General features: G+C 45.0%; 12 protein-coding genes across 13 annotated transcripts in view; 5 read left to right on the forward strand and 7 right to left on the reverse strand.

Moving 5' to 3' along the window:
• Positions 1-2089: 2089 nt before the first annotated feature.
• Positions 2090-5995, reverse strand: LOC131265125 (uncharacterized). Its single transcript, XM_058267386.1, has 8 exons — positions 5919-5995; positions 5178-5814; positions 4993-5091; positions 4210-4827; positions 3676-3758; positions 3357-3566; positions 3010-3288; positions 2090-2927 (listed from the first exon to the last, which is right to left on the reverse strand). The coding sequence occupies exons 1-8, from the start codon at positions 5993-5995 to the stop codon at positions 2225-2227; spliced, it is 2706 nt and encodes a 901-aa protein (XP_058123369.1). The 3' UTR covers positions 2090-2224.
• A 377-nt stretch (positions 5996-6372) lies between these two features.
• LOC131263286 (carboxypeptidase B-like) lies at positions 6373-7908 on the reverse strand. Its single transcript, XM_058265461.1, has 5 exons — positions 7826-7908; positions 7548-7745; positions 7207-7479; positions 6899-7139; positions 6373-6822 (listed from the first exon to the last, which is right to left on the reverse strand). The coding sequence occupies exons 1-5, from the start codon at positions 7906-7908 to the stop codon at positions 6373-6375; spliced, it is 1245 nt and encodes a 414-aa protein (XP_058121444.1).
• Positions 7909-10066: 2158 nt separating this feature from the next.
• LOC131263520 (carboxypeptidase B1-like) lies at positions 10067-11817 on the forward strand. Its single transcript, XM_058265728.1, has 3 exons — positions 10067-10179; positions 10460-10675; positions 10743-11817. The coding sequence occupies exons 1-3, from the start codon at positions 10067-10069 to the stop codon at positions 11716-11718; spliced, it is 1305 nt and encodes a 434-aa protein (XP_058121711.1). The 3' UTR covers positions 11719-11817.
• A 1385-nt stretch (positions 11818-13202) lies between these two features.
• Positions 13203-14325, forward strand: LOC131263767 (carboxypeptidase B1-like). Its single transcript, XM_058266023.1, has 3 exons — positions 13203-13577; positions 13648-13916; positions 13992-14325. Exons 1-3 carry the CDS (start codon positions 13203-13205, stop codon positions 14323-14325), a joined length of 978 nt encoding a protein of 325 aa, XP_058122006.1.
• A 508-nt stretch (positions 14326-14833) lies between these two features.
• LOC131263326 (nuclear valosin-containing protein-like) lies at positions 14834-18828 on the reverse strand. Of its 2 annotated transcripts, none has more exons than XM_058265509.1 (7): positions 18662-18828; positions 18087-18522; positions 17456-17976; positions 16884-17386; positions 15686-16820; positions 15030-15617; positions 14834-14947 (listed from the first exon to the last, which is right to left on the reverse strand). In XM_058265509.1, the coding sequence occupies exons 1-7, from the start codon at positions 18722-18724 to the stop codon at positions 14891-14893; spliced, it is 3303 nt and encodes a 1100-aa protein (XP_058121492.1). In that variant the 5' UTR covers positions 18725-18828; the 3' UTR covers positions 14834-14890. The 2 variants fall into 2 exon arrangements, with proteins under 2 accessions (XP_058121492.1, XP_058121491.1); XM_058265508.1 differs by having other exon boundaries at positions 18063-18522.
• A 385-nt stretch (positions 18829-19213) lies between these two features.
• On the forward strand, positions 19214-21309 carry LOC131261874 (uncharacterized). The gene is made up of 2 exons (XM_058263723.1): positions 19214-19380; positions 19445-21309. Exons 1-2 carry the CDS (start codon positions 19292-19294, stop codon positions 21285-21287), a joined length of 1932 nt encoding a protein of 643 aa, XP_058119706.1. The 5' UTR covers positions 19214-19291; the 3' UTR covers positions 21288-21309.
• Positions 21310-21314: 5 nt separating this feature from the next.
• On the reverse strand, positions 21315-22684 carry LOC131261875 (uncharacterized). The gene is made up of 2 exons (XM_058263724.1): positions 22307-22684; positions 21315-22229 (listed from the first exon to the last, which is right to left on the reverse strand). The coding sequence occupies exons 1-2, from the start codon at positions 22527-22529 to the stop codon at positions 21478-21480; spliced, it is 975 nt and encodes a 324-aa protein (XP_058119707.1). The 5' UTR covers positions 22530-22684; the 3' UTR covers positions 21315-21477.
• Positions 22685-23071: 387 nt separating this feature from the next.
• LOC131265126 (probable tRNA (uracil-O(2)-)-methyltransferase) lies at positions 23072-25043 on the reverse strand. The gene is made up of 2 exons (XM_058267387.1): positions 24650-25043; positions 23072-24595 (listed from the first exon to the last, which is right to left on the reverse strand). Exons 1-2 carry the CDS (start codon positions 25041-25043, stop codon positions 23103-23105), a joined length of 1887 nt encoding a protein of 628 aa, XP_058123370.1. The 3' UTR covers positions 23072-23102.
• Positions 25044-26156: 1113 nt separating this feature from the next.
• Positions 26157-31590, forward strand: LOC131263631 (polycomb group protein Pc). The gene is made up of 2 exons (XM_058265862.1): positions 26157-26925; positions 28069-31590. Exons 1-2 carry the CDS (start codon positions 26863-26865, stop codon positions 29449-29451), a joined length of 1446 nt encoding a protein of 481 aa, XP_058121845.1. The 5' UTR covers positions 26157-26862; the 3' UTR covers positions 29452-31590.
• Positions 31591-32908: 1318 nt separating this feature from the next.
• On the reverse strand, positions 32909-38748 carry LOC131263627 (TBC1 domain family member 9). Its single transcript, XM_058265857.1, has 12 exons — positions 38658-38748; positions 38269-38444; positions 37256-38097; positions 37031-37179; positions 36772-36877; positions 36036-36704; positions 35799-35954; positions 35560-35723; positions 34975-35239; positions 34152-34902; positions 33972-34081; positions 32909-33896 (listed from the first exon to the last, which is right to left on the reverse strand). Exons 1-12 carry the CDS (start codon positions 38699-38701, stop codon positions 33651-33653), a joined length of 3678 nt encoding a protein of 1225 aa, XP_058121840.1. The 5' UTR covers positions 38702-38748; the 3' UTR covers positions 32909-33650.
• Positions 38749-44227: 5479 nt separating this feature from the next.
• Positions 44228-45160, reverse strand: LOC131265127 (angiopoietin-related protein 2-like). Its single transcript, XM_058267389.1, has 2 exons — positions 44436-45160; positions 44228-44354 (listed from the first exon to the last, which is right to left on the reverse strand). The coding sequence occupies exons 1-2, from the start codon at positions 45158-45160 to the stop codon at positions 44228-44230; spliced, it is 852 nt and encodes a 283-aa protein (XP_058123372.1).
• A 13807-nt stretch (positions 45161-58967) lies between these two features.
• Positions 58968-67713, forward strand: part of LOC131263636 (uncharacterized) — a 64826-nt gene continuing 56080 nt past the window's right edge. The window contains exons 1-2 of the mRNA XM_058265867.1: positions 58968-59080; positions 59829-59885. The gene's annotated coding sequence lies outside the window, so the exon portion shown is untranslated. The remainder of the gene's footprint in view (positions 59081-59828; positions 59886-67713) is intronic.

A 67713-nucleotide genomic window follows, 5' to 3' on the forward strand; every position in this document is an offset into this window, starting at 1 on the left:
ATTTCCTAAAACCTCAGCTAGGATCGGCATTGAAACGTCCAATGGCCTCGGGAAGGAAAATGGCCCGAGCACTGAGGGTAGACTTTTCCAACTAGTCTACCAGCTTTTTACGTGTTTTTTTTACTCTATCTATCTGCACTCTCATTTGCAATTTTAGTTTTATTTATTCTTCCGCTGTCTTCGACTTTCGCCTTTTCAAATGACAATGACAAGACTGAAAATGCCGACCGGTGGAGCATAAACACAAAAGGCCATCAGCAGCAGCAGCAGCAGTTCATCTAAGGAAAAAAGGCAACGAGGAAAAGCCTTCCGACCCACTATGGAAGTTTTGTTTCGACGGTAGGAAAAGTTTTCCACTGGTTTCCCTCCCCGAGCCACCAGCGTTCATTTGTACCATTGCTGGGCCAGGACGCTGTCGATGCTGTGGCTGGCTGGCTGGATGGAAATATGGCCCACACCGTGATAGAAAACAATTACGTGATAATAAAAATTTATATTTGCATTGTACCGCCCCGGTTGGGGCAAGAAGACTTAACAAACAAAAAAACGAAGACACAGACTGGGAAAACGCGAGCTGAGCTTCTTATCCTCGTTCGACGCTAAACTTTATCCACAATGAATAAAGTGCCAATGAGGCGCACGGGTGGAAGAAGTGAGACTCCAGGAAGGAATCGGGTGGGGGTGTAAAAATCTCATCCCTGGTTTAGCATCCCCAGCAAGGCCCACCCCGGTCTCGTTGGAGCTTCCGTTATTTGTTGTCAACGCAAACGGCCAATTGTTTATGGCATGGAGCGGAATGAACATGGGCGGACCGGGTGGACAGCCTTCGATAATGTTTATGATTTATGTGCCACCAGAGCGGAAAAAGGGCGGACCCGAGATTCTGTTGCTGATCCCGTTTAGTCCGTTGCTTTTTTTTCCTTCCTTACCGTTTGTTCAAACCGATTGGAGGCCATTTGGAGCGAAGCCGCCTGGATGTATGCAATATCCCAATAATATTCGCATTTAAATGCATAACAATAGCAACTAATGCGATGCGCTGAACACGCTTTTCCACGTCGGTGAGGGGAGCGAATGGTCCCTTGTGTTGGGAGGTGTTGAAATTTATGCCTTCGTTTTTAGCAGGACTCCCATTCGGCGGTGTGGGCGCCGTTTTCTTTACATCATCGAAGGAAACGGCTGGCCACGCGATAAGCGACACGAACGTGGTCGCAACGGTTAAACGAAACGTTATCACACCGGCCATCGTTGTGACGGAATACGGTGCCCGGACGTGGTAAGTAGCGAAAGAAAGCGTTTCGCGGAGTGGTTGAAAGAATGCAAAAATTCACGACACACCACCATTTCGGAACACCAAAAGGGTCCTTTCGGCTGTGGGTGAAAGGCGAAATTAAGTGTAAACAACAACAAATTTTACACCCCTACCTATTAAAATGTCATTAGCAATCGTTTAACGCCTCGAGCAGTGTGACTCAACAGCGGCCGAGAGGAAAAAAAGGGCAACGGCCATTTCTGAATGCGTAACGGGCAGGTTGCAATAAAAACCATACTTCTTCATCGCAAAACAAGTAAAACCTGATCACTGATAAGGCAGCACGCAATATGTTTGGCGTGAAGTGAAAAAAACATGCAAATAATAATGATCGATAGAGCAAATCGATTTCTACCAATCATTTACAAACTGTTTATTTTGTTTTAGATCGCAAACAAACGTTAATTATATTAGCGGAAAATATTCATTCAATGTGCTTGATAAACACGCAACGCTCATTAAACACATTGTAATAGCAATGGGTAAAAAAAAGAATGAACATAATACACATACTTTGATTTTTCTGGTTTTATGCCGTAACGGCAAATAAATAAAGGGAATGCGTGCGCCTTTTATACGATGGATTTATTTCAAAATATAATTTTAATGCTTTGAAAATCACCTGCGAAGATTCCATTTCCATTAAAATCCTTATTAATTTCTTATAAACTGTTTTGTGACAAACATAAAAGAAAAGGCGAAAACGATTCAATGGATTACGTACGTAAACAAAAAGTTGCAACGAGCCGATCAACGAATAATTAGCTACACCTCGATGATAAGAAAGCTTTTGCATTTCCAAGAAGCGTTATCGCTTACGTTGAAACGATAATGTTTTATTGCTCTACACTAGGGAAATGCTCATTCAAGCCGGGACACTGAGCTGGCGATTCCGTATCAGCGATCGTGTGCCTACGATAGAGACAGTGTGCCGGCGTGCTGCCCGAACACCTTGAACAACTCGAACGTCTGTGCCGTTACGCGGGGCAACTCGGACGCAGGCAGATCGAATCCTTGCGATCCTCCACCGGTCAGCTCGAGCGTGTACGCGAACGGCACGCCGAGGTTGTACGCGTAGTCATCGGTCGCACCGGTGGCCGTGTAGAGAATGTCCGCTGAGTTGCCAACCTCGTACGTTGGACCACCGGCCGCCACCAGTGCATCCCGGGCCTGCTCGCCAAGCCGCTGGAGGTCCGCTTCGTTCGGTGCGTGTAGGAAGTCGTAACCCCACGGCCACAGGATCAGTTCACCGTACGTGTGGACCGCCAGGTACACCTTAATGGCCGCCTTATAGCGATCCATCAGCGCGATAATGGTTTTCGTTTCGTTCTCCGACGACGCCTCCTTGCCGGCGAAGTTGTTCGTACACTCGCTGGTCGTTCGATCCCACTGGAACGGGAAGTTGCGGTTCAGGTCCACGCCGTAGCAGAGCACGTTGCTCTGCACGCGGTTCTTGCGCCACAGACGGTTCTCGACGTGCGTGTACACGTACCCGTCGGGGTTTGCGACCGGTATGATGACGTAGTCAGCATTCTCCAGCTGAGCCCCATACTCTTCCGAGTGTTCAACGAACTCGTGAATCATGTACATCACCGACATCACTCCGGCCCACTCTCTGAAAGGCGAACGATCGAGAAGCATGATAAACGACGGTCGTCTGGAATGCAGATAGCCTGAGGCTTAACGTTACTACCTACCGTGCATGAATACCTCCATCAATGAAAACAATCGGACGGGTCTGATCGATCTCGCCACGCGTCGAGATAGTGATGGCCTTAATGGGGCGACCTTCATGCGTCTCGCCAACCTGCGATACACGGACCAGCGATCCATAGGCAAGAGCCAGCTCGTCCAGATAGTCGTAGATTTCGTCCAGCGTCCAAAAGTGCTCGAAATTTACCGTCGAGCGGGAGTTTGAGTCACGTTTGACACGCCGGTTGTGTTCCTCATTACGACGGTGTTCCTTGTTCAGCATTCTGGTAACATCGGAGAGGACGTAAGAGATCATTCCCGAACCCGAGGCGTGGGATCACGTGATACTTACTCCTGGACGTCCTCCACCACCAGATCGTACTCGATGTCGTGGCGTTCGAGAAACTCTTCGACGGTTTTACGCTCCGGTCGGGCCACCATAACCCGTGCGTTCCGGTTCAGCTTGGGAACGTCCCAGAAATCCACATCGGCTATGGTGCGCCATTTCAGCAGCTCCGTCAGCTGCTCCGACGTTTCCGGCCGTACATTGTACACCTCAAACCTTTCAAGTGGCAATAAAACATCATTGTTTAAGTAGATCCAGAACAAACAACAAAAATCCCACTGCTCTTCCAAACGTTGACACAACTTATCCAACACCCGGTACGCACTCGTGGTAAGAACCGGCTCTGGCCAAGGCCAACAGCAGCAACTGGCAACCAATCAGCGCGACCAGTGACTTCATCCTTCCTTGCTCATCCGCTGCCGAACGTCAACTGGCGGAACCGAACCGGTCAAATCGCCTCTCGCCGATCCATGCCATGCGAAGTTCGTGCTGAATCGCAAGCTTATCTCGTCGGAATCATTATCTTCGACCCGCCTTCCCGTGTCCCTGCAGCTGCTGCTTCTTCTTTTCGAATCGATTGAGCGTCTCCGAACCAATATTGACCCAATCTCGATAGGGCGGACAGAATGAATTAGTTTATTTATCGCCAAAACGGGTGTTATCGGGAATCGAGTGGATGTTTGTGAGGGGTTCTTTTATTTTATTGATACTATTAATATTGCACGAGCACGAGTCTGTATACGAGCATAAGGGGGGGTTCTGTTTTTTTTTGTTTATTACATTCTTAAAATTCAACACCGATTTCGCGTTTCAAACGTCCAACATACACAGTTTAGGCATCGATTTCCTCCTTCTTCACCGGTTCCTTCTCCGGCTCCTCCACCTTGACGGGTTCCTTCTCCGGCTCCTCCACCTTGGCGGGTTCCTTCTCCGGCTCCTCCACCTTGACGGGTTCCTTCACCGGCTCCACCACCTTGACGGGTTTCTTCTCCGCCTGGACCTTCACACGGGGACGCTTGGACACGGTCTGCGTACCGGCGAACTCTCCGAACACCCGGACCATCTCGAACGCCTCACCGGCAATCTTGGAGATCTGCTCGATCTCGATGATGAAGCCATATCCGCGCGCACCACAGGACAGCTCGAGCGTGTACGCGAACTCGACACCGTAGCTACCGTAGATGAAGTCATCGCTGCCGTTGGCCGGATAGAGCAGGTCGGCCGCATTGCCCACCGCGTATTCCGTACCATTCAACTTCTGGACGGCACGGGCAGCCTTCAGACCGAGATCGTGCAGGGCACCGGCGTTCGGTGCCAGCTGGTAGTCGTACCCGTACGGATAGAGGATGTAGTCACCGCAGGCGTGCAGCGACAGGTACATCTTGATGGCGCGCGAGTACTGGGCCATCAGCAGCATCAGAGCGCGCGTTTCCTTCTCCGAGGCTGGCGCGTTGCCAGAGAAGCCGTCAGTACAAGACTGCAAGGGAGCGAACATATAGATGGAGAATTTTAGAACACTCGATCCGATAGTGTATAGTGTAAAACAAGGACTTAAATTCTTAGCTATTTTTAAATTACTTAATGATTAATGAACTTTGGGAACACTGTGTCTCTACATTGAACAACAATAGACTGAACTTACGTTTGAAGTGTATCCCCAACGGAATGGGAAGTTGCGGTTTAGATCAACACCAGGGCACAGTTCGTTGTCGGTATAACGGTTCTTACGCCAAAGACGATTCTGCCAAGGTAGTAAATAAAATGATTCAATAAAATGATACATAACGTGATACCCGATGACATCTTTTTCCAGAACATAGTACTCACCTGCTCGTGGCTATACACATAACCATCCGGGTTCGCCACGGGCACGATGATCCAGTCGGTGTTTTCGAGCAGCTCCGAGTTGTTCTCTGCCTTCTCGGCCAGCTGGTGGATCAGATATATCGCGGACATGTGAGCAGCCCACTCACGCGCATGGATACCGGCGTCGATCAACACCACCGGCCGGGTCTGATCGATCACTCCCTTGCTCGAGATGGAGATCGCCTTGATCGCACGGTTCTCGCTGGTACGACCGATCTCCATCACGTTCACCGTCTTCGGGAACGCCTTCGCCAGGTTATCGATGTATTCGTAGATCTCGTCCAGAGTCCAAAAGTGATCAAAGTCGATCGGGTCCATCTTCTGTACGATACGCTTGCTGGTGACGTTGCGCGCCAGCTTGCGTTGCTCCTGCTCGTGGTCAAGCAGCGACTGGACGTTGTCCTCCACCAGCTCGAACTCGATCTCCTGGTCGTCGAGCATGCGCTCGAAGCGCCGTTTCAGGCCCGGATTGATCATTACCGTCAAAGTGTGGTTGAGGCTGGCGTAGCTCCAGAAGTCCAGCGAACCCGTATCGTACCAGCTGTGCAGCTCCTCCGCCTGTTCGTCATCGTTTACGATCAGCTTGTACAGCTTGTAGCTTTACATACGACAGAAGGGAAAAGAAGCGAAAAAATAAATCTATATATACTTTCAACACACACAAACCTAACCACCACTACGGAAGGCCCACCTATGCCTTACTTTTGGAAGGTTTTGACTTGCGCCTGGCAGCCGAGGCTGACGGCTAGTAGCAGCAGCGCCGCTGCGAGTAACTTCATCGTTTCGGAGTCCTGTGTCGACTGTCTCGGGTCCGTTGCGAATGCAGTCGTATAAATTGGGTCGCACACACCACAGATAAGAGGGCCGGTAGACGTGCGGAAACATTTTCATGCAACACATTTTACATGCGGTCAAATTTCTGTAATTGAAATTTCGATAATATCAGGAACTACAGTCTAATTTGATAGGCTGGCTGTGATACTGATAAAACTGCAAGTGTTCACGGTGCACGACCGTGTTCATTCTTGACTCCAAGGTAGGGAACTAATATGGAACTCGGAAGAACGTTCTACAAATATTCAAAAGGCAAAACCATACATGTAAAATGTTACGTTATTTTATTTGGCAGCTTCTGTATTTCTTTGCAAATACTACACTAAACATTATTGGCCATGGTACGGAAGATCTCGAAGGTCTGCGTGGCGACGGCCAAAATCTGCGAAGCGGGCAGATCGAAACCTTGGCTGCCACCTCCGGTCAGCTCGAGTGTGTAAGCGAACTGGGCGCCGACGACGGCCGCGGCATAGTCATCGCTGCAACCGTTGGCCGTGTACAGAATCTCGGCACTATTGCCAACGACATACCGGGGACCACCGACAGCGGTCACCGCATCGCGGGCTTGCTCTCCGAGGGCAATGTGTGCGGCCTGGTTTGTCACTGGCACGAACGGCCAGGCGTAACCGTACGGGTACAGGATCATGTCACCGTACGTGTGCACTGCCAGGTACAAGGCGATGTTCGATCCATACCGGCGCATGGAGTGGGCAAGGGCTTGCGTTTCCAATTCTGAGAACGCCGCCGTACCGGTGTACGAGTCCGAACACGCCTGCAAATTGAATGAAGCAGACGACAATAGTCAGCGATGCACGATAAGGTCACTAACCTTAACAATTGAAACCTACATTAGTAGATGCAACAAATTGATAGGCCCAGTTACGATTTAGGTCGATACCAGTGCAGAGGATCGTCGCAGGGAAGCGGTTCTTACGCCACATGCGGTTGTCGGTGTGGGAGAAACCGTACCCATCAGGGTTCGCCACGGGCACGATCACCCAATCCTTGTTCAGCAAATCGGCATAATCGCTCGAGTGCTCGACCAGCTCGTGGATCAGGTAGAGGACCGACATCACACCAGCCCATTCACTGTAATCAATCAAAATGGTTATCTATCGAAACAACCAACGTACGGTCCTATGAAGTCTGCCCTTACCGTGCGTGGAGGCCGCCATCGATGAACACAACCGGCTTCGATCCAGCCACACCTCCGTTAGTCGAAATGCTGATAGACTTGATGGGATTGCCCAGATGGGTTGATCCAATCGTCTCCACGCTCACCAGGCTCGGATAGGTGCGTGCCAGCTCATCCAAGTAGTCATTCACTTCCGCGTTCGTCCAGAAGTGCTCGAAATCGACCGTGGCACGTCCAGTGGCATCCTTACGCCGACGGTACTCCTGATCGTACTGCCGTTCAGCTTCAATGGTGCTGTTGGTGCGATCGATAACAAGCAATGATCAACTCCGATTGAATTAGTCGATAACGCTTTAACTCACGCCTCAACATCCTCGATAATGCGCTCGTAGGTGAATCTGTTCGCGCTCAGGAACCGCTCGAACGCGTCCTGCAGAGTCGGGTGAATCATCACACGGTAGCCAGCGCGATCCCAAAAGTCCACCCCCTTCCGATCCTCCCAGCGCTTCAGAATGTTATGCTTTTCGACACTATCCACCTGGATGCTGTACACCTTATAGCTGTAACGACACAAATAATCCCCTCACATAGGGTTAGCTTTACTTCGTATTTAATTTTGGAAGATGTCATTCCAACTCACTTCCGATAGGACACCCGCTCGGTGGCACCACCCTGGCTGAGCAGCGCGAGGGCCACCAGCGCAAACACGGCACAGAACTTCATTGCTTCACAAACCGTATCACTTCACACCACGCACAATGATGGTGCCAGCGCGGCTAAAATCGCTCAATTTATACCATTGCGGGAGCCATATCCTGATAATCCCCTCCCAGCTGACCACAACACAAGTCACTCTGACGTAGGATAAATGGCCCAAAAAACCCATAAGACACAGTCCAAGATTGCGTGTACAGCCAACCTTTGTTTCATGCCGTAATACTACAGCGAGGTTGTATATCCCTACGATTAGATATGGCCGAACGCTTGCGTAGATCGTTCAGTAAGACAAGCGATCAAATGAGACGCAATATTTGGACGCCAAAGAGGAAGGAGTCTCGAATTCTATGACATTTTGCGAATGAGTTTTATATAGTATTTATGGCTATAAATAGTATTTATGGCTATAAATAGTATTTATGGCTAACGGGTGAATGGTTCAAGTTCTTTTAATCTTCTGTATACCAACCGAATTTGTGACGCTTATTCCAAATACTTAAGTAACATTACTGAAATTGAAAGACTTAATCGTTTCAATCGCTTCTCGCAACGGTACGCTCTTGGATTCATTAATCGTATTGGTTGATAACGTTTCTTTATCATGTCATGTTATCGGTTGCTGATGGCAAACTGTTTATCGATCAAAGTAAAATTGCCTTTCACGCCAATACCAACGCTCTAGGTGTACGGTAGTCTGCAGTCACCTTCCCTACAGATAGTATGGCGCCTGGCAATTATGATAAGCGATACATTGCGATACGGCCTCACACCTAGATTACTATGCGCAGAAGCTGTTTTGTAAGCTGCCACTGGAGAACAGGATGCAGATGCTCTACACATAATTGCAAATTGTACCTGCGCCGGTTGTCCGGTTGGGACGATGAGATTTTGTGTGATAAGTTTCTCGGAAACAATCCAAAGACATTGGACACCTTGTTCATATTCTGAGAAAAAAAAGTCATTAGCAAAAAAAAAGTACAAACAAATGCATATTGTATTTCTTATCTATGGAAAACAGTTTTTAATTTAAAAATTACATTGGGAAGTCTTTTGGTTGTTAATCGTCTCATAATTGCGCCATAACGCTCGACTTTAGGATCAAAAATCATTTTCGGAAACGGATCATTTTCGATTTTGGCCTTAACTCCATGACTTAATGTTTCCAGAAAATCCGGTCTCTGTCAAGCATTTTGTATGCGAATAGCTGGACTTTTGTAACGTGGTACAGAAGAGTTCAAAAAACACACAAGTCGGAAATTTTTTTGAAAAATTACGTTTGGAAAATGACCATGACTGACTACTCCAAAGCATTCGGGCATCGTCCGAAGGCATTCAGTTCCAATGTTTTTCAAGCAAAAGTTTATTGTTTAATAATCATCCGCCGATTGCGCCACTATTCACAACATAAGTATCGAACACTTCTCGTTGAAAACTGGTTTAAAGTTTTCAAACAAACAGTCTCGAAAGATAGCTTCAGGAATCAGCTGCTTCAAGAATGTGAAGCGCTAATGTAAGCCCCAGGCTGGCTGTTCACTTTTATTAAAAAAAAACCCCCCATACACATCCGCCACCCTTAGAAAGGGGTGAGTTATCAGTTGATAGGACAATATTATGCATCCTGCAGCTACTTAAATGAGGGGAAGAAAAAAGTATTTGAAAAAAACGTGCGCGTAAACGATCCGACCAGGTGAAGCTAAAAAGAGATAAGCAAAATTAAAAATAACATCACCACTGCCACAGAAGCTATTTTTCACTAGCACACAGTTATAGGCACTCGAAAAGGAAAAGTACCCAACGGATACGTCGAACTGGCCTAAGGGTTTTCTGGTATTACTCCAGTCGGCTGCTCTAAATCGCACGGAATGACCAGGGACTCAAGAGCCACTCGAGGTACAGACCCGTCCCCTCCCCGATCGCGGGTGGCACGTTCGGGAAGGCTTTGTGCAAATAGTTCGGTATTCACGCGGGGTACTTCACCTAATCCGCAACCGTGCCAGCGTCAAGTGCATGCACCATTGCATTGCGAATCGCTTATCGCTTACAAATACCATCGGCAAACCTATGATTCCGATCGATACTTACCTTCATTATAAAATGAACGCTCGGAGCCGTCGGTTCAACCAGTGTTCACCCGGTGGTCAATCCGCGTAGACAGTGATCGAAGATGTCGTTCCCGAAGCGAGCATTTATCCACCAGGCCGGTCTACTGCTGGCGGTACTGGTTGTCGTATTTAGTGGAGCCGTGGCCACCGAAAGTGGAAAGAAATCTTACACTGGGTAAGTGGCTCCAATTGTGGACCTGTGAATAATTAACATCGGTCCGCCGGGATCGATTGGCTTTGTTCCTTCGACTGCCATTGAAGCCATCGGTGTTAGTCAAGCCCTTGTTTTCGTTTCCCAAGTCACTCACCTTTCGTTCAAGTTCAATGTTTTATTTTTGCTGATAACGTGACGTGTGCCGATCACTACTGGTGATCAGGAGATGGCGATAACCTGTAATGGTGATGAAAGTGATACTTTAGTTTATTTAGACATGTTATGATCCAACTCCTTCCAGCTACAAACTGTTCTCCGTGCGACAGAATGACCAGCACCAGATGGACTTCCTGCGACAGCTGCAGCAAGCCGTCGAGGATCTTGACTTCTGGAAGCTTGATCGTGTGCCCGGCTCGGAGGCACACGTCCTGGTACCGCCGGAGCAGGTCCACACGTTCCAAACCCTTTTGGCAGCAGAACGAATTCCCCATAGAGAGATTATCGCCGATTACTCAAGGTATGCTGGAATCATGACCATAGGTTCCACAATGTCTTCGTTACCCTACATATCTATGTTCCGACAGGACTACGGATGACTTCGTGTTTGCCTCGGTGCGGTCCGTGCCACGCAAGAGCCCAATCCTGACGAAGTACCTCCGTTACCAGGAAATGGTCGACTACCTGCACAAACTCGCCGTGCGTCACTCGAACCTTGTGACCGTTTCGTCGATCGGCAAGTCGTCCGAGGGCCGGGACATCCCTGCCGTAACCATTCGCTCGCCCACCTTCCGGGCACGTCCGAACGCCTCCCAGCCGGTCGTGTTTGTTGACGCAGGAATTCATGCCCGCGAGTGGGCAGCCCCAGCGACGGCCATGTACTTGATCAGCGAGCTGGTGGAGAATGCGGCACAGCATGCGGATCTGCTCGAGGGACTATCGTGGACCATCGTGCCCATCGTCAACCCGGACGGGTACGAGTACAGTCACGAGCAGCAGCGTCTGTGGCGCAAGACCCGCCGGCAGGCCGGATCTAGCTGCTACGGTATCGACGGGAACCGCAACTTCGATTTCCACTGGGCCGAAGTGGGTGCCTCCAATATGCCGTGTGCCGATACGTACCACGGGGAGCACTCGTTCTCCGAGCCGGAAACACGCGCCATCCGGGACGAACTGTTGCGGCTGAAGGGACGCTGTAAGTTCTACCTGACACTGCATTCGTACGGCGAGTACCTACTCTACCCGTGGGGATGGACGTCCGATCTGCCGGAGAGCTGGGAAAAGATCGACGAGGTGGCACAGGCCGGTGCATCGGCAATCCGTCAAGAGACCGGCACAAGGTACACCGTGGGCAGCTCGACCAATGTGTTGTACGCGGCCGCCGGAGGCAGCGACGATTGGGCATTCGCGGTCGCCGAGGTACCAATCTCGATCACGATGGAACTGCCTGGTGGAGGATCGGCCGGATTCAACCCACCACCGTCGCGAATCGAAGAAATAGTGAAGGAGTCCTTCGTTGGCATCCGAGCGATGGCGCTGGAGGTCGCCAAAAACTATTCCTAGCAAAGCCATCTCAACGCATAGGGTTTTAATACTTGTAGGCATAGTTGGAACTAGCTTAGTTGGTTACTTTAAAAACTTGTTCTACTAAATAAAGGTGGGCCAATGAAATAATGCAAACCATGTTCACGTGTAATCTATAAAATATGGGGCAAATCTTGACTCAAACAAGAGTCCAAGCGAGAGTGGGAACTCCAGACAGATTGCATGTGGTCCTAGAAGCAGGTTGTTGAATCAATGGCAACCATTTAATTGCCTTACAAAGGTTAATCTTAATGATCCTTCCCATTTCAAAACTTTCGTGACATGCAGTTTTATAGCCCAAAACTTTTCTAAACCCATACCGAGTTCGTTCCGCCTCTACTTTCGGCTCGCCACCAACGAATCGATGGAATCGATTGCGAGTCAAAGGTTTGGAAAGGGGACGGCCCACCTTCAACGCCAATTTGGCGCTCGTGTCGTCAGAATAGATCCTCGCGCACGGAGGACTACACCTGGAAGTACGTCACCAAATTCCAAATGTCATAACCCGTCGGTAACCAACTCCCTTCCTCCGCCACTTACATCGAACCCAACACGGGCGTTCTCGCTCGGAAGTCGTGGAATGTCGTGTTTTACGAACACTTTCGTTGTACCCTTTTTTTCTCTTGTTTTGCTTTTCCATTTTCATTGATAACTAACGCTCCCGCCGAGCTCGGGTTACGACCTCCGCATTGGGGGTGCCGCTGGAAACAACATTCCAACGTCTCATTCCAACGCCGCCGGCTATTTACTTACTATCTTCCTTGACAATCCTTCCGGCCCTGTAACGGCGCGTCGACTCCTTTGCTCTTGCGTCACGGAACTCGCGACGTCGTTCGCTTGAAGAAAGCGATTGTAACCCTTCCACCGTGAAGTTCGGGCCCCGGAGGGGGACAGAAGCGGAGAGGGTATATTACGCCAACCACATTTGGACCCTTTTTGGTGGTGGTGGTGGTTCGTTTCGTCCTGCAAAGGAACACAGATAGTATAGTAATCGTGGCCGAATTTCGTTTCTAGTAAGGCACCCAAATACCACGTCTGGTGCCTTCGGGAGGTTGGAGCATGAGTTAGTGCTTGTTTATTTTCAAAACGAAGAGGACGCCTCCAGAAATGTAGATCGTGTTTTTCGTGAAACTGTGTCAAAGTTTTCGATACCCCGTTTAGTTGAGAAACGATTAAGTAAAGTTAAATGAAAAAGCAAAGCAATCCTTGGCTACCCGTGACCTACATAGATGTCTATGTTACGGAACCATACAAATTGGAGTAATTTACCAAGGGCTGTTGTGGTACCCCCGGAAGTTAAATGAAGAGTTTAGTCCCCAACGATATGAGTGGGATATGTGAAAGTTTAAGTTAAAAAGTCATCTGGGATAGCGTTACCATAGGCAACTGATCAACCGCTAAATTGAGGGCACACACATTAGTTACAAATCTCTTCCGTGACTAAATCTCACCTGATTCCAAAGATGGCAGTTGATTCGGCGAAACTCTTCCAGACCTACCAAAGTCACGCGGACATCAAGCGCTACCTGGACGATTTGCTAACGCGGTTCTCCAGCAAAATGGAAATATTTTCCCGTGCCGAATCGTACGAAGGGCGCGAAATACTGACCGTCCGTATCTGCTCCGATGTGCAGCAGAAGCGTCCGCCGGCCAACCGGTGGTGCATCCTGATCGACGCCGGGATACACGCCCGCGAGTGGATAACGGTTTCGGTGGCGCTCTTCATCGTACAGCAGCTACTCGAGAAGGATGCGATCAGTGCGAAGAGCTTCCGGAGCTTCGAGTGGATTATCTTACCCCTGCTAAACCCGGACGGATACGAGTACAGCCGGGAGCATGTAGGTCATTTACGGTGATGATTTGTTTTCTTCACGCTACTTGAACTTTTTATGGTGAATCTCGTTCTAGAATAAAATGTGGCGCAAAACACGCCGTCCGCTTGGGCACAAAAGCCAGCGTAGTTGCGTTGGGGTGGACTGCAATCGGAACTTTAACGTGGCCTGGACGATCGGATCGACCCGGTTCTGCTCGCTACTGTATCGTGGGGAGCGGCCATTTTCCGAACGTGAGACGAAAAATGTGCGCGATCTGTTCCGTAAGCTTCGACCTTCGTGCAAGTTCTACCTCTCACTGCATTCCTACGCCAAAGCGATCCTCTATCCCCGGGCGTACACCAGGTATGGAACACCGTTTTCCTCCCGGATGATTGTCACCGGAAAAAGAAACTTCTAACTCCTCCTCCCCCTCTCCAGAACCCTCCCACGGAACTGGCAGATGCAGCAGACGGTTGCGGAAGCGGGCGCCGAGGCGATGAAGAAAGCGACCGGCGTACGGTACCGGTGTGGCAGTGCGTCCACCGTGCTGAACCGCCCGATCGGTGGTTCCAGCATCGATTACGCACACGACATCGAGAAGGTACCGGTCGCGCTCGTGATGGAGGTTGCCTCGAAGGGTTTCCATCCACCCGAGGCGAACATCGAGCGGATCTGCGAGGAAAGCTGGATCGGTATCGGGGCGATGGTAAACTGTCTCGCCGGCAGTTTCCGCACCGTCCTCCGGGGCAGTGGAACGTTACACCTACGCTGAGCAAAAAAAAACACCCCCACGAACGCAAATGAAAGAGTAAGCTCAATTAAATTTCTAAAAATATTTGTCCATTTTATTCCATTTTACGCATGATTGCTGGTTGGAAAAAACCGGGTGGCCAGTCACTATTCTTCTTACATACCAACAGCCTAAACGCCCAATAGATAGTACGAGCCCACTGGGAAAAGACCGTGCGGGAAAGTAACCTGTGTATTCGTGCTTTATAAATTCCATTCCATAGCGACTTCGACGAAAGGGACAAACAGAAATCATGAATTCCGGCGCAAGGGTATGTCAGTGTGAGAGTGTGAATGAAAATCCAATAATCCAAAGTGTTATCCATCTGTTAGTATAACATCGTTTGCAGTAGAGTACAGCTAGTGGAACGCGTTTCAGTTAAACCGATTAATTCTCCTCCGGCCCTTTCTTACTCTATCTTCAATGGTCAAAGTGTCGGATAGCTACCATCAATCATCATCAAACGAAAGAAGAAAAACGAAACAGAAAATAGTGTACGAAAAATTGTAATTTTCCGCCTCTTAGAAATAAATCCCACGATCGAGCTCTAACACGTGGCGCTGGTTCCGTACTTGAGGCGTAGTTTTTCGTAATGTTTTTTGTCCTGTGAAAACAAAGCAAAAAAACGCGGGGTGAGTAAGTAAAACAGACGATTCAAAGGCTTGGGCCGTAAGGTTCTCACTCACCTCAGTACCGACAGATGGTTTAATGTTTCGTATCGCCTCGAGAAAGTGTGCCAGGGTGACGGTGAGGGACATTTCCGCCTGCTCACCACCGTCGTCCGTCGTCGTTTCCTCCTGACCGCACGCAACGATCGAATCTTTGAGCGTTTGTAGCGACGCTTGCCGCACGAGCCCGGCCAGATCGGCTCCGGTGTAGCCCTCGGTAAGCTCGGCCACCTTCTCGAACTCCACGTCCGCGGCCAGCGGTGGTTGGGTTCGGTTTTTCGTCAGCGCTCGCAGTATGTCGACCCGATCGGTCAAAGCGGGGAGCCCGACGTAGAGAATCTTATCCAATCGCCCGGGGCGCAGTACGGCCGGGTCGACAATGTCCGGCCGGTTGGTTGCGGCCATAAGAAACACCCCCTTACGCTCCTCGATACCGTCCATCTCGGTGAGCAGCTGGTTGACGACACGCGTACCGGCGCTTCCCTCGGCCGTATCGGACCGCTTCGGGCAGAGGGAGTCGAACTCGTCGAAGAAGATAACGCACGGGGCGGAATTGCGCGCTCGCTGGAAACACTGTCTTACGGCGCGTTCCGATTCTCCGACGTACTGTGAAAATAATACGTCAACAATTAATCTTTCGCGTTAATTCCTCCAACTCCGCCACCACTACCTACCATGTTCAACAGCTCGGGGCCTTTAACGGAGATGAAATTTATGCCCGCCTCGTTAGCGACCGCTTTGGCAAGCAACGTTTTACCGCAACCCGGTGGACCGCAGAGTAACACCCCGGACGGTGCGTTCAGGCCGAGCATCTTCAGCCGCTGGGGGAACTTGACCGGCGCGAGAATGGCCAGCTTCAGCTCCTCCCGGATATCGCCCAGCGAACCGATATCGTTCCAGGTCACGTCCGGTACGGTGATGAATCCTTCCCGCTTCGCCGATGGCTGCACGGTTCGGAGCGATTCCATGAAATCTTCCCGCTCGATGCACAAACCTTCCAGCTCGTCCGTCGGTAGGGCGTTCTGTTGGTTCAACAACATCTCCATCATCTGCTCGAGTGTGGTTTCCTCCTTTACGATGAGATCCTTCGTAGGTACGACGGGTTCCTTCGTAGATACGACGGGTTCCTTCGGAGGTACCACCGATGTCAGCTGCGGGTTGTCCACTTCCATTGCAGCTTCCTCCCCCTTTTCCTCGCTCACTGTGTTTGTCACCTGCGTCTCTGTCGTTTCCTTTTCACTCTCCTTTGTCTGCTTTTCTTCCTCCGCCATTGGACCATTGGTGGATTTGTTTTCAGGTTTATCCACCTCGGCATCCTTCTTTGTATCTGCTTCAACAGGTTCCTTCACCGACTTCACCGGTTCGTCCTTGCTCGTTGGTTGCCCATCAACATCCATTTTTTCTGCCTCTCCTCCAGCGGAAGGTGCTACTTCCTCGGTCGATGTTGGTACGGCCTTTTCCTTCACTTCCTCGGTGTTTGTGTTGGTTGTTTCCTTCTGCTCGTCGGTGCTGGAAACCGGTTCACTGACCGGTGCTGTAGAGACGTCTTGGTCAGTTACCTTTTTATTACTTTCCTCCGGTTGATTGACGGTCGCCGGCGGCTCGGTGTCCATTTCAGCAGCTTTAACGGGTGAATCCTTCTCGCCGTTCAACTGTTCCGTCTCATTTTCCGTTGCAATTTCTTCATCTTTGTCATCGTCAAGGTTTACCACTTCGTCGACCTCATCATCTATGGCCACTACATCGTCCGAGGTGTCGTCTTGTAGTTCATTCGCTTCCAGTAGCTTCTGCTTCTTTTGCGTAAAAAGACTGAACCAAAGAAAAGAAAGAAATATTACGAAGAGCTCTACACGAAGTCATCCAAACGCTTACCGTTTGATGGCGGTGTTGGCCGCTCTGGTGGCCAACGCGAGCAGATCCGCACCCACGTAGCCCGGTGTCAGCTTGGCCAGCTCGCCATAATCGATCGAGTCGGCAATTTTCAGCTTCCGGCAGATGATCTTCAGTATCTGCAAGCGCGCCGTCCGATCCGGTATACCGAGCGATATTTCCTGATCGAACCGACCGACACGCCGGAGGGCCGGATCAAGGGAGTCGGCCCGATTGGTAGCGCCGATCACAATCACCCCTTCGCCACCTTCAATCTTACCAAGATTGTCCAGGCTGCTTAGCAGCTGGGCAACGATGCGCCGTTCCATGTCCTTCTGCGCGTTGATGCGGTTGGATGAGATGGCATCAATTTCGTCGATGAACAGTACGCACGGTGCGTTCGCAGCCGCCTGCTCGAACACCTCCCGTATCCTTTCTTCCGACTCGCCCGAAATACCACCGATCAGTTCCGTGGCCGGGATTTCAATCATTTCAATTTTTAATTGCTACAAACGAGAGAAAAGAACCGTATAGTCAATTACCCAAACAAGAGGGCAAAAATGTGTCCCCCTTACCCCAGCGATGGCCTGTGCAAGCAACGTTTTGCCCGAACCCGGTGGGCCGTGGAGCAAAAATCCTCTCGGCGGTGGCAACCCAATGTGGCGATAGATTTCCGGGTGCTTCACGTGCAACAGCAACTCGCACAGATCCTTCAGAATACGATCCATCCCTCCAATGTCTTCGAACGTGGTGGTCACTACACGCGGGACAATTTCCTTGCGGTACTTTTTCGCCATACGCTGCTGTCCTGCTCCGGTACCGTTCTGGTTTGTTCCCGACTTGTTTGGTTTGTTCGGGCGACTCGCCGCGGAATCGGCGGTGGAGTTGTTGTCCTTGTTGACCTTCAGTGTGTTCCGCAAATGTTGTGCCATCGTTAGCCCCGTTTCTTCCACTCGTCGACGTTTCGGTACCGGTGGGTCCTTGTCACCACTACCTTCCGGGCCGGACGCACTACCGTTGCTCGATTCATCATCCCGTGTGTTATTGGTGCGTGTAACCTTCGTTACCGTTACATGCTTGTTGGATGTGACGAATGCTACAGAGGAGGGGAAAGAAAGTGTTAACAAAAATGTTTGTAAATATGAACTGACAAAGAGGCCCCTTCCTAGGGCCACTCCATACTTTGAACAAAGTTTGATTTTTCACCTCCCGAACGGGAACCATCCGGCGCCTGCTGCCCGCCGTCCTCCTCGTCGCTACTGATGTCGATCGCTACCTGGCCGCCACCGCCGCCGCCTCCGCCACCGGCCGTCGACTGGTCCGCAACCGCGCCCATCACCTGCGACGCCGGTGGACGGTTGCGATTGTTCATGTACAGATTCGTGAGCGTATCGTTCATCTGGGCCCGGCTGTTGGCCATCGTTTCATCCATCACTTCCACATCCGACAACGCTTCGTCGTCGTTGTCCGACGACGGATTACTGTCCAGCCCGTAGCTATGGAGCACCGTGCGGTACGCTTGTTCCACCAACGTACGGAAAACACCGGCTTTACGACGGTAGTACTCCCGGTAGCGTTGCTGGAGCTCGCGTGCCATCACACCAACGTCCACATACGTTTGGTGTACATTCTCTTCCAAATACTGTAAAGATAAAAATCGATACAAATCGATAGGGTACGACGAGTCATGGCTACCCATTGCTCTCGCGCTTTTCTACATAACCTCCGCCTACTGCAAGGCGCAAGCGAAGCGCTTGTTGTACGGCCTCCCGTATGCTTACCTGCTTAACGCGCGGTATTATCATAGGATCATGCGCAAAATGTTGCGGTTTTTTCTGCATCATGGTCGCAAGTAACTGAACTCACAGTAATAACACTAAAGTTAGGATCGTCCTTTCGATTTCAATCCTCGTTCCAGACGCTAATTTGTACGGGTACCGATCCGCTAAACCGCGATATTTTTATGAGTTTGACAAGGCATTCGTGCATTAGTGTTGGCAGCATGGGGATTGGGAAGACTCGACGATTCGCTCCCTAGACGGATTCGAAAGGATTGAGTCCCATTTGACACATTTTGATTTGTTTGGGAATAATCATTAGAAAAATGGTATTGCTATTTGGAATGGTTCATGAGAAGATTCATAACATTAAAAAAGTGGACCTAAATGATTGTTCTACATAAAAAATTGTGTTTTAATTTTTTATTAAATGTCTATCCCAGTTAAATTTATCTTTTGCTGCTAGCTGATGGGAAACTGGTATTTGACAGCTAGTAAGTTTAAAATTTAGAAAACAAAACAATCAACCGTCAAACAGAAAATTAAACAATTTTAGGCGCCATTCAACGCCTTGTGGGAACAACAAATTTTCGCTTTGATAAATTTGTTAGTTCAAAAAGAAACATTACCAGCATGTCATCAAACAAACGGATAACTTTGCCGCGCCGAACGCAAGAATTTGAAATCCCCGTTCCACCGTCCTCAGTGAAAAAGCCACAAAAGTAAGTTCACCGTTTCAAGAACGTTGGTTTGGTCACTAAACATTTCGCTTGGTGTCACCCGCAGCCGTGTAAGCAGAATCGCGCAACCCTTACGTAAATCCACAAAACCAGGGCTCGGTCAGTTTGGTGAAAATGGACGCTCGCGATCGATGGAAAAGGGGCTCAGTGGAATGACGCTGGGCGTCCCATCTACGGCGACAAAAAAATCGCTCAACCCACGGAGCAGTAGCGTAACACCGCGCCTCCGAACGCCATTGCGAAGCGTCGGATTTGCTGGGAATGCGGAAAATGCCCTTCAGATGACCATCCCCTCGACGGTGGAACGTGAACGGAGTACGGTGGACGCGCAGAAAATATTCGACTACCTGGCACAAGCGAACGTGCCCGATCTACCGAAGGATTTCATTGACCGGCGCAGCCTGAAAGCGATGTCCATGAAGCAGTTTCTCATCATCGTGGCCCATCTGTTCCGTCAAATCGGCGGCAGTCGGTACAAAATCGGATCGAACTTTATAGAAGACATCCTGAAAGTGATCACCGAGCTGCAGTGTCCGTTTACGGTGAACAAATCGATGCTGAAAACTCCCAGCGCACCGCATTCGATACACCAAGTGATCACGATGCTCTCGTGGTTGATCGACCTCGCACCCCCGCCCGTCAGCGGGTCAGAATGGGCACCGAATTATTTGCACGCGTCCGAGTTCCCATCGCAAGATTACACCCATTTTTTCTACCAATCCGCGATGGAAATCTTTCACCTGTGGAATCTGAAAAAGGAGGAAGAATTTGGCGAACAGGTCGACACCATGGTCGACCGACTGGTGGCGTGCAAAACGAACGGTCTCAATCAAAAGCAGGTCCACGAACGGACGGCACAACTGCAGCAGCAGCTGGAATCGGTCAACGCCAATCGTCCGGAGGGTCAAACGCGCGAGCAGAGCTTTGACGGCGTGCAGCGGGAAGTTCTAGAAAAGCAGCGCGAAGTGAAACAACTGGCCACCGAAACCAAGCAACTCGCCAAAGAGCTCGAACGACAGGAACAGGAGCACTACAAACGGCAGGATCAGTACTATGACTACGAAAAATCTATCCGTGTGCTTAAGGAAGAGCTGGCCCGGCAGGAAATGACTGTGGCCGAACGGGACGAGATGAGAAACCTCATAACGCGCGATAAGAATATTGTTGCAGCGAAACGGAACGCCATCGCGAGCCTTGAGGAGGCATCGTCCGACCATCAGATCACTCTGTCCCGGCTTATCAAGCAAAAGATCAATTTTATCTCCGAGCTCAACACGAAACTGTGCAACCTTTCCAATGCCCTCCAGCCGGACATTCTCTTCACACCGATCGAACTCAGTTTAACGACGGAAAACTATCCGGCTTTGGAGAAAAGCTTGCTTGAACTCGAGCTACAAATGAACGAGATCTTCAAACAATACCACGAGCGGTACGCCAAACTGTGCCAGGAAAAGTGTCGCCTCGAGCAGCGGCTGTCCGACATTCAGCTCACCTTGCAGCCGCTGGAGGCAAAGATCGGCGGCCAAACGGCACGCCTGCAACGGCTCCAGCAGCAACGGGACGCCATCACCCGTCAACTCACCGACCTGGCCATGCGTGCCCACGAGCAGGAGAACTGGCAGGATCGGGAAAAGCAACTCGATCAGGAGGCAGAAAAGTTAAAGCAACAGCTGGAGAGCAACAAGAAGGCCATCGAGAAACTGGCCCAAAACAAGCAGCAGTTGATGGAGGAAGGATTGGAGCAGTGCCGGGTTGCGCTGGCGCAGAGGCAACAGAAACTGGCCGAGTTTACGAGCTACGTGGAGGGATGTGAGGCGATAATGGAGAACATTTGTGACGCTTGCTCGCCGGATGAAGCGTCTTCGAATGAGACAATAAATGAGTCGTGAATAAACGTTTTTCAAATTAAACAATTTACGACTACCTTTCATCTAGTTTATTATTTTTAATTTGAAGAGCAAACATCACTTGAATTTAGTTAAACGATGGAATTTTACACGAAAGATTTTTGAATTTTACACAAAAAAAAAAATACTGTTCCCAAGAATGGTCGTCACACATTAAGATGCAGGCTGCCCACTAGAATTTACTTTTCACCTCCTCATAGGAGACACAGTTTGCCTCCACGTACCGCACAAACCGAACTGCGTGTACGGCAGCACAGTTCATCAGCGCCAGTACGTCCTCTTCTGCCCGGTGTGCTGCCACAAGCTCCTTCCCTACGGTACGTTTGTAAATTTCGGCAAGATTGTATCGTTTTTTCACCCTTGCTGGTGATCCTTCCGTCTCCGAACTGGACGTTTTATCATCGAATGCATCGTGAAACAGTCTTTTGCGTGCGTTTGCCGTCCGAGAGACCGGAATGTCGCGTTCGCCCGGGGAAGGTGTACCTTCCGGTGTAACGTTAAGATACTCGCGTAGCGTTTGCTTGTACTTGCGCTCAACGTGTGCACTTCGTGGGGTGGTTTCATTGCATCGCTGCCGATCGTTCATGCCATCGTTTTCACGTTCTAGTTGTTCCATGATACCGATGGTTCGATACTCGAGTTCCGGGATCTCACTGTCAAGGCCTTCATTGTTCTCGAAGTACGATTTTTCCACGTCGGCTTCAATCTCCCGGAACGCTGGCAGCGAATCAACCACATACAGGAAACTGGGCAGCATAACACCGATCCGTAGCATATGTTGCTTGAGAAGGATAAAATCAAATCTGTTGCCATTGTGAGCCACCAGGCAGGCGGGTTTCTGCAAACGGTCGAGGAATAGTTTCACCATTTCGCCTGCGCCTCCATCGAATTTGCCCTCTCTTTCCAGCAAATCATTGTAAAGACCTATAGATGAAAGGAGAACAATGTAACGATTAGCTGATAAGACGATTTCCAAATCCGGAAACGTTTCACGATTAAACACGTTCCTGTGGCTTGCGAGGAACCGATAGTAATGAGCCGCGAAGGATTGAAACAAAGCGATAATTTGTGCAGGACACGGGGTAGCTCGTTCACGCACTCCAGCAGATGCTCCCGGCTGCATGCCACCATCGACAGTTCAGTGATTTTCGTTTTGAAATGTTCATATTCTGGCAAGCCCGTCGTCTCTAGGTCGAAGAACACGAACGATTTTATCTCCACCATTTCGTGCAATGAATGGCAGTATTTGATCTTCGCATTCTATTACAATCTGGGTCACTTTCTTCCCAGAAGAAAGTTTTTCGTCCTAACCGTGTCATGTGTTAACAAGTAAACTATTTTAAAATAAAAGCCCCAAGCAACGGTTCGCGAGCTGGTAAACTGTTGTTTACTGTTGTGCTGCTTGTTGTTTGTACAGTGTTTTTCTCGGAAAACTACATACGTTACATTCAAATTATCAACTGTTGGTTTCTGAATATAACTGTTACACACAAAACTTTTAACGAGATTTGGACGATGTAAATTATTCTTGCTTTTGAGGCAGATGACTTTGCATCCATGACTCATGACGTTGGTTGAACAATTTTAATGATAATTTATCTTTTTACTTGAACAATTTCAATCTAGAAACAAAAATACTGTAGGTACTTCCGATGACAATTTGCATTCTCCCATCAGCTAGCACAACAATCAGTCAAACAATATTTTCGAAATTTAAAAATTTTAAAAATGACATCACATTGAGTTATTAAATAATAAACTTTTTTTTTTCATTACCCAATTATTTCTTTTATTATATTAACTCCCGTGGTTAAATCTACACTCCCTCTCTTCCAGCGGACATCCATCCGGATGGTTGGCAAAAAACCAACAGACTCTCTGTTTAAAATTGATGGGCTTAAAATTCTTCACTTTTTTCATTTTCTTAGCAAGCCCAGCATCAGGGATCTCCGATACTTTCGTCGGTATTCGAATCTGAACCGTTCCACTTTCGACGCGGAATATTTGATGGTTATTTCTCAGCAACGTTTGTAGTCCACCACATTCAGCCTTCAGGGCGGTCAGCTGTTCTTGGGGTATCGTTTTGACGAGATTGGCAATCGTGATCGTGCCTCCAGAGTTCCAGTTAACATTGGTGAACTCGGGCAGTACTTTTCTTTTGGCCAACAGTTCGCCAAACACCAGCATAACGATTTTATCTATAACGGAACGATCAACTTGTGTACAATTACGAACCTTTTCCGTACTTTCACGCGGCTTAAAGCTGGAAGACCAAGTATCGTTGACCGTATTTAAAGGCTCATCTACTGATGCATTTGTAACTTTAGTTCTATCGTTAATGAATGCTTGTATTTTAGAATCATGCTCGTCATGAACCGATGCAGGGTAATTTCGAGATCCTCCAACGAGACACGTTCGCTTGGTGCTCGGGATTCTCAATCGATCCGTCTCCACGCGAAACCCACAAATCTCCGCTATGTGATTCGCATAGTTCAAAAAATCACCATACTGGCTCAGGTTACAGTTTTGCCGTTGATACTTGCTCCCATCGAACTCGTAGGCACAGCATGGAAGTAGAAAAAATCGGCACCTATAAGAACTTCTCGCCGCAATCACCGGAATCCACGGTGAAAGTTCGTCGGAGTGATTTCCTATTATCCAGTCAATGTCCGGAAACAAAGATGAGTTGGATGGCACAAGTGTTTGCTCACGCAAATATACGACCCCAGATGGGTAGAGGTCCCAAAGTTTCCGTTTTCTTAAGTCAATGCCGTACCCTCTGTGGCCCTCAGAGGCGAGAATATATACAAGCAGGCCATTGCCACAGCCTATGTCAACGAAAGATTGCAGCATATGTTCACCAGTTTCGGTTCGTTCCTTCCTCCACAGCATCAGCAGATACGCGGCAATGGCTATATCCTCGAACACGAACTTCTGTGGATCGGTACACTCGGGCCAAATGGACACCATGGACAAACCATACTTTTGCTTTAGCTCATTGAAAAGGCAATTGTACTCTTCCAAGTTGTCCACTAACGCAAGCGAGCGGATGGATGAGGTAGATACACCGGTTGCGTTCGTTGGCACAGCTGATTCCATCCATTTCTGCATCCTCCCAAGCAATATTTCACGTAACCAGAATATTGAACGTTCGTCATTGCTCTCTGCTGATTCATAACGGATCGATAGGTTGTCGTCGATGATTTGCAACGAAAATGCAAATTTTGGAAACAGACTGTTTTCTTCCCCGGTTTGCCTGCATTTTAGAAGAACCGAGCGGGAACCATAATCTACAACATAATAATAATTAGTTCATAGCAAGTGTTCAAATTCATACTACCCACCAATCAGTCCAACTACATCCAGCGTTTGAAAAGCTCCAATGTTCTTCGGAATGAGTCGATTCAGTACAACCACTCCATCACTTCCTTTCTGCGACAATTGGTCAACGGAAGCATGGTCCCGAGCTTCTTCAGTCAGCTGCGTATTTCTCTGGGCAAAAATCTGCCTGGTTTGATCCACGAATTGTTCCAGCGGTACTGCACAGAGATCGTCCAGTAATGCATGATCAAACACTGGTCTCTCGGTATGTTGGATCGTCAGGAGAGCCAAAGTTTTAACACCAAACAATTTCTTATTAACAACGTGCGTTTTGAACAGATAAATATCTACAGCTTTCCAGAAATTATGCACACAATCTTTTCGTACACTTGTTTCACCAATAACCTGTTCAAACATCTTTGTTAAATTATTTCGTGTAGCACGTCCGAGAAAAATGTAAACAAACACGTTGCCTGACTTTTCGAAAATTAACCAAATATTCGAACATGAAAACCGTTCGGACTAGTGGTGTGAAAATCATAACTCTGTACAGAATCGTATCTTTGGACTCAACTCCGGTCTAAGATCCGGATCTTGTAATCCGGATGATGTAATCATATGATGAAACGGTAAAAGAGTAAATGAGGCCCCGGGCTAGATTCTCCTCTTCCTGCTGGTTCACATTAAGCGCCTGAAGCTATGCAAAGCGCGACACATGCATTCGTTTCGAATTTTTGAACGCTAACGGTTCGCTTAAAAGAACATAACGGTTTAAACTAATCACCCAGTGGAGGTTGAATGCGGGTTAATATACTTTTACATGTTAAGTTACTAGTAAGTAAACTATACCACACATGATGGACAGCATGAAACAATGAGTTTAGCCGAAGAAATGATTTGGAAACGGCGGCGCGCCCGCAGCGAGCGAAGCGAGCGGACTGCGCTAGGTCTACCGAAAAAGAGAGTTTGTTATAGTTTTGAGAAATAAGGGGGGCCCGTGGGCCCCCCTCATACCGCACCCCCTAGGTTGATTGCGTAGCCGAAATTAACGGTTCAAATACTCGTAGGTTGAATTTAACGAATTAATGTATCACCAATTGCATACATTCAGTTTAAACGTCCACAAGAGGTGTAGCCACGATCGAAAACATGGCGGCCGGGGCCTCATTTACTCTTTTACCGATGAAACTAGTGAATGGCTTGCGTAAGAAAGTTTAGAAAAAGCGCTACCACCTTAGTTTTCAGGTTTCCGGCGACTTGTTCGACTCACCTCGATACTGGATCGAGCCATACCTCTGCAATCAGATTCGGATCAAGTCTTAATCAAATCAGGTGTGAATCGAATTAAATCTAGTTCTTGGGAAACAAATCAAATCTCATTCAAATCCCAATTTGATCAAATCTGATACGAATCAGTCAAATGGGATCCAATCCTATAGAATCCGTAAAAGGCACAAATCTTCCGATCCCGCTTGTGCCACCACTAGCCACAATCTGACGCATTGTTTGATTTTACAAATGTCGCGACGGGATAGCATCTTCGTTCTTTGAGAACGCAATCGAAAAGTGGTTTATTACGATAAGCAACGCGAATCGGGTTGCGAGAGAAGCAAAGTGTACAGTTAATACAATTGACACATCTGTTGAAAATGTAGTTTGTCCCCAGCGTACGCCCGTTGTACGATTTATTGGTTTGTTTTGGTTTCGCGTCCCTTGAGGCTTGGATTGCTGCTGCGTGAACAAGCAGCAGATCGTCTTCCAAGAAGCAGTTTAAAAAAGTGCAAATGCTGTTCGAAGCGCGGTAGTGGCGTAAATTTCTTATTTGATATCCTCATTGTATGTGCTGGAAGCATCACTATGCTCAAATAGTGTACAATTTTGCCATACATTGTCGACCATCCAGTTGCAAGGAAACAGAAAAGTTTACAATCGATTTTTGCCACCAAGCGTGTGTGTATGTGTGTGCGTGTTTGTGCGCTTGGTTGCGGAGTGCCAAGACCAGTTGTATCCCGTTGTGAAGGGCTTGGAAAGCATAGGCAAATCGCAAACGGCATCGAAACCCAAAGTTCTGCCTGCTAGGCAGCTGCAAGAGCATTTGGAAAGGAAAACATTCGGCACGAAGAACGTGTTGGGAGTGGAAACGGCGGAAATCGGATTAGGGTGAAGCGGACGAGAAAAGGAACCGCTTAAAAGGAAACCGGCAGAAAAGGGCGAAGAAGTGAACGACGCCAAAGAAATGGAGATTACCGACGACCGTGTTTACGCCGCCGAGAAGATTATGAAAAAACGTGTCCGAGCGGTAAGTGTGTTGGTGTGAGAATGGGTTGGAAATGTTCATTGCGAAAAATTTAAATTATGCCGTATGGGCGGCAATTTTGTTTATTCCCAAAAATCTACCAAAAGTAGTACATGTTTATAAAAAGCGCTCCTATTACGTCATTATGCTTTGTTCAATTGATAGACACACAAGCAATCTACCGGTGTAACCTTAGTTACACGATGCCACGAACAACATTAAGCATACAGCAGGTGGTGTTTTCCACACATCGTAATATGCTGTCGATGCACCCAGCGCACATACACATTTATGCAACATAGGCAATTGTTAGCCAAGCTCCCTTCAAATATAGCGTGTATGCATGCTGAACGCACTTCCCTGTGGAGAAGTATAAACCTTTTTTTTCTTTCTACGAATGCAGCTGACCTTGACTGGCGTGTGCGTGTGTTTGCGAATTTACCTTTTTGCGACTCCGTTTTTATGCTGCGAAGCGCTTCCCATGATGACGAAGCCGGCGTCGCTTTGGAGGCAAATGTTTTAACGCCCCGCGGTGGAGTGAGCGAGATGGTTCCGGTTTGTTTTGTTTAGTTTTTTCCTTTCTTTTTCATCGATTCCAGTGCCTCGCGATATGAAAATAAACTATTGCGCATTAATTTGGTATTCGCGAACACACTGCGTTCTCTAATGTTTCCCTTTCTAGCGATACCGCCTGTACATGGAAGGGTTAACGAAGGATTATGGGTAGTTTTCTTTGAGTTGTATCTTCTTAGTATTAAAAGTTGTCATGTTTTCTTCTGAGATTCAGCTTTTCAAATTAATTTTCACGATATTGTTCGGACGAATATGTTTTGAAAAACAATGGAGTGTTAAAGACGAATGGTCCTTATTTTATTAAAACAAAAAAATTAAGTTTTAGAAGTTCCAGTTAACAGTTGTATTTTCAACATAATTCTATGCTAAAAGAAGAATAGATAGAACAGGAATATAGAAAATAAAAAGTTCAGATAAAATAATTCTAAATCCCGTCCAACAATCATCGATTGAAAATTACTCAATTTCTAATTTGTGGTTGAAATTTCTGTACGTTGTGTTACAATATTTCAATTTTAACATTTAAATATCATACTTGTATGCGTTTATTAAATTTTTTCTTTTTATTTTTAGGGCAAAGTAGAATACTGGGTTAAGTGGAAAGGCTGGAGCCAACGGCACAACACCTGGGAGCCGGAGGAAAACATTCTCGATCCTCGGTTGATAGATATTTTCCAAAAATTGCTCCGCGGACCCGCAACACCGAAGCGCAAGAAGAAGGCCGTCATCGAGGACTCGGACGATGATGATGAACCGGCACCGGGTTCTGCCTCGGCAACCCCCGAGCCTCCCGTGCCGATAAAGAAAGAGGATAAAAAGGAATGTGTGCCCGTGAAGCGGGAAAAGGAGGAAAAAACACACCATCACCATCATCATCATCATCACCATCACGGAGCGCAGGGGAGTGTTAAGAAGGAAAAGGACACTGGCGCTGGTGTTAGCGGTGGTGGTGCCGTCGGTGGATCAACTGACGGTGGTCTGAAGCGAAGCACCAGCACTAGTCCAAACAACGCTTCGAAGGAGAAATCCGCCGGAGAGGGAACACACAGTACCGCAACCCCGGGCGGAACGGTCGTTGGAGGGACACTGGTCGGTGGTACGGGCGCCCAACTGCACAGCCTAAAGATATCGATCTCGTCCGCCGAAAGCGAAGCGAACGATCTCGACACAAACTCCAACTCGAGCGATGATCAACCGCTCAGCCACAAGGATCTGGCGGGCACGAAGCGAAAGGCGGAAGTGCTCTCCAAGGGTGGAAAGGTGGGTGTGACGATAAAGACATCCTCGCCGGACGACGGCGGTATCCTAGCGAAAGCGCAACGGCTCGAGGTGTCGCCGTTGGCACCCATCAGCGCTACGGCGGCCGCTGCCTCGACCGTTGCACCGATCAGTGCCCCCGGCGGTAAGCTGGATCTGAAACCGGTGGCCCCCCTCTCGCCCGACACGCCCGCCTCGAGACCAGAATCGAACATTCCTCCACCGGCCGAAAGCAATCAACTACCCGGTGGCGGAGCGGCCGGTCCCGATGAACAGCGGCAGCAACCACCGGCACCACCACCACCTCCTCAACCGAACGCGAACCAGCGGTTCAACAATGAGTGCCCGTTGATCAACGGTAGCAACAACAACAACAATATTAACAATAACAACAACAATAGCATCAACAAGCATGTCAGCAACCTGTCACTATCGCCACGGGCCGCTCCGCCCCGTCTCTGGTTGCCAAAGTCGCAGACGACGAACCAGGTGTTTATTACGGATGTCACCGTCAACCTGGAAACCGTCACCATTCGCGAGTGCAAGACGGAACAGGGTTTTTTTAAGGCGAGAGAATTGCAACAACAGCAACAACAGCAACAGCAACAGCAGCAACAGCAACAGCAACAGCAGCAGCAGCAGCAGCAGCAACAACAGCAGCAGCAGCAGCAGCGTAAGGAAGGAGATGTTTGCAATTAGGAACCACCAGAACGACCGTAGACCGGAACCGTCATCATGTATTCCTGTACCTGTGGAACAGCAAAAGTGCATTTGTTTTAGTAGACAAATTTTTCCAAATGTCTCCACATAAAATCAAACAAAATCATTCGCAATTGAATAAGATGAAAAAGTCCTCTCGGGTGATTAAAGGGGTTTGCAGGTTTACTGAAGAAGCAATGTGTATATAGGTGTAGGGAACGTTGAGATTGCTTTTAGGGGTGGATAGGGAACGTGATTGTGGTGGTACTACATTTTTATCAGTTTTACATGGATGAGAATGGATATGATAGGAGGGAGCGTCTTACGACACGCAAGACTCATTGGTTCATCTTTTTTTTTGTTTTAGTTGTACATACAGTTTTACGATCTTTAACAGCGGAGAGGCTGCAGGAAAACGGAAGGATAATTGAGCAAATAATGGCTAACATTTCCTTGGATGCACAAAAAGGAAGAAAAACACCCGTTTTCTTTATCAAAAGGTTCCAAAACTATAGATACTTAGTTTTCGTTCCACTTTGCAATCTTTTGCTGAAGTAACAGATAGTAAGCAAAAGCAGAGGATCGTTCGACAACAACGGAGTCCTTGTCAATGAAAGTTAGTTTTTGGCTTGTTTTCAACCTCTTTGTTTCATGAACCTATTAGCGAATAGTCAGGTGCATAATGAGTTTAGATTTTCTTTCATTCTTAATGGTTTAATCGTATTCTGATAGCAAGCTTTTGAACGTATCGTTCTTGTGCACAATTCCACTAACCCCCCTCCCAGCGAGAAGTTTGGTTTCTCAGCTCAACCATTTTTTGCTCGTTAAGAAAGCTTACCTACGGAGGACAATGTTTGTTACAGTTACGTGCTTTTAGTTATCTCTAAAGAAAGATGGCACAACCATTAAAACATTCGAGCAATGTTGTGTAGCATTTAAGATTCCTTTCGCCAAAGGAAGTTCCACAAATGGAAGGAAGATTTACTTTACGACCAAACCAGTAAAATAGAAACGCACCCGTTCGCACCAGTAATTCTTTTTGATATCGAGCTTTTTTTCTCTCTCTCTCTCTTTTTCTTAGTATACCTACGGTAGGGACTGTTTTAAATTATATAATCTTAGTCATAAACAGTCGAGTATTTGTTAGATTTTAATTTTTGGAAAATAATTCTAGAGGTTATAAGAAACGGATCATGGAGGAGAAACGTAAGTTGACGAACACGTTTTAGACTTTGGAATTTCATTTAAATTTTATTTATTTGTAAGTCTGTGTAAGACTTTTTTCTTGTTGGCATTGAAACCCAACTAAACGTAATATATGTTTGTCAAGATTTGTCGTAGATTCGGCACTAGGGCTCGAGGCACACGTAGGCCAAGAAATCGCGTATCTAACTGCTATCTTTCCCATTGGGAGGCACCGATTCACTGGTGCATTCCGGTTCTACCAAAAATTTATTATTTCTTAGCTTAGCTAGTTTCTGGAGGGGAAAATGAAAATCATCAGCGAAACTTTCTAGATTTGAGACAACAAAAAAAAACTATACAATGCGCGAAATTATTCCCTGTCAAACAGCAGAGGCATGTAACTAGCAGGGTCTGGCTGTCGTGCTCTATAGGGGCAAATGGAAGATGAAATCGGAACGAAACCTATTTTGCCACCTAACTTATTACACCTTACTATATCCTACTTTAGAGTAAGATTTTTTTTTGTCTATTTCAATTCGTTCTACACATACCTGTTGTATCTCAATGGAACCGTAGATCAATTCGGCCAACTTGAAACAAATATCGAAATCTAAAAACCGTCTGTTATGGAAATAATATAATCAGCATTCAATACATTGTCGATACGCTCCCAAAATGTGGAAAATAATGGCATAAACATAATGGATGAGCAATACACCCCGTGTGACCACCTCACACACCCCCGGACTCCTGGAGGTCCCGTGCAGCCGAGGACGGGAGGAGTACATCATTTTACACTTGTAGTCCGTAGTGGAATCTCTTTGAAACAATGATACAATAAGCAACACATATTCCGCTATTTATACGACGGCGCATAACTATCTTACGTAGTTTATAGCGGGTAGGAACCAACCACTACATCTACTGTTATGATAATGTAAGGAACTAATTAAAGACGGCATCTGAAAACCAACGCGTGTGTTCTTTTATTCTGTATGTAACTGGGTAGGCTAGATTAATTTTAATCTCGATTGCATATGATTATGATTTTTATAGTTCGTTCGAAAATGTTGCTCTAAGGTTGAACCAAACGGGGTGGGCAAGATTAATGGTCCGGAACGTGTTTTCTATCAAATCGTTGCATACTTGGATGCAGCTTTCAAACATGAATTTCTTTTCACGGCATTGCTTCACTTTCCTTGCCTCCGTTTGACCTTGTTTGTTAGAAGGTGTGATTTTTCGCTATAACTTCGAATCATCATTTTCACGGATTTTAATAAGCAGTCCCATCCTTAAAATCCTGCCCAACTAGTAAGCAATTAGTGTCGACCCGATCTCGTCAAGGCGTGAGGCTTCTCCAAACCGAGCCAGTGCTTTCCACTAACGACTGCGAATCCATATTTGTACTTTTGCCAATGCTGACAGACTGTCCAGTGTCCAGCGAAGTTAAATACGTTTTCGACGGTGCAAAGCACATAGAAGCTCGCCTCAACGTCCAGCGGACGGAGGTGGAAAGTGTCGGTGGAGATGAATCTAATGTTGTGCTGTCCAACGTCAGGTCCAATAATTGTTTTTCTATTCTGATATTCTGCAGATTCTGATTCAGTTCCACTCCGTTCGTAATTCATTACGTTTCTTCTTTCTTCTCTGCTCCATGTGATACTCAATTGAGATTGTCCAAGAATTTGCCTTCGAAAATCAATCATAACGTGTAAGATTACGATGCCATGACGGTTGGCATGTTGGTTTGGGCCTGAACCACTGGGGTCCACTTCAAATTAGCTAAAATGCACACAAGGCACAGAACAATCCTTCATTGAATGGCATTTTATCAAGCTTCGCTTTGGATCTCCCCAGAGGTTTTTTTTTCCTATTTTCTATTAGGAACTGATCGTAGTGATTTATTTCACTCGTATATCAATCCTTTAGATTACTTCTAGACAAGACGGCTTGAGTTTGTTAGCGATGAAAATCAGAAAAGTTATTGAAGCTTGAACACACACAAGTCGTTGACTGTTCTTATGTTATGTGCAGCACTTCCTTTAGTATATTACTTTTTGTAGTATTTACTACTAGAATTACACACGATTGTGTGATAACTTTTTCAGATAAAAAAAACCAGCAGCTTTGATCAGAATTTGCACAAACAGTTTGGCCCTCAACCTATAAGTCATTACAATGTAACTTAAAAATGGAAGCAAAATGGACTTTTTTTTTCTTATTAATTTAGTTTTTCTTCGGATGTTTAAAACCACAATACGCAACCTTTTGTTTCATATATATTCTCTTATATTTCTCTCATAAAATAGCTTCCTATAGAATATGTGTATAGGCATAACTTATCAGAATATTGCCCGCACATTACAAGCCACGGTACGGGCTGCTCTACGAGAGACCCCTTCATACGGGGCCATTGCCGAGCCAAACACGTGATTCACTATACCGGGGGAAGGCGGAATCCATCACCATCCATGTGTGCCTGAGAGCAACCGTCCGTACCGATGATTATTTATGTGCTTTCTTCCTCTACCGTTTGTTCGTTTACATGCTCCTCGATGCTAGTGGATGATGGGAAACATACACGTGGGTCCACTAAACGGGGGCACTACATTTGAGCAGCGGGACAAAGGATACTCGCTAGAAGCACTCAGCAATCTTTTCTACTCTCGGGCAAACAGAAATTGGCGCCGAAGGAATGAGCTCCAAAGAAAATATTCCACTACCACAAGTAACAAAAAAAAAACGTAAGAAACTGTAACAATTCAAAGCGCTCCAAATATCAACAATATAGCACCGGCTCAAAAGCGGAGAAAGCGGCATTATCATCTGGGCAACGATTCATCGTCGCGTTAACAGTAACCTCCTCCCGGGGGATGCCGGGGGAGAGAATAAAGCTCGAACGGAAGGGGACACGGCGGGAACGGTGTGCGGCAAGAAGCGCTTCGCTGTGTGCGCGAAAGGGGAGGGAATGGGAAGAGAGCCCTGTGTGGCCAGTTGTACGTATCAGCTCCTGCTTAACTTTTGCACTTTCGTCGATTCTTTTGCAGCGTCTCGACGCGTGTACTGATCGAAAATGGAAGCGAAAACTGCTCCTCGATAATACCGACGGCCATCGCGGTGGCGACGAACTGGGTGAGAGAAATTTCCCACGGTACGTCCGGTGCGTTGCTGGCAAAACCACCTCCCCCTCCACCCGATGCCGACCGGTGGCGGGGTGTACGTTCCGAGCTGGACGACGACGGGTTGCCGTTCGGATCGAACTGAAAGTGGGTGAGATTGGGAGAAGGTAAAAGGTTATGAGTTGTGGTCCATCTCTATAGGAACGGTATACGTACGCCATCACCTCCCACTTCCACTGCCGGGTAGGCCAACTGGGTGAAGCTATCGTTACTGTCATCTCGCCGATTGAAGGCGGCATCTTCCCCGAGAGCGATTAACGTTTTATCTATGTAAGGAAAGAAGAGAAAATTTATAAATTGTCGTTCAAACACCCCTTCACAATTGATGGAACCTACAGGACGTTTGAACCTCCTGATCGGTCACCTTCCGATCCTTGTTCAGTATCTCCAACAGTGTCGTCCACAGCGAGATAAAGTTCTTCTGCGTCATGTTCGGAATGGTTTTGTACGTAAAGTTCGAGTCCGGATCGTCCAGAAAGATGCGCAGGCCACTGATGCTGCGCGCTTCCGTCCCGGTCCGACGGCTTGCACTTTCATCGAGACTACCGTACCGATGGAACCCAAGATCACTAATGTCCGAACGCGAACCGAAAGACTCCGCCTCACCCAGGTTCGCATTGGCAGCGCCGGTGGCCGTGCCCGACGTTCCTGCAATCGAACCACCTCCAACCATCAGCGTACCGCTAGTGCTGGGCAGATCCACGTAGAATACGGAGGACGTTTCCCCCTCACCGACGGACTTCGATTCGTCCATCGAGAGGTTCGGGGTAGCGTTGAAATGGGAAAGGGAAAGATTCTCCACGTCCGAGGTGGCCTCGAGGCTTATGTCGATCGGGGACGGGAGTGACTTGAGCGTCTCGAGTGGATTCTCGCTGAAGAAGCTTTCCGCTTCGGTAGCGACCTCGGTGTCCGAGTCGCGAGATTCGCTAATGCTGCTCGTCTCGAGTTCCTGCGTGGTCAGCAGCGGTGGCAGGTGCAGGATGTACAGCAGCTTCAGCTTTTCCGTCGCCCGCTTCGAACAGATGATGCCGATCGCGAAGATCAACTGCTTGAATTCCAGGTAGCCACACGATTGCTTATCCATCAACTGCGGGGGGAAAAAACGGGGGTGAAAGATGAAAATAAATAAACACCCATCGTTAAGAAGCTCATCACTTACCCGGAACAACTTCTCTGAAATGTCGATATTCTGACAGTGTCCCCAGGGAGTCAGATCGACAAACAGCTTTCGAAACGTTTCATAGTCGACCCGGAAGCAGTCGTAGCGATTGTCCCGGAATCGTTTCTTGGCATCGTTCAGCACCGCAACGTCGTACACCGGCTCACCACCGCTCACCGACGTTGGACGAGATCGATTTTTCAAGCTAATCTTTTCGTCCTTCGTGTAGCACAGCAGCATCCGCAGCTCGTCACAGTCGAAGTACCTTAAAGTTGAAGTAAAAAACAGAGACCACAGTCCTTAATAGTTTAAAGAGTGTTTTCAAATTGGAAATGTGAAATTCATTTTTCCTTTTTTCCTTTGCCTCGAGCTAGCGGAGATAAGTAAAAATGAATAAAACAAAATCACTAACATATTTAATAAAATCATGAAGAAAAACGACGCTGTAGCAGCAGCAAAAAAAGTTCAGAAAAGCCTAGTTTTTGTTAAATAAAATATCATGCCGTTTCCGAGATATGACGAAGGAACACATGAAATGACCGCTTTTGGATTCTAGAGGTCAAATTCTGTTGAAGCTAACCTTACCCATTGTCTTTGTAATTTTTTATCACACTATTTTCCAGATCCTTCTCCAGCTGGTGGACGGTCAATCGGCGGTGTTTGTTCCGCAGTTCCTCAATCTTCTGGGATGTTATTGCTTTGCCGAATTTCAGATATGCTTCGTAGATCAGTGTCTGCACTGATTGACTCTAGATACGAAAAATGGTTTGTATAGAAACTTGAAATGTCATTTCGGAATTCAAAATTAAATTATGTTTACGCACTTTGACTTGCTGCTTTTCCTTGTCCTCAATCTTGATCCGCTGAACCTCATCGTTGAAGATGCCGGACAGGAAGTTGGAGAGCAGTTGCATCGCCTCGCCGTCGTCGTTGCAGTTGAGCAGCTTCTCCTGGTTCCATTCGAGAATTTTTAAAGCTATCTGTGAATCAGAAGATAGAGAGGGAAACAAGGAATATAAGTAAAATGGACCGATCGCGCGATCTTCAATGCCTCGACTTACTATGAAAATCACTTTGGCACCATCGCACAGAAAGCAGTCGATGATGTGCAGGGCACTTTCGTATGGCATCACGCTGAGAAAGATGGTCAGGAACCAGGAGAGCGAAATCATCCGTATCATCCCCAGTTCGGCCAGCTTGACGTGCAGATTCGGCAAGTGACTCGCGATCAGCTCGTCCAGCAGTCCCTGGTCGATCTGGGCCCCGACCACGCGATCGTTGTAGTAATCGGGTAGCAGCGACTCGCACAGGCAGCTCAGTATCCAGAACGCGTCCTCCTCGTCGCAGTAGATCAAAAACACCGACGTCACGATGTTCATCGCCTGGCAGTATCCAATTTCCGGATTGCGCAATGCGTACGCTTGCAAGACACGCCGCAACGCCGTAATTCCAATGCTCGTCTGGAACGCTGGGTGCTCTGGCAACGAGCGATGCAGGTCACGCTCGATCTCCTCAAACGACACCGGATGCTGGTCCTTCGCCTTCGTAACCAGCTCCTTGTAGAGGTTCGGATGTGTCATTTTCATATGGATCGCCCCGGAGAAAATGAGCCACACTTCTCGTCGCAGGTGATCGGGAATGCCCTCGATCACAAGATTGATCGTGTCCGTGGTACGAAACATCGAGATGCCTCGCCCGTACATCGAAAAGTGTTCCTCCCAACGTTTCATCTGAGGATATGATAAAGAAAAACAAATTACGTTGGTCGTCAACATCCTCCACGTTCTAGCTATTTACCTTCTCCGCCTGAAGTTCATCAAAGGCGCGATTGTTCGGGTCCTTGAACAGATGCATCAGAGGTTCCTGTTTGACCCAATCTAGATCGTCGGGTACACGGGCCGGTCTGAGGGAGATAGGACAAACCATTACCTGTATATTATGTAACTGACTTCTTAAAATTTTCTGCAAAACCGTATTATGTCTAATGAGATTCAAACGTCAAAGTAAGGAAAGGATCGTAGCATGCCATCATCACAAGTTTATAACCCATACTTACGCGACAGTTTTGGAAAGTAGTTCCGAAATTTTGTTTATCAAAAACTCGCGATCGAGGATGTGCTGCAGCACGAAAATGTTCCCGTCAGAGGTGGTGATAATGATTCGATTGCTGAACCTATTGTGAGGATCTTCGTTTTTTTCCACGCTCTACAAGAAAAAAAAAAGAAAGCGAAAATGTTATGATCCAACTATAAAGCAACAACGGTAAAGAAAGGAAACTTACAACAATCTTACTCAGAGGAATAACCAAGCTAACCATCGCAACGACGTCACTCTTGAAACACAAATAATTCTGCGACAAGTAGAGTATACCTTCGATGTGCTTCTTTCTGTACGGTGCCCACAGGGACGCCTTGATGCGCCCGTCCAATATCTCCGTTTTTGGCACCCGAAAATGTATCCGATACTCGTCCGACTGCTGGCGCGCGGTCAGATCGCGCAGCAACAGCGTCTTCTGGGAGACGTTTTTCTCCATCTTCTTCAGTATGACCGGATCATGGTCGACGAGCGGCCGGTCCGGGTCCTGTATCATCTTCTGCATCGTCAGCTTGCTCAGCTGCTCGATCAGCTGGTACACTTCGCTCGGCGACAGGAGAAACATAAACGTGTACTCCTTGGTGCTCTGCTGCCCGGCCCGGATCGTGATCGTGTTGCCCGATTTCTTGATCTCGGTTAGCTCGTTGTAGCGAAAGCAGAGCTTGCTTTCCGAGCCGAGTATGTATGAGTAGAAGCATAGATGATTGAGCGACAGGTACAGCTGGCCCTGTCGGGGAATCTTCCGGAAGTAGCTGCAGTAGTAGTAGTTGACCAACTTCTCGTCCTCGGGCATGCGGAACTTCTCGCGGAACTTGTTCACCGCCAGCTGGAAGCTGGTGGGATCGTTCTGTTCCTCCGATGGTTGCGTGCGGTGCGCCAGCAGGGATTGGATCTTGCAGATGGTAAAGTTGGTGATCTCCGCCTCCTCCATCGAGTCGCTTTCCATGTCGCTGATGACGCGGAACAGATTCTTCGCCAGCCAATCCCAGTCCAGCATGATCGCTTCCAGTGTGATGTCAGCGGCGATTTCTACAACCCCACACCGAGAGAATAAAGACGAAACAAAGCAGGATGAAACGGAGACCCGTCATCGAACCATCGTTGCTCTCCGGGCGGATCATCGGCTTATCGCGCTGAAACTGATTCAGCTCCTAGTCTGCACCGCATTTGATAAGCGAGCTCGCACTGAAACGCACTTACCGAAACACAGCCCCGTCGACGGTTGGTAATGCAAAATTCTGTACGGCGACGGTTTTGTGTCCAGCACGTTGTCCAACGTGCCGACCAGCATCGACGAGAATCCTCGAACGCTTCCATGGCCCTTCCGGTGCTGAAGGAAGAAGTAGCGCGACGTTGCTTTGGTCGTTTCGTTCACCCTGTTGAGAAGAAACCAAACACCACCGAGTTTTTTTTTAAGAGAGACGGCCAATGGAACCACTGGACGACATTTCCTATCCAATCGCTTAGGACCACTCATGCGAACCAAAATCACAATCTGAATCACACCCCACACCCACTGTTGCGGTAAAGGATGGAGCAGCAAAAGGGGGGATAAAAAAAAAACTAGTCCAGTGACGCCCGGAACTTACCACAATGCAAATGGCATCGAGCATTCTCTCGGTGGGATCCACATCCTCGTTCCGGCGATGGCAGCTTGCGGTGCCTGGTGCTCCACCCGAAATAACCTTTCCGTCACAGACTGCTTCGCGTGTTCCAGGAGGTTACATGAATTTAAACAGTTAGTAAACAGTGCAGCGATATGAAAGAAGAAGCGAATCGTAGTACATTTTTGTTGTGCTTCGTTAACTATCTGTCAACGCACTAATCTTGAATGTGTATTTTTGTTCCGTCGTGTGTAGGGGCATCGCGGGTAGCGGGTTGCTGGTGTGTGTGATGTTTTGACATCTACGACTCTGAGCACTCGACATGGTGATGTAAACCGAAGAGGAGGTTTGTTTTGATTTTGGTGCATTCGTGGGATTTAAACTTTCATATTTCCGTTAGTAATCATTATGCAATCAGCTGATAACATTTTTTTTTTTATGAATCATTTATGAATGTCTACCTTGTGCTATTATACTGTATACAACTTTACGTACTCTATAGATAAGAAATTTTACGAGAAATATTCATAACATTGTGATTTTCAAATTATGAATTTAATTTAAAAAAAAATCTTTTACTTTCAACATTATTTAGACGACACACTCAAGTATGTTATTTCAGGATGTTATGTAATAGATTTTAAAATCAAATTTTAAAAACTTCTATCGCAAAACAATCTTCACCTGCAGTCATGGTGCAGTTAGAATGGATCTCATTTGCTGCACTAAGAAACAGTGGGGAAAAATCAAAAGCCGACCTATGAAAAAATGAAATTTTTTAAAAAAGAATGACTATCACTAATTTTTTTTAACTAAAACACTCATAAATTGTCTAGTTTTGTTCTGTGAAGTCTACGAGATCCCTTTGCTATTCTATGTTTTATAAGATTCATATGCGAAGACTATTTTTAAGGAAATCGTAGCCAGTGCTCTGGCTCTTCTCTTGATTTCAAAATATTCTTTTGCCCCTGCGGGCAAAACAACGATTCGGTAATTACGAAAGTCGGTTGACCTCCATTCATTCGTTTTCAGGAAGTAAAGGTGTAAGTAAAGTCTCACTTTCTATCTCCACAGGCCATTTACACTCATCCCTCGTTTAAACATCTTTTACATAAAGGTTCGGTCCTACGGGTCCGTAGACGTTGGACACGCAATTAGCGGAAGTACCGGAATGATCTATTCAACCGTAACAGCGGGGGACGCCCTTCAGTGTAAACTATCCCGGGCGCAGTACGTTGGACAAGTGAGAGTAAGAAATGGTACGCTGCTCCGCCTGCTTCCGGTGCACGTGTATAGACAATCCCTTCGCCGTATCCACGGTCGAAGGTTTCCTTCTTTATGGTCGCTTAGTCAAACAGGTAAGTAAACAATCCATTTATTATTCATAATATTTACACAGAATATTATTTCCCCTCTAGTCATACTTTTATGTTGATCGTGTTGCCCGCAGCGCTTTTAGATGGGTTTTCCCTGTTCCCGCCCACGCTCTTCGTGCGGTTTAGGTTTTATCCGGTTTTTCGTTTGACTACGTTTCCTGCGACATTTGCCAGCATCTTAAAGGGTGTCGTTCACCCAAGGGATTTTAGAAGTATTCTAGATTTTTTTTACCAAAAAATCACATATCAGCGATAGGTCTTCTGCTAACAAAATCATTGGAATCGAATGTCGGAATTATTTTACAAAAAATATGTGTAAACATTTATGGTAACACCTAACTTTTCCACCAACCTGATACTGGTGTCTCCCCAACACCTCGCTGTCTCATGGTTTCAGCAGCCGGGATTTGGTGACTGTTGATAATCCGTCCGTAACATTGCCATCCGGAGGGATGGATACCGGTGCATCGCCAGCTGGATCCTGGTGCTACTAACGGTGTCGAAATACGGCCCCACAGAAATTGATTGCAATCCATTTCGCCGGAAAAGCTCAATCAATTCGATTTTTCTTCGATTTTTCGATTTCTGCCGAATAAAGTATGTGTTGCAATTGCAAGGGTTGGATCTGTTTTATAGTTTTCCACGGTCCTCCTTTCATGCCGGTACGCTCTACCATCGTTTATCACTAGGTGTGCTGCAAGCGTCAGTTGAGAGTGAGTGTGATAAATGGCAATTAGTACGTGCTGAAACAATTGCTCTTAAAACATCGGTGGATTCACATTGTGAGCAGAGGACGGTAGACTACGAAAAATTCCACCATGTGCAACGAAGCAAATGTGGCCAAATGCCGAAACAACATCCATGGGAAGCATTCAAAAACATCAACTCTTAAAAAAACTTCATGTGGGCCCAAATCTGTGGTGAAAATCCCTCAGCTCGGCCACATCCGTTTCATTCGTAAAGATAAAGCTCCACCAGCATGAAGTGTTCGGAACGGAAACTGTGTGTGAACGGAGAAGAGGGTATCCGGCAACGCTGACACGTATAACGGGGTTTTTTTTCCATATTTTTTTGTTTCCTGCCGTTTTCCTTGTATTCGCTTTGCCCTCCAGTTTTCCACACATTTATGCATTTTTGGTGTTTTGCGGTGAAGCGAAGGCTTTGATTGTACCCATTGCATCTTCGTATTCAGGACCTCTTTGGGGATTGTTTCGGTGCACTTCCGGTATCGTTAGAGCCACAGAAGCATACGAAATCTGGCACAGACCGACCAAAAATGAATTGTATAAATGGAAATTTCGCACGTAGAGAAAGGTATGGAATTTTTAAGGTATGGGTCTTACCGTTTTTTGTATGGTTTTTTAAAGCTTTGGTGCAGCAAGGATTTTTTTTTAAAAGTGCAAATATGATGGGATAATTCTTTGTGCTTTACCAACCACTGTCGTTTTCAAGTGGCTATATAATTTACTAACCAGTTGAACGACCTGTAGCTCTTGATAACATCCTTAATGTGACGATGCTAATGATTTACAAAGGGTTTTAATATTATTCCATCTTCATGAGAATGATTTCATTAGTATTCGTTTCACGAAAAACCTTGCTTGCCTTTACTTTTGACATTCAAGAATATTTGAGTACACTTTGAATTATATGTGTATTTATTTTAAAGCAAAAAGAGCGGAATGGTTTTTTTCTGATTCATTTTTCAAGCAGAACAATAGCATACTTTTTAAAGTTACAATGGTAATGGCAAAACAAACCATAATAATTTGAAATATATTTAGCTTTGATTGTGAAAATATGTAACAACCTCCAGGCTATGAAATAGATAGATTGAATCGATATGCCTCTGCAAAATTGCAAATCGTTTCTTTTCCGTCTTTAGTTTTCTCTTTACTATCCAAAGCGGAAATGATTGAGTTTCTCATCATTTAGTGTAATCAAAAAAATGCAGTATTGACGAGAACGAACGAACAAAGATTCAAGAGAATGTAAAAAGTTGTATTCCAGTGGAAAATACAAATGCATTAATCTGATAAATGGTTGCTTTAAAAATGAAAATGCAGTCAGCAAACAGGAACATCGATAAATGATGATCGAGGAAAATTGATCCTGGTCTTTTTCGGAACAGCATAATTTACCGTATCAGATAAGTAAAGCCAGTGAAAGAGGAGGGTGGAATTTGGACCCGAACCTCCTCCCTCCACCACACATGCCTTACTACCCGTCTTCCCCTTGGTCAAACCCACTTGCCTGTACCTTACCAAAAGCACCTTAGACATTCTTCGTTATCGGTGGGCAAAGGAATTCCCTTTCATTCATTCTTAATACTCGCACTTTCTTCGTTAGGTTTTTTCGGTAAGTAAACTAACGGCCCCTTAACCCCATTCAGCATTGTATAACGTTTGCATTCCCCTATCGTTTGCTTTTTTTAGGATTTCTATTTTCGGACCCTGATATCGTATCGTCTCTGGTGATAATCCACCCTATAATGATACCAACGGCTACGCCCCAAGGTTAGACGTTAGGCACAAAAGGATTTTCTAACCTTATGACCTGCAAAATTACATTTGTGCTTTAAAAAAGGAAAAGGAAAACTTCTGGTCTATGCTACAGGTCTGTAGAAAGATAGGCTTTTTTAAGGTGGAATGTACATAAGGGGGCGGGACATGGAGTACTTAGCGACTCGTAGCTTGTTAAATAACGGAGCGACACATGTAATATAAAATACCAGTTGATTTATAGTTATCCCTCGTGCTGATTGGTTTGGCTTGGGACTTTTGAATGGAACACAGCGTGGTAGAACTGCAAAATGTTTAAATACAGTGGAAAAGTAGACACTAGCACTCGTTGTGTAGATCGGTTCTAAATGGGAGATACATTATTTTCCGTAGCTCATTGAATGAAGCAAATTCTTAAACTTCGCTTTAGGCTTTCCTTGAGGGTTATTTGACCTTCTTCAAAGAACTCAACGCAGCAGTTTGAAGAAGTATTGCTCGTTGGTTTACTTATGATATCGGCTTTTTTTTGTAACAGTTTTTTAAATAGCTTCTCATATTTTTTTGCCGCTGAATTGCTCACGCTGCGCATTCGTCATTTGATTACTATATTGCAATCTAGAATGGCGGCAAGCAACTTTTGAGTTCATAATGTTTTTTTCTGAACCTCTATCAAATAAGCAACGTTAAAAATATTATTGTTTTGTTTGAAAAACATTAATATTACGCATTTTCCCAAATGATTTGGAAATTTCAGAAATAATGCTCATCTGTTAACCTCATCTCTCACTTATTTAAATTCTAAATGATGCATACCATGTGAGCATGGGATTTGGTATTTCGTGTAAGGTGTAGATGAGTTGTTAGTGTTATACAGTACTCTTTTAAACTTATTATTTATCGTGTATGATGAAGTTATAAGCTCAATTTTCAAATAAATTATCATTTAAAAAACTCAATTATTCCGTTTGTTTTTTCTTACTTTCACTTCGTCAAATTTTTTTGCGTTGCTTCGTTGCACCTTTTTTTGGATAATAATAATTTAATAATAATAATAATAATTCGTTGCACCGTTCCGCCTTGACGACGGTTGGAGTAGTTTTTTACGTCATAAAGCTACAAGAAATCATTTTCCTTGCTATCATAAGGACATGTGTAGTGGGTGCTGGCCGCTTTGAAAAGTCACAGGGTGTGGTATACACATTCGGATTTCCACGTTTCTTCAGTTGCTTTAAAAGTGTTGCCAGGAAAGATTTTCATTCTGGGTTTAATTAAACTTAAATCGTTTTTAATTAAATCGTTATTTTATTTAGACTCGTTATTTGACATTTAACCCCTTCACAGGCTCAGTATTTTTTTTAATTTTTTGTAATTTAGATCAGTACTATGTTAAATTTTGTTCAATTTCTTCGATTAGTATCGCTTAAAAGAATTAAAATGTACAAACATGTAATGACATGTTTTTGAAGCAGGTGTACTTAGAATAAACGACGCACAAAAAACATAGAAACATAACAGGTGACATAAACTGCCCGAAGCAGGCTCGGGCAAAACTGTGAAGGGGTTAATGCAAAAAGTTACATGAAAAATTCCTCTTTCGTTTAAATAAATCACTATCAATCAGTAAAAGGAGCTTTACAGCACAAACTGAAAGCATAAATCAATTTTAAACGAGTCACTTTCAAGTGCGGGTGCGGAACATCATTGTCGTTGATTTTAGCGAGTACTTCTCACGTGGAAAACCCTGCCAATAAACACCAAATTTGTCGACGTGGTTGCCTTTTTGATAGTACGGTCCATTCAAATGGCTGTAAGGAAGAAAGGAAAACAACATTTGAGTGAAATATTAAATTATATGTTTGAGTACATTGTGAATCCAAAAAACGTACCTGTGAGAGCAGCTTTTAAACCACCATGCTCCTTTGTATTTCACAGCGCAGCTGTCTTCAGCAATATTTAAACCATAAACTTGGTCTAACGTGGAGAACTTCATTCCATTGCTTAAGGTCAATGCATCACCAGCGGTTCCGGAATACTGTCCCACGGAGAGCTTGTACTTTTCCGCCTCACTGCCCACCTTAAAGTTTTCGTACAGCGCATAGGTCGAGTTTCCATCGAAATCTTCCAACAGCACCAATAGCTCGTGTTGTTCCGATCTCGTCATGATATGAAGCTTTTCCAAACCCAGCCAAAGCTCCCCATTGTTGTTTCCGAATCCATTTTTGTACATTGTCCAATTCTGGTAAAAATCAACGGATCCATCCATCCGGCGCTGAAATACCGTCCAGCCACCGCCCAGGTTAAAATTGTTATCGAAATTGCAAAGCACTAGGAAAGGTTTTTTAATGTTTCCATAAGGACTGACGTAAACAGTTTCAGTGGTGTTCGATTTGACCTGATCGCATGATCTTGGCAGCAGCTCGCTACTCATCTCGCCAAGTGTTTTCTTCATTTCGTTGATTTCATTCTTCATTCTGCTTTCTTGATCTTCCATCTTGCGTCCCATATGAACATAGATTTCATCGAGCTGCTCCGTGTGATACTCGAGCGACATTTGCAGATTGTCCAAGATTTCCTTGCGAAAATCGATCATAGCGCGAACGATCGCTTCCATTACGGTTGGCATGTCAGCAGTCGGAGTTTCTGCTGTCACTAATTTGTACAAAATCAAACACAACAGCAACCTTTTTAACGACATGTTTCACAAACTTCACGTAAGACTTTTCCGTGGTTCACGTCCAACTTTGTTTAAAGAACTGAACGTAGCAGTTAGCTCAAATCCATCTCATACCTTCCAATACCTTTTTTACTTTAAAGTTCACAAAACGTTTCTTAGTCATGAGCTCGGAAAGGGCTATTTATCAACGTGTTTTTGATAATTGTGCTTACTAAAAATGTGGTGAATGTGTGTTACAACCAATGTCGATATGTGTTGGTTTCGTTACGCACTTCACTTATCTTTCACAGCACTTGAGTCAGGCTGGTTTTGCCAACATGCATAAGTCATGCATAGTTTACACACACACATCATGAGCATACTCAAATTCAATTTCCGTCATTTACGCAAAAAAACCTTTGGCTACGAATTTCTCGTTCCAAAGGGTGATTTTTTGTCTCAACTTTGCTGCTAAAATGTCCTCCCAAGTAAATAGTCATGTAATATTCAATGTTACTAGTGTCATCTTTATTTTTATAGATATCATGTCCCTCGGATAACGAGTGGGGATGCTAAGTAATTCATTAAATGAACAAGAGTGCAACAAATTGAATAAATAACTAACGACGTTACAGAAGTCAGGAAGGAAAACTCTCACTTTTTACAAAAGTTAAATTTCTTCCTTTCCTGGGGGTGCCCATGGCGCAGCGGTAGCGCGAGGAAACACCACGCCACAGGTGTGGGATCGAATCTCGAGTCTGGCACCCCCCGGTTTTACGAACGGCTGACCACCGATCTATAATATACCGTCTTTCGGTCACACAAACTCTCTTCGGAGAGAGGCCTTGTTCCACTAGGGGATGTCGTGCCACATAAAAAAAAAATAAAAATTTCTTCCTAAATCCAAAGTTGCCAACTTTACATGAATTGAAGTTAGAAAAAGAGGAGACTGAATAGGAAAACAAAAACCCCCGTAGACAAAAGAAATGAACGAAATTTTATGGACCCCGTTGTGGAGCAACAGGCGCTTCTGGGAGGCGAATTGGAATAGATGAAGTTGGTTAACACTCTTCTTGATGCGGCTAAAAACGGTACACATGGTGTGAAAAATGCTTTCTAAATGAAACGGAAACTTCCGCTTCCCGTCACGGACTTTCCGGAGCTTACAGATTATTCTGAAAGATAGTGCAGAAATCATGGTAGATTCGAAATGAAAAAACGTGATTCTTAGAGGAACGATATGTACTGAACTGGGAACTTTTCTGGTAAAACTCAGTACATCGGTAAACGGTATCAACGTATCAAGAAGTAGAAGCTGAAAGACGTACGAAATTTGGTTCACAAAAATCAAACACAAAACAAAAAGCATTTCCTATTCAGCCCGGAAGGGAAAAGTCGGGTGTAGGGATAATGTCACATTCGTTTAGCTTTCAGTGAGACGATTACTCGCGCGTCGAATCGGCATAGCAGGACTAAACATAAAACAGAAACTAAGAAAGAAGACGATTTGGAGGAAAGCCTTCCCGCATCTGTCAAGTGCAGGAAAGAATCAAGTGAACCTACACACTCGGCATTGGTTGGAAAGAACTTTTTCCGTTGGTATCCCTTTGTTCCTTGCATCAATCCTCTCAACCTAACCAAGTGAACCATTGAGATGGAAAAAAGCCATCCGTTCCAAGGGACGATCATTTCTTATTTCCGCTCGACAGGTGCGCGTCTGCACAGGACGGCAGTGGACAGGATTTTTCCCGAGATTTCCTACCATCCCCGAACAGCCCTTTCCTTACGAGACAGGCTTCGGCTTAGGAATGGCGCATTCTTTTGACCCTGTCCCAAGGAAATGGACCGTAAATTGGATTGGATTTTATACGTTTCGTTTTGTTTCGATTCCTTTTTATGTTGTGGGAGATTGGAACGGGGGCGGGGTGCCACTGGGATGGATTTACACCACCGTTTCGACCCAATTCGTCCACCTTCAGGAAGGATTCGATGATCTGGGAGAGATAAACGTAAACTGCGGGCATATTGTTGTGATGCAATCGTATGTAAGTAATGATTGCATGGGCCAAAGAAATGTAAACAAACGAAAAGACATACAAACAAACCAGTCATCACTCCACAGTTGTCCGTTGAAGGACCAAATGAAGGAAAACATTATTTAAGAGATTTAGTATTACTTTCACAAAAACTACGCACATATTTGATGTAAGCTTTAAGGTAGTGCTCAAATCAATTGCGCTTTAAATTGTATTCGTGGGTTTTCTGACAACAAGAAACTTTTTTATAGCAATGGTGGTTTCAGATATACGAGTTATTTTCCTAACTATCGCATTTTTTATTTAAATAGAAAACATTAATAATGATATGTAACGTGTTTTGACATCCCCAAACCAGTTTTGGTGAATGGAAACAAAATTCTTGCCATTACTTGAAAATTATTGTTTGTTTGTTGATTTCATCTAAACATTTGAGGATTCCTACAAAATTGGACGACAGCAAATGTGTCCTAAACATAAGATTTAGTAGTTGAGTTTTTATTCATGATTGATTAATTTTTAACCTTCAGATCTACAACCGCCTACCTGGGTAAGTTTTGCCCTTTTATTTTGCAATTACTTCGAATTGAACAGTTATATCGACTCGAAATTCCTGGAATGCCTCAAGCAACATGTTCTCTATCATTCTGCCGAAAACCGGCTTTTTATTTTTATTCTAAGTATTTTTTTACACCATTTTTCTATTTATACCCCTTAAATCTACAACCGCCTACCCGGGTAAGTCATACGTTTTGCACGAGAGTTTATATTTTTCTGTACCAAGACAAACCACCAGTAGGTGAAAGGAGGTGCCCCTCGGGATTTTCTTTTTATATTTATATTGAAAACAATCCAAATTTATCTAAGACACACTATGAAAGACTGTTTTACTCCTCGAACTCCTCGAACAATTAGTAATGAGATAAACTCGAAGACGATGTACAAATATGCAAATTATGCTACATTTTGGACCACACAGCGGCAACGAAAGCATTCTAGGTGAACTTTCATAATTTGCTGCACAAAATAATAATTTATTAATTGCAAGAAAATCATGATGCAACGGGTTGAATTAAATACAAAAGAAACTGTTATCGTTTGAAACAAAACGATCGAATTTATTTAGGAGCTAAGTTTTAAAATATTAAGGCTTAAATATCAGTTGTAACAATGTATAATGAAGAATTTCCTCCAGATATGCCACTGAATTTACTGAGGAACATGAACATTTCCAAAACGTAAAATTCAATAGAAAAATATTTCTACATCTTTGAAATTTCAATTTATAAGCAAAAATGTTGAAGACACCAAGAAGTTACTTCACCAGAAACTTAAGAAGTATAAACAAACACAATAACTTATTGAAAATGTATGGTTTACAGAGTTGGCGATTGTAGATCTATGGGATAAAATATATTTGAATGAAAAAATTACTTACTTATCGAATTTTTAATATTATTATTTGAATGGGATGTGTTAGAAAACATTCTTAAGTATCATTACTGAAAATTTCAACTCACTACGGCATCTAGAACAAAAGATATTAGCTTTGAAGCACAGCAAAATGCAAACCCCCATACAAAACGTATGGCCTACCCGGGTAGGCGGTCGTATGTTAACGTAGGTATTTTTGGTCGTAGACCTGAAGGTTAAAACAAATTTAACCTCTGGGTGGATTAACTTTTTCTTCTTTTCTTCTGCCTCGCGAAACATTATTAAGCGAAAGCCCCACAAGCCACCTTGTGGTAATTAGCACGTCAACCCATTTTACGCTGCGCCAGAAAACAAGTCCCAAATTTGGTTCAAATCCCGCGTTAAATGATTTATGACGTGTGACACGACAGCTGACAAGCTGGCATCATCTCCCACGTCCATCTTGGCTTGGGCCAGCTGCGCCCGTTCTCGAAAACCAACTCCAGCAGTAGGACTTTGTTTTATAAATTCAATAAAAACTAAGCACGCCGGATGTGCGAGTCTTGCCTCGGGAAAATTAAAATTATTTCCACCTGCAGCGTCTCACAGTAAAGCTCACCCTGAAAGGAATTTTCCCTTCCTTCGTTGGGTTTTAGTATCTCGTTTTCTTTCTGCAGGCTCTTTGTGTTCGGTTTTTCGTTCACGAACTCTTCGCGAGCGGAACGGAGTGAGTCTCAATGCAGCTGGGAGGATTTGTTTTTTCTTACCTTCCTGTGTGCTTGGCGGTAAGCCAGGGGAAAATTAAAATAAAATTAAAGGAACCCTTAACAGAAACGTCCCACCCGCCAAAAGAGGTTCGTTCGCCATCGCAGCGTGGTTTCCGTGGCAACCTTTGGCTGACTTCTTCCGTTGGCTTCCGGTAAAACTTCAACAATATTTCTTACCCCCACTAGGACGGAGCTTTCCTGCTGAGCCGTCTTTCAAGCTTCTCCTTCACTTGATTCCGTTCAGCTCAACTTTTGGCTTTCATGGCTACGTTTCTTGCCCCAGCGGGCTACATTCCGATGAGTTTCCTTTCGGATTACGAACGATTATCTCGAACGGTATGGTTCATCTGTATGATAATTTAATCATGGTAGGATGAGATTTTTTTTTATACAAGCACGACAACACCCGGTCCATCAGTAATGTGGAACAAAATGTGGCTGAGGTAAAGCAAAGCTGTTGAAAGTGCGTGGCCGAACAACAAAAAGTAGAGTGTGTACTTTTTCAGGTTGTTTTTTGTGAAACTGGATATTTTTGTTATTGTTTTCATAGGTCTATTTCAGATTTGAGAATTATTTGCAGTTTCTATCGATTTTTTCTCAATATTATTGTTTTGCTTTATACTAGGCATTGGATTCAAAACAAGCTCAAACGTCAACATGCTTTTTAATAATAATTTTGCTTTTTTTTTTAAACCAAGGCCAGGAGGCTATCGTGTTACTTTTTTATGCCTCTCTTTTGTTAGTGATTAACGTTTAAAAATAAAGATCATGATTCGTACGTCCATTGTCTTTTTTTCCTACAGCATTAAAAAAACAATCGTTGTTAACATTGTTCCAAGACGTATTATTATCGGTGGAACTTGCAGTACAGAAAAAAATGACACAACCATCAACTTGTTACAATACGAACGATAGCTCCCTATTTGATGATTCTCGCTGAAAGGGCTGTTCCGTTTGGTTCTTGCTTTTTATGGAATACGATTCCATTAACTCTGCAACACCTTCACAGAAATGATAGTAATGTGAAAATGAGAATGTCGACGGGAAACTCGCTAAGCAAAAGGCGGAACCGTTAACCATTTAACCTTAGTACCCGTAACATGTTTCGCTGCAATACTTTACCCGGTTTATGTGCCTCCAGTAAAAACCGAAACAGGAAGTACAAACAAGTAAAGTCTAGGGAATAAAGGGAGAAAAACAACAGGCCCAAACTCAAGCACCGTCAGAAGGGGTTTGGCTGATTCGAGTGCAAACTAGACGGAAGTTGTAATGACGATAATACACGTGTTTATTTGAGTGCGTACGAGATATCTGCTCTGTGCCGTACGGGTTTCCACAACCTCAAAGGCACCGTAACAAGCTGGAAGCAACAAAACGATGCGCTCGGGTGGAAAGTGTGAGAACACGAGAATACTTCTTGCAACCAAGCAGTCTGGCAAATCTGATAAAACAATCACGTCCGAATTTACGGGAACGTGTCAACGAGAAGAAACGGGCAACGGTAACAACTTCACACGGTATTTTTCGCGATTTGGTCCTATTCTTTCCTTCAGCACTCGACCCACCTGATTATTATTTTTCGTAAAAAAGTAAAACTACAGCGATAGGTTGAAAAGAAAGTTGGGTTCTGTTGCGAGAAAGTAAAAATGGCTCTTCATTGCTGACTTGGCATCGTTCGTATCCATTGTGAGATAATTATATACTTGCTGGTTTTTTTTGCTAACGCTTGGCATTTGAGGAAGATTGCACGGAAATTAGAACGGAATTAATACCATGTTAAATCTTGCTGCGGTACAAATTATTCTGACTGAAAATACGCCATTTTCATAAATTCCTTAAAATGGCTGACCAACCCAATGTCCGCTAAAATCGATCAATAGAAAATGTTATGGCGAGCCTTTAATTTTGGGTCTAGTCTGACAATTTCGTTGGCAAACCGGATGTATACCAAAAAAACTGCCGAAATAGTTCATTCCATCTGGTATTTCTAACGTTCCTTCAATTTCTAATGGAGTTTTCTACCTTGTTATTACCAAAACGAAAACTTCCTTGACAAACAAGGTGTACGTTGAAATAATTTCCCTCGATACAGGTACTTGTTGAAATCAACAACAATGATGATGATCCGAAATCGCACTTCAAAATAATAAAATAATAAAAGTATAAACAACAAACTCTCAAGTTTCATTCGCGGCAGAAACAGAACTTTATTCTTAACTTAACTTTAACTTAACTTAATTTACGATAAAAAGGCAAATAAAGTTTTGTTTGTCACGTAATGTTTCAATATGTTCACACAAATATAAAATTATATGTATGTGGGATATGAAGTTCATAGAAACGTAATGATCCTGGAAATTCATATCCAAATATTTAAATTCACTTTGCATGTTTTATTATTCATTATCGCACCTTATAATAAAAAAACACAAATCAGAATATAGAACATATAGAACTTAATTTACATTCATCAAATTATTAATTATTGCTGCTTTAATATCGGCTGATTTCAATTTCCATACCTTACGTAAAACTCAATTAGTCGTAAAACATGAAGGAAATGCCCAAAGCTGAAATGCGGTGAATAATGATAGCGATAAAACTTGCACACTAACAGACACACACACACGGTAATCTCTGTGGTGTTCCGTTGAGTGGTTTTCATGCTACAGATAAATTATTGAAATATCTCGTCAAGCCACTTTTCGATGCGATGCAATATTCAATTGACCCGAAATTTTCTCTTTAGCGACAGTGTATGCAAATGTGTTGATACCATGTTAGCCATTTCTCCGATGATCACTGACACGCCCGGTCTTCATGACCACTTTCAAAACCAAAAGCTTTTAGGAGCTTTCTAGGTCAGTTCGGTCCCGTTTTCGCATCATTCTCAGCATTGTATCCGCCTTATTCGTTGGAACAATGTTTTAATGAGCTGCCATCGTTCCTTGCGAATGAATAATCGAGTCAATAAGTCACTACCACGTGGAACGAAAAGAACGTTTCACCGAGACCTACTGATATCGCTATTTCTACATGCTTCTAGCTAATTTAAAATGCATTGCGAAACACTCCTCCTCCACCATAGCAAGTAAATTTCGACAACTATGATCTATTTTCGTTCAATGTTTCGAATCTGATTGCGACCAACATTTCTCGCGTTGAAAGGATTATCTTTTTCTTACTCGCGCAAGGATTAATGTTGCTTCTAGTTTTGTCTGGTGCACTCATTTGCATTCCCAGGTGACTGAAAAAGGTAACAGAAACATAAGTTTTCCATTTATTCTGCAACATGCCAGTTTTCTCACCCACCGGTGCTTACTATCCTTCCGAACACCGAAATGGTACAAAAATAGAAGCTGGAATGCTTTCCACCATCATTCTTATTTTAGGCAAGAGCGTTTATAGTCATCGATGAGCAGATAAGTGTTTCCGTTTTTCATTTCTTTTCCATTCGTTTGCATGGATATCGTTTTTCCTGTGAGCTAAAAGAACGTAATCCTTATCGATTCTACAGAAAAAATCCCTATGCAGGCAAACTGCATGGCTTTGTTCGGAAAATCGCCATTCGAGGATATCGGGAGAAAATTGATGGTAGTGGAATGAAAAGTTAATTCAACAAGAATTCCAGCCCATCTACCAAAACAGGAAAAAATAATGGGATCTACATTATCTACCAAAGGAAAAACAGAGTAACAAAAATGATCGATAGAAAGGAATTACCTTTCGAGTGATGATTATTTTTATACAAAATAAGTTATTCATTTGGATGACTTTCACCAATAACTTTAATTTCTTCCAAACTTTTACAACAAGAAACGATTCGTTAAGCAGTTGTTTTTTTTCTGGAGAACCGTCAAATCCATGAATTTCCACTGCACTAACAGACTGCATGAAAGTTTTGCGCTATGCAGCTGCATATTTGCACAAACCTCATTCCAAATCTTTGATCTGTATTTGCGTACAATCGTGGAAAAAAACAAACATGCCAGCAATGTTGACGCAGTATGTTTCCACGTGGTGTTCAACCAGATGTTGTTAGTGCTACAGATAACCGCGGGAAACTTTTCAGCATTCTTTGGAGGTTACATTTTGATTTGGGCATTTTTGAAGAGTTCTAACCGTTTCATCCGTTCGAAAGCACTGAATGTTATTGGTCTTAATACATTCTTCATGAGGAAGCATGTTTTAATTATTCACTCAAATGAATTGTTTTTCTGTTCTTTAAAGTTTTCGCTGGATAAACAAAAATAAAATCAATTTAATCCTTTTAGTGCGTCCTTAATGATCTATTTTCCAATGACAAAAAACATTCGTCTACAGGCAACGATGAACGTGTTTCAGTCGTCTCTTTTTTTCATTTTTACCGTATCCGAATGGTGAAACAAATCCCCTTAAAATAAACTCTTTCCTCTTTTATATTTCCCTCAGTTTGCTTCCAAAAGTTTTTTGCTCCGCGGCATCAATCGCGTGGTGCGGATAAATTATTGAGTACGCCTCAAATATTCATAGGCACAGTCCATTCGGCTCACACGTGCATCCGTCCCAGGAGCGTGTGCTTGTGAGCCCGTCGCGTAAGATTAAGAAACACTCGTCGACGTTGAGTTACTTGTCTTGCCCACTTCTTTTCCGGATGTTCCGGATGTGGCGTCTTCAACGAGGAAAGTAGGAGTGAACTTGACACTACTTCGTGTTTTAGTTGGGGAAGTTTGCACCATTTCGCCACCAGCAGTCACCATATCGGGACAGTCATGGGCACGTAATTCGCTAGGTGCACTCGAAGTACTTTCATGGAGATTAAAATTTCATCAAAATTTAATACTCTTGTAAACGCCGCATATCGTCGTCCCGGGCACCCCGTGTTGCGATATATCGTTGTAATTCCAATCTCACATGGGTGTTGTTCTATGCTCTATCGCGTCATTCTGGCTCCCAGTGATGTTTCCCATCGGACCACGGGTAATCGAATCGGCAGGCGAACGGAAAAGAAAATTAAAAACAACTTTGCAGTGCAGCATGTCGTGCATGCTTTCGACGTGGGGATGGAGAGGGCCATCGAGTCCGGCCCGGCAAACCACATCACGGTTGATCTCGTCCGCCTCGCATATCCGTCAATCCTGGCCGGCGATTGCCGACATAAGTTAATTATGTTCTCGATTTTAATGTTTAATTTGGCAGTTTAATTAAAATGGTCTCCTTTTTCCGGTGGTAGCGTCGAAATGGACACTCGTTAGCTGCCGGTACCGGAAAATCCCTGTTTCCCCCTCGGTTCCTTTCCGGTTCCGGTGAATGGGATGCGGGGAAACACGTACACACACACACACACATACAAGCACACTCTGGGAAATTTTTGGAAATGTTCCAAAACTCGAACCGTCAAACCGGTCAGCGCGAGCTCGAAATTGAACTGTCTCAACGTGGATGACGTTCCGCCCGTTTGATCACCCCCCATCCCGGGTTTGGACTTTCCCGCCCTTGAATGGAGGCGCCTGGTGTCACTGCCACTGCCGCGGCAGCAGCCCGTTTTCGCTGATTGTCATGTTCGAATTTGATATTGATTTTAGAGGCCGAGGCAGAAATATCGGCACTTCTTTCTCCGACCCTGCAGATTGCCGTGTTCCCCTCTCGTAACAAGCGCGCATTTGCGTATGAATGCGTGACGCTAACAAATCGAATTTGTCAACATAGATACCGGACCGACCGGGTTGACGCAACATCTACACCGCACCGCCGACACACACACACACCCATGTACCCCGTCCAATGCTGCATCAAATTGCATTCATTGCCGTGCCTAACCGCCATGTTTCTAACTTCTAACGAATGTTAATGGAAAGGGGGCTAATTTGAATATGAAACAATTTGAAAATGGCACCCACCTCGGACACGTACCGGGCTCCGGTTGGCCACGCGTCGATCCTGCTGCAGTCTCATTAGCAGCTGGCTTGTAGGTTTGCGGTTGGTGCGGCCTCTTCTCGAACCAAAGGAGACGTACGTTCTCGCCTTAACGTAAGAGGTTTGGGGTTGACTGCATCGAGCTGATTAGTTCATTGTATCATTTGTCAAATGTAATTGATGGCTCGGTTCAGTTGCATCGGTAAAGGTTATTTGGAAAGGAGAGTAATAATTGAAGCGAAAGTAATTTAGAAGAAGTTGCCGCTAAATGTTAAGAAATTAAAATCAAGCTTCCTTTTTCACTTTTAGCAATTTTGCAAATCAAAGTTTATTTATTTTTTTATTTTGAACATGAATTTTTCTTTTTTACAAGAAACAATATATTATAGCATATGTTTTCGAACTCACAATAGAAAAACAAAATTAAAAACTCTGTGTTTAGCAACCAGTAGGAAGTAGAACATAAATCAGATCGTCTTGTAGGCACATATACCAAATTCGTTAAGCTAAAAAGCCATCGCATGATGCAACTTTCCGCTGAACGGCTAATCTCGAACAGACAATTCACAAACTAATCTCGAGCGCATCCAAACCCGTTCCAAGCGATAAACAAATTCGCACTAGAAGGCATTTCAGCCGTTCGATGGGAAAGCATCCCTGAATCGATTCCGCAGTCAACTGTAGAACCTATACCTAGGCTTCCAACCGTTCATCCGAAAAGAAAACAAGAATACCCCGAAACTAGAAGCTTTTCCAGTCCAACACCTACCGTCGGCAGCCAGACGACGAGACACGCCTCCCTCCAGCTGACCGGAAAATCCATTTTGTCCCAAAACCCGACGGTGTACCGCTTCCGGCATGTTCGGCTTGGACGACGGATGGTTCTGTTGGGCGGGCGGCAGGTTGAAGGTACACGAAACAAGCCCCAGAGGTATCAGTGACCAAAGCCATAGTGGAAAGCCCACCCGTGCGGTGTCAATGATGGGTGTGTTCGTGCCGAACGAATACCCAAAGCTTCCACGAAAACCTAACTCGCGTGGAAATGTGGTTGGGTTTTTTGGGCGCAAAAGTGACTTTTTCCCTTCCTTTTTTCCTCTCCAGGGGGGACTGCTGTTGTGCCAATTGTCGCGGTGCAGTGATTCCGTGTGAAGCTGTGAACCGGCGTCATCGGAAGCCTTTGATATCATGAGAATTTTCGTCAGTTACTCACGAGCCAAAGTGGACGATCGCAAGGTCCGCTGGGAAAACGGGTTGTCCGGGGAGGATTTTTTCTTGAAAAACTACATTCCTTTCAACGTACAATCATTCATTTGTCTGGGATTGAAAAGGCATGTCCTCCAATATGCCACCGAACAAGTGGCAGCTGTTTTGGAGGCAGACCAACGATTATTCGTCGTTTTTTTTTTCAATGTTATTGAGTACCTTACCCAACTTAAACTCATGGGATGCTTTAAATCGAAACATGACGCTCAATTAATATGTATTTAAACATCTTTTGCATGATAAGTGGTACTATATGCTAACAATTAAGCAAAGCTTTCAACCTTACTCGTTTAAGACATTGAAAGTGAACTCAATCTGCTCGATGTTTTCCTCCCAACTCGACACAAAACACACGTCGGTTGGCGGGAAAACGGGTTCAAGTGGAACATGGCACAAAGGAAGGAAGAGGAATGGCGGCACTCAACAAAATCCACAAAGGTTTCACGCTCCGCTAGCATTAGCATAATGATCTGAGAAAATTAAAATAATTAGGCAGGAAATTTCCGACAAATCGGTAACGCTGCCGAACACCGCACCGGGAGAAACGTGACGAAACGCGGTCTCGGTGGAAGGTAAATGTTGGGGCAAAGGGTCTTGGCATGCGGAAGAAAACGCGTGAAGAAAGGAATCTTACCGAACGGTGGCGAGGTTGGCGGAGCGTGACATTTATGCGTAAGCGAAATCTCTCGCCATCGGATCGGGGTGAAGGTGGCAGCGGTGGTGGTGTGTTTGTGCCGGTAATGAGGACTGCTCCATTTTCAATTGCCATTAGCGTCCCTTGGAGAGACGATCGCTTCTCCTGAAATGGCTTAAAGGGAGCGCTGGAAGATTGCGGTCGGCAGTATGATATGTTTTTGTTTGCCTTTCATTCCAATTTACCAACCGAGTGATGGAATAATTTAGCGACTCGGGTGGGTGGCGGGATTAAAAGGCTTTTGTAGATGTCAAGATTTAATTGGAATGGAATATTTTTATTATTTTATTTAATATTCTTTTTTACTGTTTGGTGTTTTGCTAGATGGAAATCCTCGCGCACGATATCTATTCACAATTGATTGATACCATTCCTTAAAGCCATTTCTTTTTCACTTGATTCCCTTTAATATCCCACTTATAGCAATGTTATTTTCCGAATCTTCGTAAAGATCGTCGAGTAACAATCTTCAACACATAAAAAGCTTCTTGGAACTCCAAAGTTCAACGCTTAATGGACCAAAGTTGTGCCTAATGCAAAAGCAAATATCGTAATCCAACGCAACCCGCCACATCGTAATCGTCTGAGCGCAAAGCATAATGAAAAAGTTATACCACTACCAGCTTTGATCCCCTTCCTGGCGTCTAGGGCGAAAGTGAGGAAAACTTGTATTAATGATAAATTCGCATCCATCCATTAATGGACCAGAATTGAATAAATATCATTCGTCCAAACTATCATCGGGGAAAACTTTTCCACCCATGTTATGGGGCGGATGTTTTCTTTTCGTTTTTGTCGGTCTCGATTTCCCGTTCTTTATCGGACCAGCGTTACATGGTGGGAACTGATCAATCGAACAACATATTCCCCTTCGGCTGCGTATGGGAAAAGGAAAGTTTGCAAGTGTCTACCATCAGCCATGAGCCATCTACTCATTTCCACGGACCATTCGAAGATAAATGCGTCCGACAATGATGTGAGTAAATTTGTGAACGGAAGGAGGAAAGAAAAAAACATGATCCACTTGATTCACGGCGAACCCATTTTTCGCGTTCAGGACGAATGACGGCCCCGAAGCGTTGGTGGAGAAAGGCGAATCCGATAGCGAACGTCAAAGTTGGATACTTCATTTACATCATTAGAGTGAATTTTCCGACTGCCGGCAGGATGCGGACCAAAACGCAACTTGCCTGCGAATCCATTTGCGAAACGAAGAGAAGCTCCCGAGTGTCGAGGCGGATGCAAACGGGATGCCGCCCAGACAGGAGGCCACGTGGATGAAAAATAGACTCGCCAGTCTGCTTCACCAATCAATCATCTCAAGTTGAGCATCGTCGACTTCAATATTATGAAGCTACTTAAAGTGCCATCGTTAGCGTTCGGCGGTAGTGTACACATCTACGGTCGGTTATACCAATGCTTTCCCACGTGGAGCCGGCAATGGCGCCTATGCTCCATGTAAAGCGGAAGCGAGTAGGCAAACCGCGCGATAGAGACATCCCGATTGTTCAGAAAGAAAGTGGCGCCTCGCGATGCGGCGAGATGAGAAGTGAGCGAGCTCCATTCACCCGGTTCTGAGAAACAAGGTGTTGAAATCAGGTTTCGTACGGCGCATGTTTGACGTTTCTCATGTGGAGCCCGAGCGAAACCGTGTTCGTGAAACGCGCTAAACCGACCGACATCTCAGTACGCTTCGAATCGTGGTGTCGTACGGAACGTGTTGGTGCATTTGTGTTGTGTGCTTGGTGGTCGGTTCCGCTTCAGCGGATTATCGCTGCGATCTCATCGACGCAGAGCCCCATTAGCGAAGGTTCGTACGGTGCGAGTTGATTGTTCCCAATTAGCCTCCAAAGAGGTCGTTGAGCACAATAAGTAAAGCCATTTCGAAAAGTGAACGAAGGTGACTGTTGAGTAAATCAAGTAAAATCCTCGTGAAACAGTGAAATATCGTCATCTGTAGTTTATTGAAGTTCGTACAAAGCGTACACTACTGTTTCAGCTTGTTCCGCATTTCGTGAAGCACCGGAAAGCGTTGCTAACTTCACAGATGTGTCACACATGACGGCACTTACTGGGCCTTGAATGTAGCCAACCGACTGCTTCACTGTTACTACCGGTACTTCGCGTTTAATATATTGTGTGTTCAACAAATGGGAAGTGGAACGCGGATGCTCTTCGGCGGTGAAACTTTCGTACACAATTCCCATCCCCCTCACGTCGGGGGATTTGATTTATTTAGCGAGTCGTCTTTGTTTGTGCTTGTTGAAATATTGTGAATGAACGAGTGCCTGTGTGTGATTGTGTGTAAATATTTTACGTATTTTGTTGTTACAAACCCCCGTAAAGTTTCTGTGCTTCCTAATGAAAAATAAATATATTTAACGAGATGAATTGCTGGATGAAAGTTTGAAAGGATCGTTTACCGAAGTTGTTTGTGTAAGGTTGAACATCAGGAACCGCAATAAGGAATACGTGTGTCCCGTTTACAGTACCAACATCGAAGTAGCTGTAGAAGGATTTCATCATTTGTTATTTTGTTCACTTCGTTTGTTTTGCAGTTGTCGTGCAGATTTCTTCGTAAAACCGGATATAAAAAGATAAATTTCAAAGCAAAGGTAGGCCCAATTTTGCTTTAGAATACTTTTTATTGTAAGAATTATCAAATCTTTTCCGAAAATAAATTCATCCTATAAATTTCCTCCCCAGTCTTTTGCAGTATAAATCGGTCACACACTGTATTATCGTATCTGCAAAGCATCATATGTGGAAACTGTTTTTTACCCCCACATAATGTTCTTGTTGTCGGGCGCTTCTCGGCCGTATCTGTTTTGCTCGCCGTGTTCGTCCTTAATGTGAGTTTGATTTGCATCCTTGTCGGGAAAGCACGTTGTGCTAGTTTTCCTCGCCTTTCGCTTATCTCAGTTACCTGTGCCTTCACCCAAACCCTCCGATCGCTCCCATCTCATCGTCCACAAACGTTGCGTTTCGATTTCGTTGCGAAAAGGGAGATGGGCGTTTTGCAGACAGGGTCGGCGAAAACATACAAAATGGTGCCGGGGTTTTTAGCGAGGTAGCGCGACGGGGTCTGGCGCTCCATCGACGCCATAATTGTCCTTGCCCCGGGTCTGAAACGCTCGAGGTTATCAACAACAACAAAACACACCATGAGACATGCACACACAAACTAACTTCCCAGCACGCATACTACGCTCTGGGTTACGCACACACAAACACACCGTCATCATCATCGAACGGCGATCGGTCGTTTGATCATGCGACAGCTCCCCTTGGAGCTTTGACATGCAACCCTTGGATGCGGCAAAACATTTGGAAATGTTTTCCTTAAAGTGCACAATGGTGGACCAATGAATTACTCTACTAACTATTATAATAAATTAAAGTAATCATAAGCCTTAAAATATCCAAAGTTCGCTTAATGGTTCGTTGTATTAGGTAAAGTTAATGAAAATTGAATTTATATACGATAACTTTCTTTGGCAAATATTTGAAGCGAAACCAGTTTTAATTGTCCGCTAACTATCAAACGCTTGTTGAAACGAACCCCAGTACTTGTGAATATAAGTGCTTTGTAGTTTAATTTAATTAAATATGTACAGATTTTGTATTTTGAAAATCGTGTGCCATCTGTAAAGAAATATTTTTATGATTCATTTTTAAAATCAATGAAAGTCGTTTTTATTAATTTTGGCATCAAATGGGGAGCAAGCAACAATTTGAAATTTCATCCTAACAGTTTTCATTTGCAAAATTCTGGCGGTAACTTTACATTAAAATTTGAAAATATTGACTATCTTTTAAAAATCATCCTATGCATTATTGTTCAGCATAGAAGCGTCGCCAAACTGAGTCCGCCCTGGAGGGTTAATGGATGGCCTGTGCATTACTGCCGCATATTCCTTCCAACCATTTCCGTCTGCCCCACATCGCCAGGTTTGTGTCGTGCTGGCCGATGGTGGTGGTGGTGGTGTTTGCGTGTGCACTCCATCTTCCGTTTATGCCTTCACAACGGGCCTCGTTTCCCTTTCCCATTTACGGACAGATCCGTCAGTTCGCCATTAATTCGGAATCGGAGTTCGGCCTTAAAAAACCCCCTCGCTTCGGCCCGGCGGCTTTTACAGAACGCAAATGGGGAATGGCGATCTTGAGGGAAACGACAGGGAAAGTGGGCGTTTTTTGGCAGGGGGTGCGAAAATGGTTTGCGGTATTTGTTTGGGTGTTGTTTGTATCCGTCAGCGGTCGAGTCGGGGCCCGGCGGCTCGCGATGTCTAATGGCGAAGACCATTATAAACGAAGCCGCCTACCCGGATCACGTCTCGTTCGATGACTCCATGACAATCACTGCGCTCTTGGAATGTTTTTGAAGAAATTTAAAAGGCTTAACTTATAAACAATTTCTTATAACTTTTAAAAAATAATATATTCCAAACGGTATATGTTTAATGGTACAACATTTTCCAATGAATTCAAAATAATAATCTTACATTGATAATGTAACTAGTCTACATTAACAAATGGCAAATGGGTTTAATTTAAAAATTAGCGGTCACTCCAACCCCAGTTTGACGGGATGACCATATCCCCAATTCAGTGGACACCATGCTGCGTAATAGTTTCGATAGTAACACACAACCGGTTTTTGTCCACATTCACTTGTTTCCTGGTGGTTTTTCCTGCACTTGACTCTCGTTTTTGCCTGTCCGTACGCTGGCTAATGAAAAACATGTTTGACTTATTTTACGATCTCTGCAGCTTTTGCACGTGTCTCGCATCCGATGGCCTAGAATAAACATTTGGACGAAAATTTGACCACTCATAAAGCGAGGTCTGGTGGCAGATGGGTAAGAGTTGGGGGCCGGAATAAAATTAGATTGACTTCATTGCTGGCAGTAACCTGGTGGTAAATTGACGATGTCTGTGTTACTGTGCTGGTGGCTTCGGATTAATGCGTCGCAAATGAATTGACCACCATTTTGTGCAAATGGAACGTTGGGACAGTTATGGAACAGCTGGAAGTTTATTGGAGCACGTTGTGAAATGTACACCCCTTCTGTAGATGCTTATTTTAATGATATTTTCATCTCATTTATTAACAGTCAATACAGTAAAGCATCGTTATTATTGGCATATTTCAAACGTGCTTTTCCATTAATTAATCCATTGAATTTCATTGAGTTCAAAGATAATAGCAAAATACATTGCTAAATGCTTATTCTTTAAAAATCCACCTACCCTGCTTGAATCATCAAAACGGGTCTCAAATTAATGCTTTCATGAAACTTTATTTTTACTACCCAAAATTAAACGACTCCAGAAAGTTTCTATCGGCTGTGAAAAACCACTCCATTCACGGTGAACCAGAAAACACCTGCTCCCACAAATACCGGCGTGCAAAAAGATGCACCTCAGAAATGTGTTCCCCGCTTTCCCGTGCCTCAACGTTCACCCGTTGCCATAAAGACCTCTCCGGTATATACTGCACCCACCGAGTCATATGCATATTTGATGCACTTTTTAGGAGCATACGGGCAGCTTCTCCGGGAGAAGAGTTCTTGTTTTCGGCAGGACCGGTAGGACCGGTTTTGCTGCTTTAAAGTGCACGTGGGCAGAGCTAGGGGATTTTTCGAAGGAGACGTCGTCTGGCGAGGCGGGTTTTGTAGACACTGCAAAACATTCTGTTTGCTCCGACGGTGGTTGCTTAAGTGCATTATGCAGGTGTTTAAATGTTTATATTTACCGTGTGTGGTGCTGATGGTGAAAACGATGCTGAAACTAATGCTTTATAACACCCTCGTTGTAAAGGTGGTAAACCGAGCGTCTCGGGATGCTGGTGGTTGTGTTTAGATTGCTTTGGCTGGGCGTGAGCGCATAATGTTTGCAGTCAATTAAATAATCTCCCCGGAATTGGATGCCTTACCTCGGATGCCTTGCTGTTAATCACCTTATTCATAAAAAAATATGTCTGTGTAAAGCAATTTTTTTAATCGAAATCAATGTAAATTATAGGCTCTGTACACAATCACTGCAGTCTCAATAGATGTTTTTCTCTTGAATTGTTCCAATACGTACATTCCAAAGCGGTTCTATCACCTTCAAATGATCTCGTCCGCTCGTGTACGCTGCGAGGTAGTATTTGCAAGATTGTTCGCGACGTGCCGGAGGAGTTTGTAGCGATGGGAATTAATTACCCATGCGGAGTCGGAGTCAGGGGCCCTCATCACGTGGCTTCGTGTGTCGCCGTTTAAGATGCGCGTCGGCATCTCAGCTGTGCTCGTGGCCAAGGGCGGTGAAGTCATTCAACCATTTCGTGCTCCACAATTAGCGGGAGAATGTTAGTCATAGCTCCTATAAGGGAGTCATCTGAAATGTTGTGTTTCTTTCTTGGAAACAGGTGCTTACGTGACATGCCATAACCTTATCAATTTATTTTATTTCAAAATTATAAACCAACTTATTGGTATGATTTAATTCAAACTCTACTAAAATCTACCTAAAAATATTTTATTTTTTCCCTATGAAAAATGTAAAAAATCTCCCATCAAAATAAATAAAATGCAACTAAATTTGTTCAACATTGGCATGAATCCGTGTGTTCATTTGCCTCTGACTCTGGTGGTCGCAAGATGTTCGCCTATCGAAACACATTCGGTTCGTCAATGTGACACGTTGAAAGTTAAAAATAAAACCGTCCGTTTGACCGTCTTCATTAATACACAACCTCCATTTACACTTTCCCTAACCCAACCCTACTCTGCTCTGGGGGGAAATAAAATCCAAAGCGGATAGCTGCAAAAAGAAAAATCATCCTCCTTGACATTAGAAATTGTAAAATATTTTCACTCGCCCATAGCGCTCAACTAGTGCCAACATCTCTACCGGGATATGCTTGTGTCTCCTGAGACAACATTGATTCACGGACTGGCGCATTCAGTTTTGGTTGTATTTTATCGCTCGGTTTCGGTCGTAGCTCCCGGTACCTTCTCGACTCCAGGGACACAACTCAAGTTCGTCGTCCCAATTTGACCCTGAAACGTAGAATTGACTTCGACGGCATCCCATCGCAGCATTGTAAATCGCTGCGGAAATAAGCTGTTTTCGGTGAGTGTGAGCCGGATCATGTCTGTGCCAGCAAAGCGGAAGACCTGGCGATTGTATCGCGGCTGTTGACAGCTGTCATTACTAACTCGGCGCCCAAGAGTATCGCCGTAGTTGACTTAATCTCTGTCCAATCGCAAACACCACGGTTTGCTTTTGCGTTGGATTCCGCCGGATTTACCCAGCATCCGATTGGGATGGTCTTTGTAGCCCAACAATTCCTGCCCTTCAAGTGGAAGTTTATTCTGAGAGATTATTCTCGTTTGCCGTGCGGTACAGACGGCATTGCTGCCGTTTGTTTTTGATTAAATATTTGCTTTCGGTTGGTTCTCCGGTCTTGGGCGGGATGAGCTTATCAGCTGTGTGCTTCTGTTTGTTTATTGACCATTCATTGGGACGGGCTTCCTTATCAGGTTTAATTTCCATTGAGAATAGAAGCAGAACTACAAACATTTGATTAGAGTGATGATGTTCGAAGAAATGGTAAAACTAATAACATTTCTATAACTATCACACAGACCTCTGAAACAACATTTCCTTGAAATAGTTACCGGAAAGTCGATTATTTTTTCAAAATGCCAAGCTTGTTTTCGCAACAATTTCATCTCCTGCCTAAGCCAACTCTTTCACGCTAATGGATTGTTATTTTATTGCACTCCAAAGGGTAATATGAGCTGCGTTACGACACGAACTTTCACGAAAAAAAAGCGTGTGTCTCCTGCTCCGGTTTCCAAAGTGTCGTTAAGATGTTTCCATTTCGCAAAGCCTCCGTTGAGCCGGTGTCGCATAAATCATATTTACGATATAAATGAGTATCCAAAAATAACTAAGCGCGTGGCGAGAAGTTTTCCCCAGTTTTCATATGTAGCACGGTGGCTCGCATTCGTATCGGCACGACGAAATCTGTCAAATAAATTGCTGTAAGTTTCTTACAGTTGCGTACAAAAGTCAAACAAAAACGTTGAAATATGGTATGTTTTTAGTAAGCAAAAATTCAATCTACTTTGGTAAAATGTTATACACCACTGGATGACTTATACCGGATTGTTTCAGCTTCAAATTCAACTCTTCTATGTGAATACATTTCTACACGAGCCCATCCATCGTCAATTTTATTTATGACACATATCAAGCCCTATCAATCCACTCTGCTACTTATTCAGACGAGCTAAATCATCATTGTTCGCTTTTTTATTCTGGCAGCACAGTAAAATTTATCATTAGTTTTTCCACATACACCTACCCATTTCGCTGCTGATATTGACACGATGGTAACATTATGGTAGGCAACTTCATCATATATCCTCTCGTTCAGCGCTACAGTCGGGCAAGAGCCCGATGCTCGTTAATATTTATTGTTTCATTTTATTCTCCTGCCGTTCCTGACGTGACACATCGGTAGCAAAAAGGTAATACTGTCTGAATGTAATTTGTAGTCGTAAAAACCAAGGTTACGTACAGCTTGCACGTTGATACGGGAACATGCTGACGCATTGAAACAATCATTTGAAACCACACAGTAAGGGCAAATGGTAGGAGAAGAGGTTAAAATTAAAATTGGTTTCTACCAAATAAGCCTCGGAGGGTTGATGTGATTGCCACCTAAACACTGTGCCACCTAATGTATGTATATTTTCAATAAATGTTTACTTATTATATTTCTCGAGGCTTGTAATATAAAGCTCGCATAAATGAAATAAATTGTATGAAAGGAAAAAATAATAAATAAACTTTTTAACTAAAGGGTACGAAACTAGTCTACCAAAAAGTTGTCCTCGTTATGTTGTTGTATGACGAGACGGGCTGACGAAACAAAAACCAAAGAGCTAACCACCCGACAAGCAGATTATGTTGGACATCCCAAGACAAGTATCGTCGACTTTGGCAGGGGAAAACCTTTCGCCAAACAGTCACTTGGTCACAAGAGTGATTAGTTGAAGGCATGTAAAAGCCGGCAAACGCTCGCACACCCAACGCACGCGACCTCTTGCTCACTTTACGGTTTGCAGCTAAGGTTAAGCCAACAAATCGTGGTGTTCTTTTCGTAGCTCTCTTGTTGCCTCGTTCGTTTCGTTTTCCGTTCTCGACCTACGCGAGCGTTTTGTTTACAACGGACGCATCTCCACCCCCGTGGAGGCCCTTTTTTCTCGATTCCAACACGGCAAAAACGTTGAATGATGCGGAAAATTGTGGTCGCTTCCCCGGCCGGGAAGGAAAATACCCCGGGTGAAAATGGGAAGGGAGACGGTGTGAACATACGCACTTTTCCCTCTTAGACAAACACCTGCATCGTCCGGCTGGGCACTCACCGGGGTGGGGGGAGGAACAGGGGGAAAAAACGTTTTCCGTACGACGAGAAAAACCGGTCGCTCCCAAACTGTCTGCCGCATCCGCAGCTTGGCCGAGAGCGCCACCACAAACAATCAAACAGAACTAATGATGTAAACAGTCCATCAGTTCGGGAACGGCTAGGGCGACCCATCCCCCTCAAGTCTGTGTGTGACGTGAACATCCTCCTCCCGCGTGGATAAACACAGTTGGCCCTTGGCCGTCGAAGGGAAAAGACACATATGCACCCACACGACCGCGAACACGAACTGACGTCGGAATTGACCGAAGAGAATGAAGAAGATCAACGTTAATTAATGGCAATTGCCGGTTGACATGCGTCAAGAGCAAACGCGTCAGCGGGCGAATGTTTTGAGTGGCCATTTTCTTTCCGCTCGGTTTTTTCATTCGAGTATCATTTGGAAGCTCCAACACTACCAAACGACACGGTTTTTGGAGGGAGGATCAACGTGTTATGGCACACCCTCGCTCGGTGGATGGTTTTTGAGCTGGGCAACAGTTTGTCACATGTCACGGGCGGGTCTTTTTGTCTTCTGCTCCATGGCACACCAAGGGAAAGCCCTGGTGCCGTTCCGTGCAATGTCGGGGTTGTGATTTTTTTAACGACAGCTGTAACAACACACTCCCGACCGTGGGCGAACTGGTGGCTTATGGTTCGCGCGTTTCGGCACTCGCCGTTTTCGTAAGGCAGTTCATGTTTTATTCAGTGTGACCGATGATGATGGTGTGTTGTGTCGGTGAGTGAGTTCTTCCACGGGCAACTTCTTTGACTTTTTCGGCTCACTCGTCCCGGGGTTTTACTTAAGCACATCTCCCGTGGAGTAATGGTGATGTGCGTTGTTAAGTTCCGCCTTGATTTAGTCCCGTTTCGTGTGCGATGAATTACTCGTTTTTTTTTACCCACTCCAAGCTCACGCCGACCATTGCTGGTATGGTATGGATGTCGTGTATTGGTGGTTTATCATTCCCGCGTGTCTCACT

The sequence above is a fragment of the Anopheles coustani genome, chromosome 2, assembly GCF_943734705.1.
Source record: "Anopheles coustani chromosome 2, idAnoCousDA_361_x.2, whole genome shotgun sequence".
NCBI classification, from domain to species: domain Eukaryota; kingdom Metazoa; phylum Arthropoda; class Insecta; order Diptera; family Culicidae; genus Anopheles; species Anopheles coustani.

Bases quoted from the DNA above. Each gene is read 5' to 3' on its own strand.
- LOC131265125 (XM_058267386.1), bottom strand. From the start codon at position 5,995: ATGAAGTTACTCGCAGCGGCGCTGCTGCTACTAGCCGTCAGCCTCGGC. The intron at 5,815-5,918 runs GTAAGGCATAGG...TCGTATGTAAAG, and splicing joins CAAGTCAAAACCTTCCAAAA to CTACAAGCTGTACAAGCTGA. The intron at 4,828-4,992 runs GTAAGTTCAGTC...GCTCCCTTGCAG, and splicing joins GTTGGGGATACACTTCAAAC to TCTTGTACTGACGGCTTCTC.
- LOC131263286 (XM_058265461.1), bottom strand. From the start codon at position 7,908: ATGAAGTTCTGTGCCGTGTTTGCGCTGGTGGCCCTCGCGCTGCTCAGC. The intron at 7,480-7,547 runs GTGAGTTAAAGC...TCGCACCAACAG, and splicing joins ATTATCGAGGATGTTGAGGC to CACCATTGAAGCTGAACGGC. The intron at 7,140-7,206 runs GTAAGGGCAGAC...GATTGATTACAG, and splicing joins GATGGCGGCCTCCACGCACG to TGAATGGGCTGGTGTGATGT.
- LOC131263520 (XM_058265728.1), top strand. From the start codon at position 10,067: ATGTCGTTCCCGAAGCGAGCATTTATCCACCAGGCCGGTCTACTGCTG. The intron at 10,180-10,459 runs GTAAGTGGCTCC...AACTCCTTCCAG, and splicing joins GGAAAGAAATCTTACACTGG to CTACAAACTGTTCTCCGTGC. The intron at 10,676-10,742 runs GTATGCTGGAAT...ATGTTCCGACAG, and splicing joins ATTATCGCCGATTACTCAAG to GACTACGGATGACTTCGTGT.
- LOC131263767 (XM_058266023.1), top strand. From the start codon at position 13,203: ATGGCAGTTGATTCGGCGAAACTCTTCCAGACCTACCAAAGTCACGCG. The intron at 13,578-13,647 runs GTAGGTCATTTA...ATCTCGTTCTAG, and splicing joins ACGAGTACAGCCGGGAGCAT to AATAAAATGTGGCGCAAAAC. The intron at 13,917-13,991 runs GTATGGAACACC...CCCCCTCTCCAG, and splicing joins TATCCCCGGGCGTACACCAG to AACCCTCCCACGGAACTGGC.
- LOC131263326 (XM_058265508.1), bottom strand. From the start codon at position 18,724: ATGATGCAGAAAAAACCGCAACATTTTGCGCATGATCCTATGATAATA. The intron at 15,618-15,685 runs GTAGGTAGTGGT...TTATTTTCACAG, and splicing joins GCCCCGAGCTGTTGAACATG to TACGTCGGAGAATCGGAACG. The intron at 14,948-15,029 runs GTGAGTGAGAAC...TTGTTTTCACAG, and splicing joins AACCATCTGTCGGTACTGAG to GACAAAAAACATTACGAAAA.
- LOC131261874 (XM_058263723.1), top strand. From the start codon at position 19,292: ATGTCATCAAACAAACGGATAACTTTGCCGCGCCGAACGCAAGAATTT. The intron at 19,381-19,444 runs GTAAGTTCACCG...TGTCACCCGCAG, and splicing joins TCAGTGAAAAAGCCACAAAA to CCGTGTAAGCAGAATCGCGC.
- LOC131261875 (XM_058263724.1), bottom strand. From the start codon at position 22,529: ATGGTGGAGATAAAATCGTTCGTGTTCTTCGACCTAGAGACGACGGGC. The intron at 22,230-22,306 runs GTTTAATCGTGA...TTTCATCTATAG, and splicing joins CTCGCAAGCCACAGGAACGT to GTCTTTACAATGATTTGCTG.
- LOC131265126 (XM_058267387.1), bottom strand. From the start codon at position 25,043: ATGTTTGAACAGGTTATTGGTGAAACAAGTGTACGAAAAGATTGTGTG. The intron at 24,596-24,649 runs GTGGGTAGTATG...ATTATGTTGTAG, and splicing joins GGATGTAGTTGGACTGATTG to ATTATGGTTCCCGCTCGGTT.
- LOC131263631 (XM_058265862.1), top strand. From the start codon at position 26,863: ATGGAGATTACCGACGACCGTGTTTACGCCGCCGAGAAGATTATGAAA. The intron at 26,926-28,068 runs GTAAGTGTGTTG...TTTTATTTTTAG, and splicing joins TGAAAAAACGTGTCCGAGCG to GGCAAAGTAGAATACTGGGT.
- LOC131263627 (XM_058265857.1), bottom strand. From the start codon at position 38,701: ATGTGGATCCCACCGAGAGAATGCTCGATGCCATTTGCATTGTG. The intron at 37,180-37,255 runs GTAAGTTTCCTT...TTTTTCTTGTAG, and splicing joins TTCCTCTGAGTAAGATTGTT to AGCGTGGAAAAAAACGAAGA. The intron at 36,878-37,030 runs GTAAGTATGGGT...TATCTCCCTCAG, and splicing joins CTACTTTCCAAAACTGTCGC to ACCGGCCCGTGTACCCGACG.
- LOC131265127 (XM_058267389.1), bottom strand. From the start codon at position 45,160: ATGGAAGCGATCGTTCGCGCTATGATCGATTTTCGCAAGGAAATCTTG. The intron at 44,355-44,435 runs GTACGTTTTTTG...TCTTCCTTACAG, and splicing joins TTTAAAAGCTGCTCTCACAG to CCATTTGAATGGACCGTACT.